The 70,093-nt window shown below is 43.6% G+C and overlaps 7 protein-coding genes and 1 long non-coding RNA gene across 9 annotated transcripts in view; 4 read left to right on the top strand and 4 right to left on the bottom strand.

The window, feature by feature from the left end:
* LOC133138454 (GTPase IMAP family member 9-like) overlaps window positions 1-3,068 on the top strand; it is a 4,410-nt gene extending 1,342 nt beyond the window's left edge. The window contains exon 3 of the mRNA XM_061257229.1: window positions 1-3,068. This exon is cut by the window's left edge and continues 388 nt beyond it. Coding sequence (XP_061113213.1) covers window positions 1-535 — 535 coding nt within the window. The 3' untranslated portion in view covers window positions 536-3,068.
* A 540-nt stretch (window positions 3,069-3,608) lies between these two features.
* LOC133138451 (tubulin alpha chain-like) lies at window positions 3,609-9,499 on the bottom strand. The gene is made up of 4 exons (XM_061257228.1): window positions 9,360-9,499; window positions 5,187-5,409; window positions 4,946-5,094; window positions 3,609-4,833 (listed from the first exon to the last, which is right to left on the bottom strand). The coding sequence occupies exons 1-4, from the start codon at window positions 9,360-9,362 to the stop codon at window positions 3,856-3,858; spliced, it is 1,353 nt and encodes a 450-aa protein (XP_061113212.1). The 5' UTR covers window positions 9,363-9,499; the 3' UTR covers window positions 3,609-3,855.
* Window positions 9,500-11,970: 2,471 nt separating this feature from the next.
* LOC133138624 (tubulin alpha-1A chain-like) lies at window positions 11,971-15,209 on the bottom strand. The gene is made up of 4 exons (XM_061257534.1): window positions 15,081-15,209; window positions 13,427-13,649; window positions 13,184-13,332; window positions 11,971-13,071 (listed from the first exon to the last, which is right to left on the bottom strand). The coding sequence occupies exons 1-4, from the start codon at window positions 15,081-15,083 to the stop codon at window positions 12,091-12,093; spliced, it is 1,356 nt and encodes a 451-aa protein (XP_061113518.1). The 5' UTR covers window positions 15,084-15,209; the 3' UTR covers window positions 11,971-12,090.
* Window positions 15,210-25,903: 10,694 nt separating this feature from the next.
* Window positions 25,904-29,908, top strand: LOC133138201 (tubulin alpha-1A chain-like). The gene is made up of 4 exons (XM_061256754.1): window positions 25,904-26,083; window positions 28,099-28,321; window positions 28,414-28,562; window positions 28,675-29,908. Exons 1-4 carry the CDS (start codon window positions 26,081-26,083, stop codon window positions 29,653-29,655), a joined length of 1,356 nt encoding a protein of 451 aa, XP_061112738.1. The 5' UTR covers window positions 25,904-26,080; the 3' UTR covers window positions 29,656-29,908.
* Window positions 29,909-32,462: 2,554 nt separating this feature from the next.
* Window positions 32,463-37,441, top strand: LOC133138202 (tubulin alpha-1B chain-like). 2 transcript variants are annotated; one of them, XM_061256756.1, is made up of 5 exons: window positions 32,470-32,619; window positions 35,094-35,204; window positions 35,600-35,822; window positions 35,925-36,073; window positions 36,186-37,441. In XM_061256756.1, exons 3-5 carry the CDS (start codon window positions 35,702-35,704, stop codon window positions 37,164-37,166), a joined length of 1,251 nt encoding a protein of 416 aa, XP_061112740.1. In that variant the 5' UTR covers window positions 32,470-32,619; window positions 35,094-35,204; window positions 35,600-35,701; the 3' UTR covers window positions 37,167-37,441. The 2 variants fall into 2 exon arrangements, with proteins under 2 accessions (XP_061112739.1, XP_061112740.1); XM_061256755.1 differs by lacking the exon at window positions 35,094-35,204 and having other exon boundaries at window positions 32,463-32,619.
* A 2,437-nt stretch (window positions 37,442-39,878) lies between these two features.
* LOC133138674 (melanocyte protein PMEL-like) lies at window positions 39,879-47,456 on the bottom strand. The gene is made up of 11 exons (XM_061257618.1): window positions 47,402-47,456; window positions 47,006-47,101; window positions 46,229-46,375; window positions 45,562-45,702; window positions 45,288-45,449; window positions 44,608-44,976; window positions 44,080-44,370; window positions 43,467-43,566; window positions 42,750-42,955; window positions 40,556-40,643; window positions 39,879-40,023 (listed from the first exon to the last, which is right to left on the bottom strand). The coding sequence occupies exons 1-11, from the start codon at window positions 47,454-47,456 to the stop codon at window positions 39,879-39,881; spliced, it is 1,800 nt and encodes a 599-aa protein (XP_061113602.1).
* A 3,659-nt stretch (window positions 47,457-51,115) lies between these two features.
* On the bottom strand, window positions 51,116-53,735 carry LOC133138818 (uncharacterized). Its single transcript, XR_009709763.1, has 3 exons — window positions 53,668-53,735; window positions 51,703-51,922; window positions 51,116-51,216 (listed from the first exon to the last, which is right to left on the bottom strand). It is a non-coding gene; the product is annotated as an uncharacterized LOC133138818 (long non-coding RNA).
* LOC133138817 (SAP domain-containing ribonucleoprotein-like) lies at window positions 52,975-60,141 on the top strand. Its single transcript, XM_061257898.1, has 11 exons — window positions 52,975-53,041; window positions 54,244-54,355; window positions 54,771-54,814; window positions 55,125-55,192; window positions 55,929-55,980; window positions 56,302-56,375; window positions 56,531-56,568; window positions 56,710-56,735; window positions 56,974-57,042; window positions 58,013-58,099; window positions 58,780-60,141. Exons 1-11 carry the CDS (start codon window positions 53,009-53,011, stop codon window positions 58,819-58,821), a joined length of 645 nt encoding a protein of 214 aa, XP_061113882.1. The 5' UTR covers window positions 52,975-53,008; the 3' UTR covers window positions 58,822-60,141.
* The last annotated feature ends 9,952 nt before the right edge of the window (window positions 60,142-70,093 follow it).

The raw sequence follows: 70,093 nt of genomic DNA, 5'->3' as shown, positions 1-70,093 counted from the left end.
TACAGGGATGGACGAATTGGAATATGGTGGGGAGACACTTGAGGAGCGATTAAGTAGGGATGAACAGTTTAGGAATCTTGTACAGAAGTTTGGGAATAAATACCATGGAATAAATAACAGAAGACATGACGATGAACAAGTGAGGAAGCTTGTTGACAAAATAGAGGATGTATTGAACGACAATGAGGGGCATTTTTACACCAATAATATGTACGAAACTGCTTCCATTGAACTTCACAGGGAGATTGAAAACATTCTGAGGGAAAAGTTGCCAGATATCATAGACAGAGAGCAAAGATGTAGGAGTGCTGCAGAGATTGATAACCTCTGGTGTGAAGAGGTTAAAGCAACTGTAGAGAAAGCAACTTGCATCGTTGCAACAATTTTGAGAAATAAGGGATTCATATCAATCTGTGCTTTACTTGGTGCAGGGGCAGCATTGTGTGCGGCAGGCCCCGCTGTTGCTGCTATTGCAGCAGGGGCAGGAGTAGGAGCAGGAGTCGCTTTTGGCTACAAAAAATACTATAAAAAATAGGCATCAATGAACTGGAATATTTTCTCAAGTGTTCTCAGAAATCTTACTGGGAAAATGACATTAATTAATCCTTCTTGGCAGGATGCATTAAAGTTAATCAATTCAGCAGTTATTATTATTATTATTATTATTATTATTATTATTATTTTTATTATTATTAGTAGTAGTAGTAGTAGTAGTATTAGTAGGGTAGTAGTAGTTGTATTAATAGTATTATTATATTGCCTGTTTATGTTCAAAGTGGGCTGCTTGTCTGCAGCAGCTTTTTATTAATGACAATGATATTCCCAAATCTACATTTGATAAATTGGACAGGCTCATTTCAAAATTAATATGGCAAGGAAAGCGACCAAGACTAAAAACATTACAGCTACTTAAATCACATGGAGGGCTGAAACTTCTGAACCTAAGATATTTTTTCCGGGCTGCACAGTTAAAACCTTTAACAATATGGATTCAGGAGTTTTCATATACGCGCTGGCTCAACATGTCTTATGTAAAATTGTAAAAAAGAAAATGTAAAATTCTGTAAATATAGGATGGCATCGCTTTTTAAATTGGGTTATTCAGTTCATACTGCATAATTGTTATATAGCGCTATTTTCCCCCTTTTACTTGCATCTACATTTCTATCCCCAATTAATTGCATTGAATTAACGTCAGCCATCCTAGGTAATATTAAACACAGACAGCTCCTAACCTAACGCAGGCAATAATTATTAACATGTGGAACGACAATAGGACTGTGAGCTTTGTTTACACTTTACAGTTCCGTTTTAATGCTGGCATTTCGTCTCTGCTTGATTATACACAAACGTTGTTGTTAAACCTACAAATAGAACAAACTAATCTTTCTGAACGATTCATGTCTAAACTCAGTAGCTATTCACATACCGAACTGTCAATTGTACGTGCTGAAACACAATTTCAGCTTGTGGACTGAGATAATTAAATTAATTAACTGAACGGCTTCCCTTCGTCGTCCCTATTGGTCAGTGCTCTGTGTTTAATTTCGTTAAAAATCTAAATAAAAAGAGAGAGGACAAATCTCCTGTCCTCCTCCAGATCACCAGCAGAGGGCAGCAGGTTTGCACGTAATTAATACAAACCTGAGCAAATGAGACTTACCCGGCCTCCGAATAACACCGAGTAAGACTCTGTTTGTTAGAGAGAGTGAGCATGCGCACATTGATTTGAGCGATGCATTACATTACATTAATGTAATTTGGCTGACGCTCTTATCCTGAGCGACTTAGAGTTGATTTTAGACTAAGCAGGAGACAGCCCTCCCCGGGAGCAATGCAGGCTTAAGGGCTGTTATTGTGCCACAAAAATCAATGCAACTCATCACTTCCTTTCTGTTAAAACACCTTTGAAGATGGTCAGCCAGCCTTAGAATATTATCTGTCATACACCTTTGCACCCTGCCTGATGCATCCTCAAGGGCCTCAAGGCATCAACACATTGACGGTGGTTAGGGTGAGTTTTCTAGTCTTCACTCTGAAGCACTTTAGAGTGTCCAGAAAAGTACTATATGAATGCAATGATCTCTCTCTATGTTACCAAAGTGCCTAGCTAGCTTGCTAACGCGGCTACTGTTGTAGTGACTGGCTGGTTAAATTCAGTGATTTTCGTTCTTTTCAACAGTTAGCATAGTACAGCAAACAAAGTAGACGAAGGACATTTTTCCATAGATCGAAGGATATTTTCCTTCAACCGACAGCTGTTTTCAATATGTCGTCTGAGGTCCATGAACTGACGATCGTTTTCCTGAGATGTCGTCTGAGAACTGGTTCTCTTATCTTTGTGACTTCCCTGCAGTACATTATTCAGCAACAAAGACGATATTTTCATCCATGAATTTGGTGAATTTTAATTGAGCTAATTTTCTTGAGCCAATAGGTTGGTGCTCATTCGGTAAAAGACAACAATACACCCTGGACCAGTCACCAATTTATCGCAAGGCACACTCACCATTCATGCAAACCCAAAGCACCTTTGGGGCTTGTTTGAAGAGTCTAATTTGTGTGCGTTCTTCTTCCTTTGTATAATTTGTGTGTTTGGAGTAATTTTTTTGGATGGTGTTAATTTGTATAATTTACTATTTCATGAGGGATTATACCTAGTTGTTTTTGTATAGACTACTTGGTGTGTTCCTTAACCATATCAAGCATTACAGGATCATTCTGTTATCCTTGCCCGAGGTGGATGCACCAAGTACTAAACCACTATAATTCCACTATAATTATGGAACCGTTATTTTGGTGAAATCGATTTTTTTTTTATAAATTAAAGTTTGATTTTGGATGGCTCAGTTGAAACATTTATGAACAGTATTTTTCACAGGTAGGCATTTTTAATTTTAGTATTTTTGTGCATTGCCTGTGAGGGGAACCCACTGTATTTTACTTTACATGATGTTTAATTTTTGTTTAAGTAATATAATTGCGATGTTCTGTTGCAAAAGCTTTTTTTGGTCAGACCGGCCTTCTGTAAAATGTGTGAATAAAAATCACATTTATAAATCAAACAAGTATTTGACTGTGGGTGGAAACCCTATAGGGGAACAGACAAACTCCACACAGCAATGCCCTCTTGCTGTGAGGTGACAGCGCTACCCACTGCCCCACCTTGCCATCCATTGATGTTGTAAGAGAGCTTGAATGAACTAGGAATATTGGTTTTGTGTAAATCCTTTATAAATGGTAAATGGTTGGCATTTATATAGCACCTTTATCGAAAGCACTGTACAATTGATGCTTCTCATTCACCCATTCATACACACACTCACACAGCGACGGCGATTGGCTGCCATGCAAGCCACCGACCAGCTCGTCAGGAGCATTTCGGGGTTAGGTGTCTTGCTCAGGGACACTTCGACACAGCCCAGGCGGCAACCCTCCAACTGCCAGACAACTGCTGTTACTGCCTGTGCCATGTCGCCCTGTCTCCCTTTATTAAATGCCAGGCTTTTACTTCTCAAGGTCAACAGATTATTATTCCTTATTAGCTGTACTGATTCACTAATTGACACTTTCATGCCTAAGTTCTTCTCTGCAACAAATGCACACAATTCTTTTTTTGATAAAAATTTTATGTGATGGGAAATAAATAATATGCCAAAACATTAAATTAAATCAAACACCATGATCACAGATCTGACAACTATCAAACAGTTAATCTTTTAAAGATTCTTACTATGTGATTACAAAGAGCCTGCCATCCTGCCACCTCCCACCTTCCACAGATGTCAGTAGATTCACGTATGGATAAAATGAGATTTTATAGTGAGTTATTTCCACGTAAGTGTAGCACCTTTACTACTCCTCTCCCTCCTCTTCTCCTTCGCCTTCGATGGAGTCAACCCCCACCTCCTCATAATCCTTCTCCAGGGCGGCCATGTCTTCTCTGGCCTCAGAGAACTCTCCCTCCTCCATGCCCTCTCCCACGTACCAGTGCACGAAGGCGCGCTTGGCGTACATCAGATCGAACTTGTGGTCCAGGCGGGCCCAGGCCTCGGCGATAGCGGTGGTGTTGCTCAGCATGCACACCGCTCTCTGCACCTTGGCCAGGTCTCCACCAGGAACCACGGTGGGCGGCTGGTAGTTGATGCCAACCTTGAAACCAGTGGGGCACCAGTCCACAAACTGGATGGTGCGTTTGGTCTTGATGGTGGCGATGGCGGCGTTTACGTCTTTGGGCACCACGTCACCACGGTACAACAGGCAGCAGGCCATGTACTTGCCATGACGGGGATCGCATTTCACCATCTGATTGGCTGGTTCAAAGCAGGCATTGGTGATCTCTGACACAGAAAGCTGCTCATGGTAAGCCTTCTCAGCAGAGATCACTGGGGCATAGGTAGCCAGAGGGAAGTGGATTCGGGGATAGGGCACCAAGTTGGTCTGGAACTCTGTCAGATCAACATTGAGGGCACCATCGAATCGTAGGGAGGCTGTGATGGAGGACACAATCTGGCTAATGAGCCGGTTGAGGTTGGTGTAGGTGGGGCGCTCGATATCGAGGTTTCTACGGCAGATGTCATAGATGGCCTCGTTGTCGACCATGAAGGCGCAGTCAGAGTGCTCTAAGGTGGTGTGGGTGGTCAGGATGGAGTTGTAGGGCTCCACCACAGCTGTGGACACCTGGGGAGCTGGGTAGATGGAGAACTCCAGCTTGGATTTCTTGCCGTAGTCAACGGACAGGCGTTCCATCAGCAGGGAGGTGAAACCAGAGCCAGTACCTCCTCCAAAGCTGTGGAAGACCAGGAAGCCCTGCAGGCCTGTGCACTGGTCCGCCTGGGGAGAGAGTGGAGCCACATTACTGCTGGAGAAGACCTGGTATGGCTCAACACGCAAGGCCTGCATATATACCGCCCTCCAGTCTCACAGGGCTCAGACAGATACCCACCAGTTTGCGGATCCTGTCCAGCACCAGGTCGATGATCTCTTTGCCGATGGTGTAGTGGCCGCGAGCGTAGTTGTTGGCAGCATCTTCTTTTCCAGTGATGAGCTGCTCAGGGTGGAACAGCTGGCGGTAAGTCCCAGTGCGCACCTCATCTGGGGAGACAGACAGAGACACAGGAGTTAGCAGGACAGCTCTGGGACACGTGACAAACTCATTTCTGCAGGCCAAGGATAAGATTACTTACCAATTACAGTGGGCTCCAGATCCACAAACACAGCCCTGGGGACGTGCTTGCCTGCTCCCGTCTCACTGAAGAAGGTGTTGAAGGAGTCGTCCCCTCCTCCGATGGTCTTATCACTGGGCATCTGCCCGTCCGGCTGGATGCCGTGCTCCAGGCAATAGAGCTCCCAGCATGCATTGCCAATCTGGACACCAGCCTGGCCCACGTGGATGGAGATGCACTCACGCTGGGGAGAGGGGGGGAAGAAGCGATGAACTTCAGATCTCTATGAAAACATTGCACATACATTGAGCTCCATAATATTTGTGACAAAGACATAGTTTTTCTTGATTTGGCTCTATACTTCAATCAAAACAATTCACATGTGGTAAATTGCACATTCTCAGCTGTTATTTAAGGGTATTTGTACTCTGTCTATTGTCCATTTTGGGGCACCATAAATTCTTGGATATGTTAATGTCATGTAAATGAAGGTAGTCCTGTTCAGTATGTTATTGCATATCCTTTGCATACAATGACTGCTCGGTGTCTATCACCCATGGATATCAGCAGGTGCTGAGCTTCTTCACTGGTGATGCTCTGCCAGGCCTGTACTGCTGCCATCTTCAGCTCCTGCTTGTTTTGGGGCTTAGTTGCCTTTTTTTTTTTCTCTAGCATATAAAATGCATGTTCAATTGTATTCAGATTAGGTGAATGATTTGGTCAGTCAAGAATTTTCCAGCTTTTGGCTTTGAAAACCCCTTTGTTGCTTCAGCAGTTTGGGATCATTGCTGGAAGCAGTGTCTAATGAGTCTGGGTACTTTCATTCTGCTGCTGCTATTGGCGATTACACCATCAATAAAGACAAGTGAGCCAGTATCTGTGGCAGCCATACAAGTCAAAATCATTACACCCCCACCAAGTGAATCTTGGTCTGGTATGCCTCCAAGATCTTTTTCCAGATCTTTAAGGTGCTGTGAACTGACCATACTAACTAGTGCCATAAGCCCGGTAATTCTGTGAATGAAGACAGTAGTCAGTGACATCCAGTACTGTGCAAAAGTCTTAGGCACCTGTATAACATTCTGTACAGATACGATTCAGGGTCGCAGGGGGGCTGGAGCCTATCCCAGCATACTTTGGGCGAAAGGCAGGAATACACCCTGGACAGGTCGCCAGTCCATCGCAGGGCACACACACCATTCACTCACACAATCATACCTACGGGCAATTTAGACTCTCCAATCAGCCTAACCTGCATGTCTTTGGACTGTGGGAGGAAACCGGAGTACCCGGAGGAAACCCACGCAAACATGGGGAGAACATGCAAACTCCACACAGAGAGGCCCCGGCCGACGGGGATTCGAACCCAGGACCTCCTTGCTGTGAGGCGGACTAATTGCATTTGACTAATAAGAAACACCTGTGAAGCTATTTGTCTGAGAAAAGTCTGAGACCTAGACTTTTTTATATATATATGTTTTTTTTTTGTGTGTGTTAGTATAAAAGAACACATTTGAGATTTTAAAATATTCATTTTCCAAAAGATTTAATTTTACAGAGACATTTTTGTATTTAATTTAAAAAAAGTAACATATTACTGTAAGCAATTGACTACTTTTTACATAAAAACTTGATCAAGGCTGTCTGAGATCAGAAGCAACAAAAGTCTGCAGAGGAACTGTGGCAAGTTGTCCAACATGCTTGGAATAACCTCCCTGCTGATTGTCTTATAAAACTGCAGGACAGCAAAGCTGAAGGGTGGTCACAAAAAATATTGATTCGATTCAGTTTTTAACTATTCTGCCAAATTACTAATAAAATGTATAGTACGTTTATTTAGGACCTTTCATTGAATTATTTTTTAAGAATCTCATCTGTACAGAATGTTATACAGGTGCCTAAGACTTTTACACAGTACTATACAGACTTCAAGAAGTCATGGCATGCAAACAATATGCAACAAACTACAAAACATGACTATTTTATTTGACATTATGTTAATATGTCTCAAACATTGGAATTGGGGGCTATGTATAAAAAGTACTGTATATACTACATGGTGAAACCAATGTACAAAAATACCCTTTAATAAAAGCTGAGGATCTGCACTTTGACCACGTATGACTTGTTTGATTACAAACGGAGGAAATAAAACATTAATAGGAAAAAGCAGAAAGAGGCAAGGTGTGTCCAAACTTTTGACTGGTACTGTATATAAAGTGTAATGTAATTTCTACATCGCAAAACATATAGAAATATATATGCTGTAAAATGTATATCAGGCATAAATTTGGGCAGCCTGTAGCCTTGTGGCTAAAGTACCTGACCGGGACTTGGAGGGTTGGTGGTTCAAGCAATGATGTAGCCACGATAAGACCCATACAGCTGTTGGACCCTTGAGCAAGGCTCTTAACCCTGCATTAATCCAGGGGGGATTGTACCTTGCTTAGTCTAATCAATTGCAGGTTTCTTTGTATAAAAGCATCAACTAAATAACAAATTGTTATATAAAAATGCCCTTTAATAAAAGCTGAGAATCTGCATTGTAATCATGTGTGATTACAAATCTAAAATTTTGGAGCACAGTGCCAAGTTCTCTATGATAGAGATCTCATATCTCTATGATATACATATTTATAAACATTATGGAGCTCACTGATGACTAAATATCTACATTTAATGTGCCCTGCTTAGGAGATGCATCCCTTTTTATAAACCGGATAGAGCATTGAAGATGAAGAGCATTTTTAAACAGCGAAAACTGCTCCGATGCTTCAGCCCAGACAAAGATCTCTCATACTGCTTTAAATGCTAGGTGTAGTCATGTTACCAGTCTTATTTTGTCTTTGTTGCAAATTTGTTTGGACGGAGCACTAACATGTCATTCTGCAGTTGGTAGTAGCCTGCTCACCTACTGCTGAGTTCTTGAAAGATCTAGAAGATTGTTTGGGTGTGGTATATCCCTGTAAGGGGGGGGAGCTCAATGTGCCTGACAATAATGCTTGCATAGGAACGGTAGTTTTAGAAATGTATGCTTCATCTCTTCTATCTGGGAAGATTTTCTTCTTTCGGGTTTATTTCATATTTATCTAGGTCAGCTAGTTGCAGCCTGCTGCTGCATTAAAGTCTGATGAGACGAGAGGTCGATTCCACCCTAGACCTACTCCCCATCTGCTAGGAGCCCCGTTGAAGGCTGCTGAAACCATTTACAACCATAGCTTTTTATTTAATTCATTTTCAATGTGAAGCAGCATCCTTATGTCGTCATTGTTCATTTGAAATCATAATTTCTGTTGCTGGATTAAAAAACCCTGTTGTCTCACTGTAACTGTTGTACACTCTTCAGAATGTACAATACATTAGATTAGTGGGGGACAAGCAATCTAAAGTAGCCAACACAAAAATACTGATACTTTAAACAAGTCTGCGTCAGTGATTAGAGGGTTTTTTTGGTCTGTATATAGCCTACCGATTTGTCTTTTTTTTAAGAAATCCATGATTAAATGCGATCATGCGGGGAAACGGCTGCATACAGCTAGTATCGGTTCTCCACATCTGCATTTTTACCTTCCCAGCCGTAACAACACCTGCCGAGTGATGTCCTCGAAATTATTCACTCACTGTAATCTCAAAATAGGGCGCTTGGGAACGATTTGAGTCCACATTCCTACACTGGTTCCACGAATTATCGTTTCTATCGTTTTATGTAATAATCAGCTGTTTCTGTATAAGGTGGACAGAAACAGACTGGAAAAAAGAATTAGCCAACCCTCCCGATAAATGCTGCCATATACGTCATGACGGCTTATTCATGGAAGGCATACATGGAGGCGCGCGAGAGAACGTATATTTCTTTGTCTATCATTAATCCTGCGATTGCTGGTACGTAGAAGGGTCGAGTGAACGCTATTTGTAGCGGATTAGTGGTAGGCTATTCATTAGCTACCAATTTGTAGAGGCAAAAATGCAATTTCAACGCGTCAGCATGATACATTTACAGACAACGTCGAAGGAACAAATATCATGTCACCATTTTTCTGTCATGTCGGCCTTCTTGCGGCTTGTCAAAATTGCTGCATTAATTTGAAGGTCAAAAAAAATGTTTGAAAAAATATAAATATGATGTGCAGCAATAATGCCTAAGTGCATCCAGCCAATAACAGGAATCGTATAACTCATCGGAAAATGACTTACCATTTTGATTGCGCAGAGATGATGATGAGCCGGGAAAATAGAGAAGTGACGCTACTCGTCCAGACGGCGAAGAGTCGGCGCGAGTAACAGAAGCAGAAGCAACAGCAGAATCCTCGTATATATAGCTGGGAGGTTCCGTCCTGAATACATTAATATATTATTAGTGTTATCATGAGGTAAAACACCCAATCATCGCAACCTGCTGCAATTGTATTACTTATGAGAATTGAAGACAAATGACAAATATGTAGTCACTGTAGGCCTACAGTAGATATCATGTAATCAGAATGGTCGAGGAAATTCCTAGGTATTCTGCACGACTGATTTTTGCGTTGCTTTAATGTGGTGAATTATTTAATCGCTGTAGTCGACAAAAATAAATAAATAATTCACTGTCCATTAGAAACGGCAGCTTCGACAGGTGAAAGAACTACAACGCCGATATAGCCTAATTCTTGGGACTAGGCTATATGAAAAGCTAGTGTCCTGTCTTTTATAGGCTACGAATTTCAATTATGAACTGATTCATTTTCGCATTCAGATTAATCCCGAGGATAGTTGTCTAATTCCGTCAAATAGTAACGATATCAGTAAAATAATATCAGTTTGTGTCAATCAAGAGATTAATACAATGAGAATAGGCAAAATACATTGTTTAAAACAGTTGTGGCCATCGTGCAGTAATTCCTTGATACTTGAACCGTATCCTATTCTTTAGGGGGGGGGCGGGGGAAATAAGGAGGGAGGACTAAGGTAGAGAGAAAAGGTGTGTTTTTACATTGTACATTGTCTTTGTACATTGACCTTTCATAAACTAGCCTATTTTCGTTGTCAGTCCTGCCAGTGGCACTGCCGTAGAATATAGGCTACTGTGATAATTTAAAATGAACAGACGGGGAAATACAGTTGTCCCTTAAAAAACAGACAAATGGCATAGCTGGCAGTCTAACCCTTTGTGATTTCGTATTGTGGATGCATTCCTGTTCCCCTTACCGTCTGTGTGGCCTTCTCTTTATTTTACTCGTTCAAATCGATCATTGATGTTTCCCCCAAAACGTAAATATAAGGCTTCCTATCGCTGTGTAAGTGGTGTAGCTGCCGTAGTCCTTTTTATTATTTAAATACCAGGAACGACAGAAATATTGTCCCTATTCCCGATTAGAATGCCATTATCATCTGGTATCACTGAATTTACCTCATAAACTAAGCAGTGCTGTGACATGCATCTTAAATAAGGGTTGTTTGCTTCAAATGTAGGCTATGAAAACTTTTTGTTCTGAACTCTCAGAGGATGAAAGTAAACTACGAGTCGATTATGCTGTTATGGGCATTAATCTAGCAACCGTTGACTGGATTCTGTGGGAATTCAACAAAAAAAAAAAGCACCAATGAAAACACAATATTTAGATATTTACCTTACTGTGTAGCTTTTGCAAAACATTTTTAGCTCCAACACTGATACTGACAATAGTACGTTATCATTCTCATTTCATGCCGCTTCTCCTCACACCTTTGAGTTGCCAGTTGCATCATCGTTGGTACTATTAGGAATGGATCGATCATGCTTCCAGTCAGTCATCAGATCATACAGGCCAATTACAGACTGTCCCTGCCCAGTCCCCTGCCCCCTGTCGGGCTGATCGTCCAGTCCACACTGCCTGTCTGCACTGGCATGGAGGTACTGAACTTCCCAAGGTGCTCAACACAGCAGTCACTGATCATCTCCAGTAGACCCACCAGCATCCTGCCTCTGTTCCTATCCCCTCCTGCTAGTACTTATCTAATACATTTTGATGACTGTGATGGTATTGACAGTAGCACATATTGTGGACATAATGCAAACGTACATTTGTGCGCATTATTGGATTATGATGTATACCTGTATCAATGCTTCTAATATATCATGATGATGGCGGCACGGATGGTGCAGTGGGTAGCCCTGCCGCCTCACAGCAAGGAGGCCCTGGGTTCGAATCCCCGTCGGCCGGGGCCTCTCTGTGTGGAGTTTACATGTTCTCCCCGTGTCTGCGTGGGTTTCCTCTGGGTACTCCGGTTTCCTCCCACAGTCCAAAGGCATGCAGGTTAGGCTGATTTGAGAGTCTAAATTGCCCATAGGTATGAGTGTGTGAGTGAATGGTGTGTTTGCCTTGCGATGGACTGGCGACCTGTCCAGGGTGTATTCCTGCCTTTCGCCCAATGTATGCTGGGATAGCCTCCAGCCCCCCTGCGACCCTGTTCAGGATAAATGGGTTACGATAATGGATGAATGAATGAATGAATATCATGAGGATGCTGCTGCTGCTCTCTTGCATTGTAAGACATCTGCACAAGAGCATCTGCAAAATGAGAATCTTGTTTGTTTACTATGTGGATGAATACACTTGCTAAATACTAAAATATGTTTTGCAGAATTGCTTTGTCTCTCCCCTCACCCCAGCAGAAATGAACAAAAGTGGCTGCTGGTTTGCATGCTCTCTAGGGTCTGAACCCGAACACTAACCCAAGCCCAAATCAACATTTATTGTGACATGCGGAACAGACATATGCTTGATGAATAATACAATAAACAGATAACAAAAATCACTGTTCCAAGAAATCACAGTACAGGTGATCATTTTAGACTGGAATTTTTATTTATCAGCCCACACAATGGCTGCCAATGTTTGTTGAACTGTGACTGTGAAATGCGAATTGTGTTGATGTTTGCAGCCTGTAACTGAAATTCTCCAGTTTAGTACTCCTCTCCCTCCTCTTCTCCTTCACCTTCGATGGAGTCAACCCCCACCTCCTCATAATCCTTCTCCAGGGCGGCCATGTCTTCTCTGGCCTCGGAGAACTCTCCCTCCTCCATGCCCTCTCCCACGTACCAGTGCACGAAGGCGCGCTTGGCGTACATCAGATCGAACTTGTGGTCCAGGCGGGCCCAGGCCTCGGCGATAGCGGTGGTGTTGCTCAGCATGCACACCGCTCTCTGCACCTTGGCCAGGTCTCCACCAGGAACCACGGTGGGCGGCTGGTAGTTGATGCCAACCTTGAAACCAGTGGGGCACCAGTCCACAAACTGGATGGTGCGTTTGGTCTTGATGGTGGCGATGGCGGCGTTTACGTCTTTGGGCACCACGTCACCACGGTACAACAGGCAGCAGGCCATGTACTTGCCGTGACGGGGATCGCATTTCACCATCTGATTGGCTGGCTCAAAGCAGGCATTTGTGATCTCAGACACAGAAAGCTGCTCATGGTAAGCCTTCTCAGCAGAGATCACTGGGGCATAGGTAGCCAGAGGGAAGTGGATTCGGGGATAGGGCACCAAGTTGGTCTGGAACTCTGTCAGATCAACATTGAGGGCACCATCAAATCGTAGGGAGGCTGTGATGGAGGATACAATCTGGCCAATGAGCCTGTTGAGGTTGGTGTAGGTGGGGCGCTCGATATCGAGGTTTCTACGGCAGATGTCATAGATGGCCTCGTTGTCGACCATGAAGGCGCAGTCAGAGTGCTCTAAGGTGGTGTGGGTGGTCAGGATGGAGTTGTAGGGCTCCACCACAGCTGTGGACACCTGGGGAGCTGGGTAGATGGAGAACTCCAGCTTGGATTTCTTGCCGTAGTCAACGGACAGGCGTTCCATCAGCAGGGAGGTGAAACCAGAGCCGGTACCTCCTCCAAAGCTGTGGAAGACCAGGAAGCCCTGCAGGCCTGTGCACTGGTCCGCCTGGGGAGAGAGTGGAGCCACATTACTGCTGGAGAAGACCTGGTATGGGTCAACACGCAAGGCCTGCATATATACGGCCCTCCAGTCTCACAGGGCTCAGACAGATACCCACCAGTTTGCGGATCCTGTCCAGCACCAGGTCGATGATCTCTTTGCCGATGGTGTAGTGGCCGCGAGCGTAGTTGTTGGCAGCATCTTCTTTTCCAGTGATGAGCTGCTCAGGGTGGAACAGCTGGCGGTAAGTCCCACTGCGCACTTCATCTGGGGAGACGGACAGAGACACAGGAGTTAGCAGGACAGCTCCGGGACACATGTGACAAACTCATTTCTGCAGGCCAAGGATAAGATTACTTACCAATTACAGTGGGCTCCAGATCCACAAACACAGCCCTGGGGACGTGCTTGCCTGCTCCCGTCTCACTGAAGAAGGTGTTGAAGGAGTCGTCCCCTCCTCCGATGGTCTTATCACTGGGCATCTGCCCATTTGGCTGGATGCCGTGCTCCAGGCAATAGAGCTCCCAGCATGCATTGCCAATCTGGACACCAGCCTGGCCCACGTGGATGGAGATGCACTCACGCTGGGGAGATTAAAATGACAACTTCAGAATTCAAAGCTTAAATCTGCATAATTAAACCTAATCACTTCACACTATTTTCTTTTGTGTGTCAAATACAAGCAATTATGACGCTGAATCCAATTAAATAGGAACCTTTAACCCATCTGCATCTCTGTATATGGGACATCGCAGGAGCATTCATCTATACAAAAGGACAAGAACAATCATTAAGCTCATTATTTAAACTGAATTCATTATTTATGACAGCACTGAAGAAGAACCTGTCGGTTTCAGTATATTTGACACGTTTTTAACTATTGTGTGTGTACACCTGCTCTATTTGTCCAACAGCAATCAACAGAAAAGCCACACCAAAAACTGCAAGGTTTTTATTATTATTTGGTTGAGCTCTTTAGGACAGTTCCTTAAAAGAAAATGCCTGTGACTTTAACTGATAAAAACGAGCATGGGTACACTAAACAAAGGACTGATTCATACTACGGAGATTTTTCAATCGCACCGTTCTTTGCGGGCCTAAAATAGGTCAATCGCTCTAGCAAGTAGCTACATTTCCCCCTTGGACCCTACTGGGGATAATGTACGAAATTAATCCCAGGTCTCTTCTAATTGTTGCCTGACCAGGACGTACATTTTTAATGAATAAGTAGCGATGCTGATAGACTCTTCCTTTGCAGCTGTCACCAGATACTAAGGTTAGTATTTCCTTCACAAAACACGATCCAGTTCTACGTTTTACATCGCACGCCCGCACTCATCCCTGTTCGGTCTGGATATCAGATGCGTGCGGGGGTTGGCTAAAGGGATGGGGGCCAGATCTTTGCCCTAAAAATCCAAGTGACAGCCCCGCTTGCTAGCGCTAGGCCGGTTAAATCCAGATAATATATTCAGATCACATCGCATTTCTATCAAGCTGTCTTTGTCTGGAACTGGATTCCATTCGCCGCGAAATCACTACGCGGAGGTTCTCTTCAGTTTTGGGCACATTGTATCCCACATTGTATCCACACACCATTAAACATATAGCTTATTTTATATCTAGGCATCCTGCTGTTAATTTACCTCATTTTACAGGACATGTGTTATATCAATCGTATGTATTGTATTTCTCGGTTCTTTGGCGATACTAATGGTCTAGTCGGCTACTGACGCCTCCCGAATTCAGATTAATGATAAGAATATAACGGTAATATGCCACACAGTCGTTTCAGGCAAAAGGTAAACGAATAAGACTGTGGTAGCCTACATATTGTGAGATCAATGACGCCGTGCTTTCACCCTCTTCCTCTTTCTTTCATTTAATTTTCGGCATGTTTGAAGATCATAATTAACGTAGCCTACTATTTATATTTAGGTTATAATACAAACGCAAATATTGTTACATTGTAATTTATGTAAAACGTAGTCTTATTATAGAAAGATGTAAAATCTTACCATTGTATTTATTGGCAGGTGATAGTGAAGGTTGAAATTCCGTCCGAACGGAACGTCTTACAGTGCGACAGCAAGGAGGTCGATGTAAGAGAACTTGCGGTACATGGGTGTGAATGTGTTAATATATACAAGTGTTGCTGAGACGACCACGCCTGCTAAATTACTATTGGTCAAATCGACAACATCCTCCAGGATATGAGAAGCCTTTCTTTTCTCATTGGCTAAAATGAGAACATGGAAATATCTTCCTCCCACAGAACCGCACCCAGCTTTATAATTACTGGAAGCAGTTAGCCATCAATCACCCGTTGTACATACACCATTTAATTTCGTGCCGACGTGATTTCTGTCAGAGAACATTTGTAAAACGTTTTAAACAACTAAATACTGCCATTTCTGATTTTGGGTAATCTCTTTAAAAGCGTATTAATTTCTGCAACCTTGAGCGTAATCAGAACGGCATCCGACGACTGCTCTTAAAGTGTAAAGAAGAGGTAGCCAAGGCTTAGACTGACAAACTCCCTTAGACAAACTCTGGGATTGTGTGGTTTATTTCCTCACATTAATTTAACGAAACAGGACTGGCTGTGGATTAATAATAAAGGTTGCCAGGCTACACCGTTAAAATGAGCATTCGCGTTTAACATATGTTCTCGTAATCGGAGCTCCGCTCCTTCTCTACCAATCCCTCTAAATGCATTTTCACCTGATGTAATGAACCGAACTAATCATATTCTCCAACATAGAATCGGGTGTATGAGTGTCAGACATTTTTCGGAGAGAAACGGAAGCAGAAATAAAAACGAAAAATAAATTAAACAGGCTAGTCAAGATGAAATATGTGCATTTGAGGGTACATGTTTGTATGTCCATGTGTTTAAGCAATACAGTTGACATAAATACTCCACATACAATCAACCGATGCTTAATTCCTGTCTGTACGTGTATATTAGTGGTTTGGCAGCAGGCGGAATGGCTGCAGCTTGGATTGCTCAAATGGCCATTAAATAATAACATTTAATAAATAATAATCATAAAAATGTCTGCACTGCTCCAAGACACTTCAATTCTGTCTGTACACCACTGTTGTGGTGGTTGTCAAAACAATACAATCTCATATCACTGAAGTTAGACTGCAGAGATATTATAAATGTGAGAACTGTGTGGCAGTTTAGCAATGTAGCTACTCCATGTTATTTTCAGTTTGTAATACACTTTATTGCTTCTGTTGGGGATTTGTTTCTACATCCTTTACAGTACACAAGTGTTTGTAGGCAGATATGCAGTGCAATAATGACCTTGATGGCTGATGACTGCATTGGCTAAGATTCGAGATTATGAATATCAGAAATGACCTATGAACCCAGTTTGGATTGAATGGCAGTGTACCATTGTCCTGAGGGCCGTTGCTCATATTGAATAGTACTTTTGCCTAGTACTTTCGTTTACCGAGGAAAAAACTGTGACTTATATTGATTGTTAAGGCTGTGGGTGTGTGTGAGACAATGCTTTTCAGATTCAAAATTAAAACCTGGGAAAAATGTTGTATATTAGACTCTAAGCAATTGTGTCTGTAGTCTCCTTTGAGCATCAAAAAAGGTAGAAAAATTGAATTTCATATCAGCATATTCAGGTCAGCTGTCAGAAGTACAGTTTGAAAAAAAAATGCATCTCTGAACTCAAAGATCACTCATCATGAATGACATCATTGAGAAAAGAAACTAGCTCATGTAGAGCTCCATTGCTTCCTGCAGCCAAACAAAAGACCCAGAGTAAAGCCATAGGATGCTGTAAGATGTATTCTGGGTGAAGACACCCAGCCCCCTCCTCCGGACTCCCAACTGCCACTCGGCCTGTTGCCTAGAAACCCCTGAGTAAGCCAGCCCCCATTAAGCTCTTTTTTTTCTGGGAGTCACATGACCTGACCTCAATGGCAGCACTAATGGCCGGAATTCAGCTGGCTCTGGGGGTGGGGTGGGGGGCCAACACTGGTCAGTCCCTCCTCCACATGGTGAGAATGAGTACTCTCCTGACCCCTTTTTATTTATTATTTGTCATTTTTTAATTATTATATTTATTTATTTTTATTTATCTTTACTTTTACAACAGGGGTATGTCATGATGATTGAGTTCACCCAGTAAAACCAGGCACAGCTGTTTTTATTTTGGTCCATGTTCCAGTTTGGGAAAGGTTCCAAATTTTACTCTGTGAATTTACCCCACCGGAAATCCTACTAAGGTATGCAATCACTTTTCTAAGGAAAACCTGCCCAGACCTGGTCTTATCTTTGACATGACAAATGAAAGTGTTAATTTCCTGCTTACAGATTCAGCAATCGGAAGTTATCTTGCCATAACTACATTCAGGAAGCAGGGAAAAGACAATCTATTTGTGATTTAAAGTTACAATCTATTTGTGATTCAAAGTTTAAAATCTGATTGAATCCAGGCCTGTACCATAGCCCTGATTCATAGTGTTTTAGGACATGCAATGTGCACATCCAAAATTAGCCCCCATGCCATGCAAGAGGTGATTCATTCACACATATACCCACACACATTTCACTGCATACACACGATCACACACACAGACACGCCCTCTCACTGTGCACAGACACACACTCACACACACATACCCTCACACTGTGCACACACTGCGCACACACACACTCACTGCGCACACACAGACACACCCTCTCACTGTGCACACACAGACACACACGCTGCGCACACACACACAGCCTGGTTAAAGGATGACCTGGTTGTTTCAGGCTCATTACTGCAGGGAGGACTGTAGGCCTTTTGTGGGGCTGCGCAGTCTCCTGGCTGTGTCCCTGGGAGGCATGGGGCAGTCAGAACAGCTCTCAGGCTGACAGTGTCTCATTGTGTCCCAAAGGAGGTGCATCAAATCACAGCTCTTTATCTCATCGGGACACGCCCCTTTTGTTCAGAGAAAAGGACTGTGACCGACTTTGTGTGACCCACCGTATGAGAGTACATCACGGCGAAGATCTACTGTGAAGCTCAGATTTTAAACCCACCCAGAGAAAAGGTCCTGAAAACAAGGACAATGCTTCCTGTAAACACCTTTATTTACATGCACGCAGGATAGCTTTACAGACTCATGTGAACGCCTAATTCCAGGACAGATTCCTTTTTGCAATAATCAATTTGCAATAAGGCATTTCCCAAATGGCAGAAACACAGTGGATGTTTCCTGCTGTATCTCTCCCAGCTTCTGCTGTGATAAATGGGAACGCCATTTCCTCCTTACATGTTTCCCTCTGGTTGTTGCTAACAACAGTGTGAGTTTGCGAGCTTCATGGCGGGGTCTTGTAATCTGCCAGCCCGTGCATTAGGTGCTAAGGAAAGGCCATGGTTGTCGTAGGGCGATGCCTTTAACTGCCATGGACAAAGAGGAGATATTTTCATCATAAAGATAACTCTCTCCTCCCTATACTTGCTGTGTGGGTTTCAGGAGCCAATGCCGAGTTCCCCCTTTATGCTGAAAAGGAAGGGCTTGCGGCTTAAATCGGACTCATGTTCGATCATTCTCCCAGAGGAGCTTCCTGTTTACCACCAATCGGCTCTCTCTGCAGCCAAGCGCTCATCTCTCCAGCCAATCAGGGTGGACTGATGGACTGACCCTCTCTTTTCAGTTCTCTCATTTCTCCTCTCAGACTGAGAGTGCTGTAAATCAATACTGCTAATGCATTTTGCTCAAGTTTCCTCTGCAGTACTTACCAGCACTGAGAAACGCAACTCTTCCCTGAGGTAATAACTATTGTACCCTCCCTGTTACACTCTTCCAGCTGGTCCCATTATAATCACCAGAGACATGACTCACGGTTATGAGTGTGAGGTCATAGTGGCGAGGATGAGGAGAAGTCCATGTGGACAGTCTGGATTTCTGCTCTGCAAGAGCTGTTATCAAGCTCATGGAACAGATCAACTGTGACCCTGATCCTCCAATCAATGGACTGAAGAAGGTACCAGACCGCACACCATGTCTGCATTCTCTGTGATTATGTTTCATTTGTTGTAATGGGTTAGGGCCTGCTCTGTAAAAAGAAAGAGTAAAGAAAAAAAATCTAAGGGATACTGAGGTGGGAGCTAAATCAAAGGCGTCCAAACTGGATTCAAAAGGCTAAATCCTATTCGGAAATCCGTGCCGTAATTTCCTGACTACACTCAAAATCCTTTATTGTCGTTCAAAGCCTGTAGACTCAACCCGCAGCCCGAAGTCTTCGTCAAAATCAAGGTGTCGGCATCCTAATCAGAATCCCAAATCCAATCTATAAGAATTCTTATCAAAACCTCAGCCTGTCTGCCGATGTGCCAATCGAGATTGATTGATAGATAGAGAGCCATGGAGCAGGCTGAGGAGGAGGGTCTTCTGATATAAGCAGCCCATAGAGAGAGAAAAGAGGAGAAGTGAAATGGAAAGGAGGTTGTAGATCAGATGAGCAGCATCTGGGGGGGGGGGGGGAGAAGTTGAGAGGCTGAGCGGCTGAGAGGTTGAGAGATTGAGAGATTGAAAGGTTGAGAGGTTGAGAGGTCTACACTTTTTACATACAATCTGTTTATACAGCTGCATATTTACTAAAGCAGTTCTGGGGCACGATGGCAGTGTGCCACCAGGGATTCAAACCTATAGCCTGAGCTACAGGCACTATTCCTGCTACTGTTGCATATGATGTTAAAAACCTTCTCTTTTTCTTTTTTTCCATGCTCCAGATTCAGTGCAGTTCCAGTGCAGTTATCCAGCTAACTCCATAATCCTGCTTTGTGATACAGGCCAATTTTCCAGCTTTTACTCAAGTGCAGTTATACAGCTAACTCAGTAGTCCTGCTTTGTGATACAGGCTGTGATCTGTCTGAAAAAACATTCATCCCACCAGCTGCCCAAATTCCACCCCATGCCCCAGCTGTTCGGGACGTCCCATTGGAATGCTTGGCCCGTGCCTCTCCCAGACTGGGGTCCCCCCTTCTGCCCTCCGGTCCGCCTTGTGTCCACCACGCTACCCCCCCAGCTGGCATACTGAGCATAGCTGCAGGATATCTCTGACAAAGCTTTGCAAAATATAGTCAGGAGTCCACGATGGAGTCAATAAGCACAGTGAATGTTTATTTGGCAATGCTGTCTGAGTGTTGGTGTGTGTGTGTGTGTGTGGGGGGCTCTATCAGTTTGTGTTCATATATATGCAAATATTCATACATTTGGGTATTTACTGATCATTACTGGACTTGGTAGGTCAGCTGATCTGGGGAATCGAATTGGGTAGCCAATCGGATGTGGGCTGATAAATCGGGGACCAGAGAGGCTGTTTTGTAAAATTGACCAGGTGTGACCACATGTGTACAAATGCGACGTCTTTCCAATCCACATGCAACAACTATGTAAATGGAAATATATTGTTGCGTAACTTCACAATTCAAGGGACCTTTTCTTATTGCAAAAACAACACAGTGACATTACCCTACAACAAATCAGTAACAATGTCTCTTGTGTGTGTTTGTTTGAGCTGGGAGTGAGATCGGCTCTCAATGCAGACAGTGGAGGGAATGAATGGAAGCTACTAGAGTCGGACTGGGAGTGCATTTCCAAAGCAAATTCTACATCGAATAAACTGCTGGTGATCACACTTTGATGATTGAAACTCTTTTGTGCCCAAACCGTATGTATTTGAAGTTAGCCAACGGCACCTTTTTCTGTCGACAGGGCAAAATGTACCAGCATATACCAGCACTCGGCTTTTCCTCGGGGGTTATAAATGAGTTTAAAAGCCGGACTGGGCCGAGCCGAGCCTGGTACCGGGCTGGCCTGTGGGCGCTGGCTATTCCGTGTGCTCCCTGATCCAGCACAGGAGTTTAAAGCCAAACGCAGAACGGGTTTAAAGCCACAGCCGAGGCTTTGCCGCGGAATCCGCAGCAGCTGCTGTCCTCTTTTGAATCTCCCTCTCTGTGCCCTGCGCGCTGGGACGGGATAAAGGGTGTGCAGTCACAGGCATGCAGTGCACCCAGGGAGCTATGGCCATAGAGCAGCCTGCAGCGTAGTGCTTAAGGTAAGGGACTCGGACACGCAAGGTCGGTGGCTCTAATCCCGGTGTAGCCGCAATAAGATCCGCACAGCCGTTGGGCCCTTGAGCAAGGCCCTTGGCCCTACATTGCTCCAGGGGAGGATTGTCTCCTGCTTAGTCTAATCAACTGTACGTCACTCTGGATAAGAGCGTCTGCCAAATGCCATTAATGTAATGTAATGTAATGTAATGAGTGGTGGGCGGTGTGGGGCAGGAGAGAAAGGTGGCTTCTGTGGCCTGCGCCGACAGAGATCCACAGTGACACCCGGGTCACATGGTGCACTGCAGTGGGATGACATCATAGCAACAGAGAGTCTGGGAGGTAGAGGGCGTCGGCCGGCTGCGCTGGAAAGGGGCGCGGCTCAGGAATGGAGAGAGAGAAGAAGGAACGTGGTTTCTGGAAGGATGGCGCCTCTGACACTGTGCAGCCTCCCGCGCTCAGCTTGGCCCAGGGCAAGCCCTACAACGTGCCTGCAGCACGTGACAGCAGAGTGCTGATAGGACGGCTCAAGGCGGCTGGGAGCTGAAACAAAGGCTTGCCCCCCCCCCCACCAGTGTGATTTAGGGGCGTGGGCACTGAGTGGCCTCGCTCAGCCCCCATCTGAGAAAAGGCCTTTTTATCTGCGGTGGTAGGAGGGGAACCAATAAATATCTTCATTGTGCATTATTTATCAGCCTCTCGCAGCAGAAAGGGCCGATAGCTTCTCTTGCAGCTCAGCTCCTCTGTAACGTTTTGGACATAATTCTGTCATATTTTACTTATTTACATTATTACATTAGTATCATTATTTGTGGCCGATTTATGAATGTGTTTTCCCTGTTATTAATCATCCGAAGTAAGGATGAAAATGCTGTTGTTGATTAGATTTTAGTTATAAGCCTACATAACACTATCAAAAGCACCTGTCATAAGCCGTCAACAAAATAATTAATGATACACTAACTGACAAATGGCACACTCTTCTACTGTAATGTGTACTGAGAAAGATATGGACATGGCAGGTTGTGTTGGGGCTGTGTTCCATTCAAACATTATGGGTTTAGATAGAACATACATATAATATACATGTACATACTATCACATAATATCATCAGCTGCCGCCATGAGAGGGGAATGGGCTGAGCACATCCCCTGCTAACATGGCTTCAAACCGTAATGCAAATTAGCCCTGTCCATCTGTCCATCTTTTCTGCGATAAGGTGAGGGTCCTGGAAGACAGATGGAAAGGAGGGGGGGTCCTGGTATCTGGAAAGGAGGGCGTCATTTGCACTGGGACAGACAAAGCCCAGCAGGGGTAGCTGGAGCTGGCAAAATACAGACTCTGAAGTGTAAAGAAGGCAGATCAGCAGACGCTACCTAGCCCTAACCCTGACTATCTCACAGCCAGCAGCTCAGATACCCTGAGTACAGTATGACCAGGTATTAGCACCCACCCAGGTCTCATTCAGTCTCATTGACTGGTCAGCATAGGGGGGACAAATAAATATTTATGTTTCTGGGAATGAGTTGTTCTTCATTTGTATTGTGAAGAAAGTGTGGATTTGATAATAAACAGCAGCACTACAAGTGAACATTGAAATTTGATATTTTATTAAGCATGGACATGTATTTAAGACATTTTGTTCATTTTATTGGGGTAGTTTGAAAGGTTTGTATTTTAACTGATTATTTAGAGAATACAACAGTTTGGAATAAGTAGTGCACATACAGTAATTGTCTTTAAGTTGTTGATGATAGTTAATGGGCTTGGCCTTTGCAACTACAGAATCTGTATGCAATTCTATTTTACTGTGTTACTAGTTCAAATACATTTTTGTTTTTTGGCCCAACAATTAATAAAGTATTTCTGATACATTACTCTGTTGTCTTTCTTAACATGCTATGATCCTTTTCTTCGAAGATTGAGTCCTAATTTAGCCTGGGGAAAAACACTTAAGCAACACTTGTTGTATTGTTATTTTCAACAATATGTCCTAGCAGGGCCATGCAGAGACCTTTTGAGGGGCAGGAGCTGAAAGTGAGAAAAGGGCACAACTCAGAAAAGCTGATTTGCGACACCCAGTTATTGTAAAGAATATGCACTCACTGAGCACTTTAATAGGAACAACTGTAGACCAACATATTCATGTGATTATCTAATCAGCCACTCGCATGGGAGCAGTGCAATGCATAAACTCATGTAGATACAGGTCAGGAGCTTCAGTTAATGTTCACATCAACCATCAGAATTTGGAGAAAATGTGACCTAAGTGATTTGACCGTGGCCTGATTGTTGGTGCCAGACTGGTTTGAGTATTTCTGTAACTGCTCATCTCCTGGGATTTCACACACAACAGTCTCGAGAGTTCACTCAGAATGGTGTGAAAAACAAAAAAACATCCAGTTAGCATCAGTTCTTCACATCTTGTTGATGAGAGAGGTCAACAGAGAATGGCCAGATTGGTTCAAGCAAACAGAAAGGCTACAATAACTCAGATGACAATTGTGGTGAGCAGAAAAGCATCTCAGAATGCACAACATGTTGAACCTGGAGGGGGATGGGCTACAACAGCAGAAGACCACGTCGCGTTCTACTTCTGTCAGCCAAGAACAGAAAGCTGAGGCTACAGTGGGCACAGGCTCACCAAAACTGGACCGTTAAGACTGGAAAAATGTAGCCTGGTCTGATGAATTTCTGCTGAGGCATACAGATGGGAGGGTCAGAATTTGGCGGCAACAGCATGAATCCATGGACCCATCCTGCCTTGTGTCAACAGCCCAGGCTGGTGGCAGTAGTGTGATGGTGTGGGAATGTTTTCTTGGCACACTTTAGGCCCGGTAATACCAATCAATCATTGCTTGAATGCCACAGCCTATTTGAGTATTGTTGCAGACCATGTACCCATCTTCTAAGGCCTATTTCCAGCATCATCTCAAGCTGCTTTCATGAACATGACAATGAGTTCAATGTTCTTCAGTGGCCTTCCCAGTCAGCAGATCTGAATACAACAGAACACCTTTGGGATGTGGTAGAACGGGAGATTCAAAGCATGAGTGCAGCTCACAGATCAGCAGAAATTGCCTGATGCAATGTGGAACAGAATCTCAAAACAATATTTGCAATATTTGTGGAATCCATGCCATAAAGAATTCAGGCTGTTTTGAGAGCAAAGGGAGGCCCTACCCAGTATTATTAGTGTTCCTAATAAAGTGATCAGTGAGTGTATTTCTCACCAAAACAAATTAATGAAAATGAATGACAGCAAAATAATAATAATCAGTGTTTCGCGCAGGATTTTTGGAAACTGGTGCGGATGGTGGAGTAACTTGTAGAACGTGTAGAATTATGTAATTACCAAGTTTTGGCAGTGCAATTGAACTGCTGTTAGATTAGAGATTGCTAGAGAGGAAGATTGCAAAGAGGAGTCTACAAGGAAACACATCAAATTGGCTCCATTCGGCACCTGTGTTGGATCAACACAGTTCAGTTAATTAATGGGAAACTGTGAATATAAAAAATTTAAAAAATTAAAATTAAAATAGGCCCTGGTCCTTATTTTTGTTGTACAGGTAGCAGTTGAAATTGTACTTCCCTCTAGGGTCTTTCAGCGCACTTATCCCTGGTTATGGGTATGCATTTTGTTGTATGTCGCTCTGGATAAGAGCATCTGCCAAATGCCATTAATGTAATGTAATGTAATGAATATTATTCTTTTAGAAAATAAAAAATAACAACCCCCTCTGCACATGCCTGTGTCCCAGTTATGGTTTTCTACAGCCAGTTTGCTAATTCCAGGTGAAAATGTATTTGTAGGGATACAAATGCAACGTTTCACTTTTTATTTATTTGTTTCATTTATTTGGTTTTTGCATTGCTTCTTTTGGCATTTTTAAGGAACATTAAGTTACCTTGAAGATCTGGCAACTATAATCTCTTCTCTTTAAGTAACTATGGCCAGGCATCAACCGCGTGCATTGCATTGGGTATGATAATATGGCTGACTGCAGAGGTTTTTAAAGAATTTTTTTTTTTATCAAACAAATAACTAATCAAGAGAAATACACATGATTATTCTACTGGTGCACTTTCTTTTTAGGAGTTTGCTCGTAGTCTCTCGGGGCTCACCGCAACGAAGCAATGAACACTGTCCTCTCGAACTGTCCTTGTTCCAACCATTCCACCCCACCTCTCAGCAAAGATTGAAATGGGTGGAGACTATTTTGTACTCATATTCTGAACATTTATTGCATGATGGAAAGCAGGGTTTTTTTTAAGGCATGTAAACTACTAGCGTAGATATGTCTTGTGTAAAATGTGTTGACATATCAAACCATATCATATTAAACCCAGGGAATGGAAGGAAATGTATCGTACAGTATGCACACATAAATGCTCGCCCTTTTAACCTCTTCTGCTGGTCAAAGTATTTGCAAGGGAAACGTAATAAGCAGATGCTTTGAAAAAGCATAGCTCATACATGATAGCGCATTTTTCATATTTTAAGCGTGTACATTTTTTCTATCGACTTAACAGGAATTGCTGACTCCACAAACGACGCATTTGGGGTATTTGAAAGGTAGGACGACTCGATTATAGAAGAAGAGTAAGTACAATATCATAACCATCGTTTTCTGACCAAATGGTACCTAGCTCAATACGCTTCTTTTCAAAATCACCCCCCTCCTCGCATCCTCACACCCGCCCGCTTCATCTTCTCGTCAGGACGTGGTTCCATGAGGATCTCAGCCAATCGCTGACTCCGGAATACGGGTCGGCGCCATTGACAAGGGAGTGTGCAGCGGGAGTGCTATATATTGATGGTCTTGCGCCATGTGGTCGTAGTTTTGTTCTTACATCGACCCCATCACCGTCGAGCTGTAGGGAAGGAAGTTTTAAGGCTATCCCTTCTTCGTCATCCTTGGTCAGGAAAAAAAGAAACATGGTAGGCTACGTTTCGTCGAAATATTTTCTATTTGCATTTGAGCAGTTGTGTGACTAAATAATTTAAAAGGCGTCGTGAAAGATAATCCCAGTTTCTGACTGGTTATAAGCGGCACAAGGGCGTGTACTGTACAGGCCTGGCAAACGAACATATGCTTCCTGCGTTCCTTTGTGGCGACTTTCTATCCGCTATTCTAGCTTCTGTCTGGACTGATTTTGCCTGAAAGAAAACATCAAATTTACCTGAACCGTGAGAAGTGGCTGAAAGAAAAATGATGAAATAAAAACAAAATGTTGTCATACATTATCCACAATGCGGTTGACTGAACGAACAAAAGAGTGTCCCGACTTGATAGAGAGGTGCCGCCTGGCCATCTATCCGCCGCTCCAGCTCACAGCGATTCTATACTTAAAATGTTGTTGTTGTTTTTTTGTTTTTTTTTTCATTATTTTTCCTGAGAGCTTCAGCGAAGCGTGCTCTCAAGTAAGATTTGAACCGAGACTTTTTTCAGGCGTTTTATATATCTGTCTTGCCTTCACCATGGTGGGATCAAAACGTGCAAATTAACATCGCCAAAAATAATATTGATAGCATGCCAAACACAAACTATATAACTGGTAATATCTGCAACAACACAAAAACAATAGGCCAAAAAAGAAATGTTGCATTGTGGGTGTGGATGAGGGAAAAGAAGAGGCAGCGAACTGTGTCCAGGGCATTGTCCAATTTGTGACATTTTTCACCTGGTTGTAACTGCAGGGATAGCCCTGGGCCTGCTAGTTAGCAGTTAAACTAACATTAATCATTACTGCCAGCCATCACTAGCAGTGATTTACTTCCAGTGCTTTCAGTGAGGAATTAATATAATAATAATATAATATAAATATATATATAATACTATTGTATATAATAAATATTATAATTATTATTATAATTATTATTATTATTATTATTATTATTATAAATATGATTTTTTCCAATGATCAGTTGTGGGGTTTGAATCCAGCCAACAGCAAAACATTAGTACACCATTTAGTAATGTGCAGGATAGCTATGCCTTGAATTGGTAGCCTAATTTTGGTGTCTACCCCTCTCTCCTCCCCCTCTTTTATTCAAATCACTGCCTGCTTGTATCCACTGATCTGAGGCTGCATTGTGTCAATCAGACATCTGAACTTGGGTCTTTTGTGCTTCTCAGAATGGGGCACTGGCCCTGCGAAGGAGTGCTGCTTTGTCCAGGGAGAATGCTAATGTACCATAGAGATTGTGGTCTTCCCAGGAGAATGCTAATGCTAATGTACCATAGAGATTGTGGTCTTCCCAGGAGAATGCTAATGATAATACACAATTGAGATTGTGGTCTTCCCAGGAGAATGCTAATGATAATACACCACAGAGATTGCGGTCTTCGCAGGAGAATTCTAAAGCTAATGATTTGGGTCTTCCGGGCAGAATGAGAATACTAATGTACCATAGAGATTGGAGTCTTCTCCTTTCATATTATGGGCCGCCCACTATGACTGGGTGGGGCAGGATGCTCTGCGGGATACTCCCCTGCCTTGAATATCCCTGCTGATCCTACACATTCTTTGTCTTTGCCAGTACTTCATTTTCCACAGTTTATATTTAGGATGTAGCTGACTTTATATACACAATTTTAATTTTAATTTAAATAAAAAATGTAATTATGAAAAATCAAACCACCGTGGCTTGATTGGACACTCTGTCATGGCATTCATCCTGTAATTGAATTATCAATATCACAGGGAACAACTTCCAATACGATTGTGTCTTACTAAATTATATAACGTCTTACAGAAAGCATGTGCACTGGACTGCAGTAAAATCCAACTGCAAATTTGAATGTTGTTTGGCACATATATATTTGTACTGCGTGCAAATGCATAAAATATTTGAAATACAAAGAAGATTGTGTGAAGTGATTCGGTTAAAAATTTTATTATCTGTGTTCTCCTGCAAAGCCAAATCTCACATTGCCATTTTTCTCTCCCCAGCGTGAGTGCATCTCCATCCACGTGGGCCAGGCTGGTGTCCAGATTGGCAATGCATGCTGGGAGCTCTATTGCCTGGAGCACGGCATCCAGCCGGACGGGCAGATGCCCAGTGATAAGACCATCGGAGGAGGGGACGACTCCTTCAACACCTTCTTCAGTGAGACGGGAGCAGGCAAGCACGTCCCCAGGGCTGTGTTTGTGGATCTGGAGCCCACTGTAATTGGTAAGTAATCTTATCCTTGGCCTGCAGAAATGAGTTTGTCACGTGTCCCGGAGCTGTCCTGCTAACTCCCGTGTCTCTGTCCATCTCCCCAGATGAAGTGCGCAGTGGGACTTACCGCCAGCTGTTCCACCCTGAGCAGCTCATCACTGGAAAAGAAGATGCTGCCAACAACTACGCTCGCGGCCACTACACCATCGGCAAAGAGATCATCGACCTGGTGCTGGACAGGATCCGCAAACTGGTGGGTATCTGTCTGAGCCCTGTGAGACTGGAGGGCGGTATATATGCAGGCCTTGCGTGTTGAGCCATACCAGGTCTTCTCCAGCAGTAATGTGGCTCCACTCTCTCCCCAGGCGGACCAGTGCACAGGCCTGCAGGGCTTCCTGGTCTTCCATAGCTTTGGAGGAGGTACCGGCTCTGGTTTCACCTCCCTGCTGATGGAACGCCTGTCTGTTGACTACGGCAAGAAATCCAAGCTGGAGTTCTCCATCTACCCAGCTCCCCAGGTGTCCACAGCTGTGGTGGAGCCCTACAACTCCATCCTGACCACCCACACCACCTTAGAGCACTCTGACTGCGCCTTCATGGTCGACAACGAGGCCATCTATGACATCTGCCGTAGAAACCTCGATATCGAGCGCCCCACCTACACCAACCTCAACAGGCTCATTGGCCAGATTGTATCCTCCATCACAGCCTCCCTACGATTCGATGGTGCCCTCAACGTTGATCTGACAGAGTTCCAGACCAACTTGGTGCCCTATCCCCGAATCCACTTCCCTCTGGCTACCTATGCCCCAGTGATCTCTGCTGAGAAGGCTTACCATGAGCAGCTTTCTGTGTCAGAGATCACCAATGCCTGCTTTGAGCCAGCCAATCAGATGGTGAAATGCGATCCCCGTCACGGTAAGTACATGGCCTGCTGCCTGTTGTACCGTGGTGACGTGGTGCCCAAAGACGTAAACGCCGCCATCGCCACCATCAAGACCAAACGCACCATCCAGTTTGTGGACTGGTGCCCCACTGGTTTCAAGGTTGGCATCAACTACCAGCCGCCCACCGTGGTTCCTGGTGGAGACCTGGCCAAGGTGCAGAGAGCGGTGTGCATGCTGAGCAACACCACCGCTATCGCCGAGGCCTGGGCCCGCCTGGACCACAAGTTCGATCTGATGTACGCCAAGCGCGCCTTCGTGCACTGGTACGTGGGAGAGGGCATGGAGGAGGGAGAGTTCTCTGAGGCCAGAGAAGACATGGCCGCCCTGGAGAAGGATTATGAGGAGGTGGGGGTTGACTCAATGGAAGGTGATGGTGAAGATGAGGGTGAAGAATATTAAAGCCTGAATTCATGATTGAATAGAAAGCTGAGATACAATTCCTCTCGAAAAAGAACAAATAGAAAAATGCCTGTTGTCTCATGCTAAACGTGTCTGTGTTTGAAAATACACTGTGCTACGGTCTGTGTGCAAGACACGGGAAAACGTAAAACAACATTGTAGAAGAGTTGAGTTGCTCTCCAAATAAAGACATCTATGTAACCCTACCCTCCTGTGGGCCTCAATAAAATGCTATTTCCTGTGCTCACTCTTATTTGGGTCTCCATTTCCTGTTTGTCTTCTGTCCATTAATACATACAATTCAGTACAATGTTGTGTTTTTCTTGCAATACTGATTCAGTGAAGTTTGTCCCAACTTGCAATCATTGAACAGTGGATGTACTTCATTTTGTTGCACTTCAAATGCAAGATTAGGGAAAGGTGACGCTTTAAACGTACAATAGGTAATTTCAAACCACAACACTGTTTATCCCTTCCCCTTCTCTGTAAACGCCATTGGCTGTGGCAATTAGAACCAATTTTTAACAAATGAGCTTGAATTATTGTACAGTTATACAATGTTTTGGTGCAGAGTGTTGGGCCGTCAACTGTATATTTTGAAACCCGTATTTAAGGACTATAAACACAGTCAGAGGGTGAGTCAACATGTCAGTAAGCCTTTTTCAATGATCAGAAGGGATTTATAATAGTCTTGTCACAATGTTTTACCTATTATACCTTTGAAGTTCAAGTTCTTTTTAAGCTGTTTGACCTTCCAAAGTCCCTTATTTATCTTGTAAACTAGATAGTGCATAGGACATTTGGCCATTTCTGTGTTAACTGTAGTGCATGGACAAAAGAGTGTACATTCCAGAAAAAACCCATGCATATTATGCAACTGACCCTGTTTTCGAATTTGGCTGAAACAGGTCTACGCAGAGCACATTGCTATATTCCAACTTCAACTTTTCATTTTAAATCGAACATTACATTCCAATGGAATTGTAGAACTGTGTGGTTTGTGAAAGCAATTAAAAATGTAATACCTTTGCATTCAGGTTATTTCTTCCCAAATGAATCATTTGATAGTTTATGGAGACTCACATTCCCAAAATATTAACAAAACACTTAATAAAACAATATTTCTCCTCTTTCCAAAGAGAGTAGACAGGACCGACTCCTTTTATATTCTTCAAGCAGGAAGACAGCAGAAAGGGTTTGTGATAGAGAATGGATGATGGCTCCAAAGGTGCCAATCAAACCCAAACAAAGGGATTTGTGTATCACCATGGCATGGCTCAAACCCCATCCACACAAAGGGACTTGTATATCACAATGGCATGGCTCAAACCCCATCCACACAAAGGGACTTGTATATCACAATGGCATGGCTCAAACCCCATCCACACAAAGGGACTTATATATCACCATGGCAGGTATCAAACCTACACAAAGGGATCTGTATATCGCTATGGCAGATATCAAACCCACACAAAGGGATTTGTATATCGCCATGGCAGGTATCAAACCCACACAGAGGGATCTGTATATCGCCATGGCAGATATCAAACCCACACAAAGGGATCTGTATATCGCCATGGCAGATATCAAACCTACACAAAGGGATTTGTATATCGCCATGGCAGATATCAAACCCACACAAAGGGATCTGTATATCGCCATGGCAGGTATCAAACCCACACAAAGGGATCTGTATATCGCCATGGCAGGTATCAAACCCACACAAAGGGATCTGTATATTGCCATGGCAGGTATCAAACCCACACAAAGGGATCTGTATCTCACCATGGCAGGTATCAAACCCACACAAAGGGATCTGTATATCGCCATGGCAGATATCAAACCCACACAAAGGGATCTGTATATCGCCATGGCAGGTATCAAACCCACACAAAGGGATCTGTATATCGCCATGGCAGATATCAAACCCACACAAAGGGATCTGTATATCGCCATGGCAGATATCAAACCCACACAAAGGGATCTGTATATCGCCATGGCAGATATCAAACCCACACAAAGGGATCTGTATATCGCCATGGCAGGTATCAAACCCACACAAAGGGATCTGTATATCGCCATGGCAGATATCAAACCCACACAAAGGGATCTGTATATCGCCATGGCAGATATCAAACCCACACAAAGGGATCTGTATATCGCCATGGCAGATATCAAACCCACACAAAGGGATCTGTATATCGCCATGGCAGATATCAAACCCACACAAAGGGATCTGTATATTGCCATGGCAGATATCAAACCCACACAAAGGGATCTGTATATTGCCATGGCAGGTATGAAACCCACACAAAGGGATCTGTATATCGCCATGGCAGGGGTCGAGCCCCATGTGCTCTATCCACTCATGAACTCAGCTAACAAAATTTCACTGGTTATTTCTTCGTCAGTTGTGCTAATTAGCAAATAAAAAAATGCTGAGGAGATTTTCCAGCTCTGATTTTATGTAATTCTTTGCAATACAGCACAATAAGAGCAATTTGAACCCTGCAATTCTTTGTGGTATGCATACAATTTCATAATGTGGCTTATGCCATGTCATACTTTTATCTTGAGGAAAGTCCACTGAAATTAAGTGTGCACAGACCTGCAAATATCTTAGTGGATTGTGGTATCTTAACCACAGTTGGCCTGACACAGAAACAAGACAGAAAATAGTCTCCATCCTGGAAATTCCCAATAACACTGTCTTCCTTTTTGTGTTTCCTGTTCCCAAAAGTAATATTTGTGCTGTTGATAACTAAGAGCCAGATGTTCGCCTGAAATACATGGGAGCCCTGCCCTCCCTGCCACACTACAACATTAGCGCGACTCGCGCACGCAGGCGGTAACAATTCTCGGCTGTCTGGAGACGTTAACGTAAATCGGTGTATAAAAAACGGAAACGTCTGTTTTTTTTCATTTGGGTGAATTTTCCTTAGTGAACCGTCGTTGGAAAACATGGTGAGTAACGTGTTTTTTTTTATTATTTTTTTTTTATTACGAATGAATTCGAGAATTATGTCGCTTGTTCATTCACAATGTTGTTCTGCACTTCAAACCGTGTCCCATCATGCTTCAAATCAAGATTCCACTGTAACGTCATTATTCAAGTTTATAGTCAAAGGCAATAACTATACATCCGTGACTATACGTTTAATGTTACAATATTCTCCAAATTGTAATGGATGGTAATGAATGAATGTAATGTGTCGGTGGGGATTGTCGATTGAAATGGAAACTGCGGAACGTCTTATTTAAAAAAACAAAACATTCGGATTGGGGTCGAACATGGTATTTTCAACAAGAACCTAATCATCAATATTGAATCAGTGAATTACATGTACGTAGCACTACCTGCACGTAAAAGGCGTAGGAAAATACAGGACGTGGCCGCTAGGTAATCCATTGATGCAGATTTATTTACAGCACATTTGGGTGGATAGGTTGAACATGCCAAATCGAACATTCTGGATCTCTTCTTGAGTATTCTCCCGCTCAATCGAGAATATGTTTAATATCTTTGTCAGAGGGGGCGGGGGTTGGGGGTTATGCTTGTTCATTTCATGATGCCTCGATTTAGCCGTTAGTGGAATTTAGGGTGCCGTTATATTGGGTTCCTCTAAAACAGATAGCCTTCTTCACGAATTAAACAGAAACAAAAACCTGCACTCCCTCCGCCACGGTCTCGGCTGTCCTGACGCTTGGGTGGGTCCTAAACTGTTCGCTCACTCACGCCACCTCTTGGCGACTGCAAGTCACGCGGGCTGTTGGCTGTTCAATTTGCCGTCACGGTTTAGGACAGGGTGGAGTCGTTTTTTTTTTGCGTCATTTATCCGTTTCAACGGGGAATCCATTTATTAAATTTGTTACTTATTGGCTCATTAATTGGCACCACAGAGTGGAGATGGATCACAGGAAAAGTGGCTTTCATAACCCTGCCGGGTTCACTGCCATTTTGTGTGCTTGACGCTGCCAGCTTGGGTCAGTTTTGGACCATTGGATCAGATCATTGGTCTACAAAAGTCAAAAATGTTTTTTTATCTGTCTCCACAGGAGGCATGAACATAAATACAAGATGGTTGCAGAATAGTTGTTATTTGGTTTAATACTGCCTGAAGACAATGTTAGCAGCTAATAATGGCTTCCCAGTGTCTGCGGTTAAAGTTCCTCATTTCATTTCCCTCCCTCATCAGTGACTAGAACACTAAGCCCAGGGTGTACTCTAGTTGTCATGGAGGTGGAGACGGATATCTAATATCTGGCCAAGCCCCTGTCCCTACCCCCTGCCCACCAATGCCTAATTTCAAATAAGTCACATACATGGTTTTGGGAAGAGGCGAAGAGAGAGAGGAAGAGAGGGAGGGAGGGGGCGACGAGCAGCTGTCTGCCGGACCCTCTGTCAGGCGCAGCTGAAATTGATTCCCTATTCTTATTCGCCGGCCCGAGGCGGCTGTGCCGATCCCTGCTGGGGATTGTAAAGTGACCTCTGTGATAGCTTCGCATCGAATGTCTTTGCCCCATAAAACATGCACTGGCTCTGCAGTGTTCATGGTCTAGTCATCCCACATTATCAGTGTGCCAAGTCATGTGATCACTCCTGCGACGGGGGGTTGTTGGGGAAGAGGCCATTTAATCTATTTGTATTTTGTCACAGAAGCTGCAAATGCAAGTAGGCAACTATTATTATGCGTTAGCATGTGATGCTTATGACTAACTGCATGCAGCATTCAAAGGACACAGGCTGTTCTTGTGCGTCAGCTGACGTTAGCTTAGCAGAGCAAAGCTTCACAATCATTCAGGAATCACCCAAGCAGATACACGACTCCTGTGATGTCCAGACGAGAAAGGGACATCATTATACGCATGCGCTGTTTATAGCATGTAGAGACTGACACAATTTCTGTTTTTAATAAAATAGAAGGAACAATCTGCCAGGATTGAACCCACCCCCCAACTTGTGGGGAGAAGCTTCTGGGGAGAAATGTCGGTCCCCCGCCCTACAGCACCACACAGCCTCCCCGACTAAAGCTTATTTGGCAAAATAGAGCTGTGCGTTAAACAACTTGACAACCTACTAACCTCACAGAGCAGAGGTCACTCTCAAAAGGATGCATGATAGGCCTTGCATGCATTTCTTCACAGACAGCGACTCCTTGCCTCCCCTTTCTCCACCCCCAAATGGTACTGTGTGCTCAGCGCTAAAAGGCGCTGTTGCCTAGCAACACATAAATTGCAATGCTGAGAGCAGTGGGGGATGGGGCGGATGCAGGAGCACGTGCAAATCCCTGGAGGTGAGGGAGGGGGAGAAAGGGGGGGGGGGGTGAGAGAAAGTGTTCCTTCTCTGTCAGACTGCAGCGCTGTGTGCAGGGGCGGTGACCCTCCCTGTAAAAGTGCACATGGCAAAGACCTATTCCTTTTGTAACCCTCTCATCCAGCTCACCAGTCAGGTGCCTTGTCAACCCACGGACTTTAGCCAAGCTAGGCTGAAGGCTAATGAGACAAGACATCAGTGAGACTCTTAATTGCAATGGTCATTATAATAATGGGTAAGAAAGGCAGTTTTCTTTTAAAAATAATTACATTTCTCAGCTCCAAAGACAAATGTTTGTTGACAGATGGAAAAGGGGACAACTTCCCACTTAAATGACTCTTTCCACCCTTTGCATGAAGGAACAGCTTTGCTGTTTCCTGAGTCACACCTTTTCAGTGTTATTCTGCAGCAGTCAAAACACCTTGTAATTTTTAAGTTTTATTTTTATCCGCTACCTTTCAGACACAGGGTATGTAATTCTCCAAAGTCATGAGGAAATTCAATAGACGCACATGGTGCTGAACTGTTTGAGTACTCTCAGCAGGATAAATGGTAAAATTTATTCAGAAAAGTAAATAACAGTTATTTTGCAAAATCTGACAATTGGCCTTTCCCCTCCCCTCTCCACAGCGTGAGTGCATCTCCATCCACGTGGGCCAGGCTGGTGTCCAGATTGGCAATGCATGCTGGGAGCTCTATTGCCTGGAGCACGGCATCCAGCAAAATGGGCAGATGCCCAGTGATAAGACCATTGGAGGAGGGGACGACTCCTTCAACACCTTCTTCAGTGAGACGGGAGCAGGCAAGCACGTCCCCAGGGCTGTGTTTGTGGATCTGGAGCCTGCAGTCATTGGTAAGCTTCGGGTTCATTCTTTGACTGCTTTGCCCTCTCCTGAAACTCTGATCCTCTTGTCTCTTAGACCTCTAACTCCCGTGTCTCTGTCCGTCTCCCCAGATGAGGTGCGCACTGGGACTTACCGCCAGCTGTTCCACCCTGAGCAGCTCATCACTGGAAAAGAAGATGCTGCCAACAACTACGCTCGCGGCCACTACACCATCGGCAAAGAGATCATCGACCTGGTGCTGGACAGGATCCGTAAACTGGTGGGTATCTGTCTGAGCCCTGTGAGACTGGAGGGCCGTATATATGCAGGCCTTGCGTGTTGAGCCATACCAGGTCTTCTCCAGCAGTAATGTGGCTCCACTCTCTCCCCAGGCGGACCAGTGCACAGGCCTGCAGGGCTTCCTGGTCTTCCATAGCTTTGGAGGAGGTACTGGCTCTGGTTTCACCTCCCTGCTGATGGAACGCCTGTCCGTTGACTACGGCAAGAAGTCCAAGCTGGAGTTCTCCATCTACCCAGCTCCCCAGGTGTCCACAGCTGTGGTGGAGCCCTACAACTCCATCCTGACCACCCACACCACCTTAGAGCACTCTGACTGCGCCTTCATGGTCGACAACGAGGCCATCTATGACATCTGCCGTAGAAACCTCGATATCGAGCGCCCCACCTACACCAACCTCAACAGGCTCATTAGCCAGATTGTATCTTCCATCACAGCCTCCCTACGATTCGATGGTGCCCTCAATGTTGATCTGACAGAGTTCCAGACCAACTTGGTGCCCTATCCCCGAATCCACTTCCCTCTGGCTACCTATGCCCCAGTGATCTCTGCTGAGAAGGCTTACCATGAGCAGCTTTCTGTGGCTGAGATCACCAATGCCTGCTTTGAGCCAGCCAATCAGATGGTGAAATGCGATCCCCGTCACGGCAAGTACATGGCCTGCTGCCTGTTGTACCGTGGTGACGTGGTGCCCAAAGACGTAAACGCCGCCATCGCCACCATCAAGACCAAACGCACCATCCAGTTTGTGGACTGGTGCCCCACTGGTTTCAAGGTTGGCATCAACTACCAGCCGCCCACCGTGGTTCCTGGTGGAGACCTGGCCAAGGTGCAGAGAGCGGTGTGCATGCTGAGCAACACCACCGCTATCGCCGAGGCCTGGGCCCGCCTGGACCACAAGTTCGATCTGATGTACGCCAAGCGCGCCTTCGTGCACTGGTACGTGGGAGAGGGCATGGAGGAGGGAGAGTTCTCCGAGGCCAGAGAAGACATGGCCGCCCTGGAGAAGGATTATGAGGAGGTGGGGGTTGACTCCATCGAAGGCGAAGGAGAAGAGGAGGGAGAGGAGTACTAAAGGTGATTGGCCATCCACTCAGTTACTGTAGAATGCTTATCATCAGTCAAAGTTTTATGTCCTATTCATATTCTGTTTATTATTGTGGAGGAAATGTTTGTGTAGTAATTCACACTTCAAGGGGTAGTTGTCTCATTTAGAAATGTGCTGTGAATAAGTCATTTGATTATTTGTTCACATTGTCAAATCTGAGATCATTGTTTATTTTGAAAAATCTTGCCAATTTATCTTTTTGACTGTGATATGTAGGCTAATAAAAAAGGTTATTGATTCGGTGTGCATCTCCCTAGTCTCATCATTAATATTCACAATATGGCTGATGTTCATACCAATTTGCTACAAGCAAGTATTGACCAGCTGGGAAACATGAACAGCATGCAAACTATTTGAAAAAGTTATTTTTAAATTTGGCATAAAACAAAGGTCTGAATCGTCCACAGTTTTAGCCTCTGATTTGGGTAATATATCAGATGTTCTTTGATTGTCCATGAGCGCCTGAAATCACTTTCTGCTCTGCTTTGCTTTCTTATTCTGCCCCCTGTGAACTGCAGAACCACCAATGTTCCACACTCCCCTGTATAAATCATGCAGAACCACCAATGTTCCACACTCCCCTGTATAAATCATGCAGAACCACCAATGTTCCACACTCCCCTATATAAATCCTACAGAACCACAAATGTTCCACACTCCCCTGTATAAATCATGCAGAACCACCAATGTTCCACACTCCCCTAACACAAACACACATTTGCTGCTGAACAATAAAATAAAATATTTTGTGATTAGGAGTGCTAAATGTAACACTTACACTCTTCTTTGTTACAATGGGTGAGTGACTAGCACACAAGCAAATAATCACGTGAAAAGCACTGCAGTTATGAATCAACAAAGGGAATAAACTGAACTTATTAATGGCAGCATATGCAGTAAAATACTTCAGCATGGAAAAAATTAGGACTTGGGTGTTCGGCTAGCTGGTAAGACCACTTACAACATGGTTAGCTAACTCACTAGCTCTGAAACCCACCACTCCAAAGCAGCAAATACATAATTCTATTTGCTGATGTCATTACTTACTCCAGTTAGAAAATTGTAAAGTTGTGATCCTGGTGTGGCACTGTGATTTCTGATGATAACTACGAGCCAGAGATTAGTCCACTTGGTAAATGGTTGGCATTTATATAGCACCTTTAGCCAAAGCGCTGTACAATTGATGCTTCTCATTCACCCATTCATACACACACTCACACACCAACGGCAATTGGCTGCCGTGCAAGGCGCCGACCAGCTCGTCAGGAGCATTTGGGGGTTAGGTGTCTTGCTCAGGGACACTTCGACACAGTCCGGGCAGGGGATCGAACTGGCAACCCTCCGACTGCCAGACGCCTGCTCTTACTGCCTGAGCCATGTCGCCCCACTTCACTTCAGTCTGCAAACAAAGCAGGCCTACTCAGGTGTCAGCTAAGGTCAATTCAGCAAAGTTGACGTTTCACTTTTATACAGGGGCATTATATTACCAGGATGGCATGTGCTAGACTACAGCAAAAATAACAGAAAATATATATTTAAAAATAATCAACCATCGTTTTCACGGCTCCGTAAAATTAAATCAAAAGATACTTCCGCCAGTATGGCGGCAGTTTCGCATTTGATAAGGTGCTTCCTCTTGTGACTAAAGTAAGGGAAATCGATACAGACAGCATTCAACAACGCCATAAACCATACTTAGAGAATCTGCAGCAATGGCGAGACATGCAACACAAAAAATAAAATTGCAAAGAAAAATGTTCAGCCGAAGGTTAGACTCCATATAGATGCTGTATCTGTAACTGTAGTCTAAATATTGGAATTTAATGATTTCTTATAGCTGGAAATTGTATGTTTTATAACCCGTAACTGATTTTCCAAATGTACACTATTGCATTTATAAATACCAGTAAATGATGCATAACAATTGCATTAATAACACCAAAAAGTTGACTTTTATTAGAAAAAGTATTCCTGGACAGAACACACAAAAGAGCAAGCTGTGCTTTTTTAATGAAGTGATAATAAAAAACAATTGCACTATTATGTCCTGTCACTTTTATATAAAAGCTATAGACTATAGAAGTATACAGGCATAAATCAGGAGGAAAACACAAAGCTGCCTTTTCTCTGTAAACCAGTCTGATTCATAGATCTATATTCTTGGGTCACTGATGGTTTGTAATGTTTGCAACATTTTATCATATTAAAAACTGGGCAAGGATCTCACAATAACAGAAATCACTTTCATTGATCTGGCCAGAAACCCTATTTTATGGGATCTGGAGATGCATTTCAAATGTTGAATCTCTTCTGTTAAAAAGGGAATGAGATTCAACATTATATAATATTGGGAGGCATATTTGGCAGTTGAGTGCAATTGTGTGTGTGCGTGCCTGTGTGAGCGTGCGCGTGTGTGTGTCTGTGTTGGCGTGTAGGTGTGCTGTGTGTGTGGGTGTCTCTGTATCTCTATATTTATGTGTGTTTATGTGCATGTCTCTGTGTGTATATGTGTGTGCCTGAGTGTGGGTGTATATGTGTTTATGTCCGAGGGAATGAGTGTGCGTTAGTGTGTGTGTGTGTGTATGTGTGTGTTTATGTGCGTGGGAATGGGTGTGCAGTGTGTGTGTATGTGTGTTTATGTGTGTGTCCATCTCTACATTCTCATCAAGAGTACAGTGTTCAGTCTGGAAGGAGAGGACGGCTCTTCCCTCTGGCAGCGAAGCCGGCCTGCAGGCTCTCTGTCTGAGGAGCAGCACAGGCCTGCCTGCTCAGTGTGGGCTCCGCAGCGGGGTCCTCTCTCAGTGGATGGTAGTCCTTTATGTACCTGTTCAAAATTATTTCAGAGTTTTCCTTTATTTTAGCTCCGTACCATGAATTGTAACTTCCCAAGACCGCTGAATTATTCAGTCAGTGGTGATTCCTGTAAACTGATATTTGGTATTTTTAAGATCTTGATTTCATTGGTTTGTGTAATTGACTTCTGTAATTGTCATATGTACATTTATAAATGATCTTTGAATCATAAATTGTAAGCAGTGCTGCTCTGAAAAAGAGATCTGGGATGAGTAGGAACTCCCTGCTGAAATAAAGGTTAATGAAATGTGTCCTGATTCAGGGAACAGCTCAATGGGCAGCAAGATAGTGTGTGTGTGTGTGTGTGTGTGAGTGTGTGTGTGTGCGTGTGTGTGTGTGAGTGCGTGTGCGTGTGTGTGTGAGTGTGTGTGTGCGTGTGTGTGTGCGTGTGTGTGAGTGTGTGAGTGTGTGTGCTTGTGTGTGTGTGTGTGTGTGTGTGTGTGTGTGAGTGTGTGTGTGTGTGTGTGTTTGTGTGTGTGCATACGCGTGTGTGTGGATCTCACCTGTAGGTGAAAGCCACAGCACATATGGCAATCCCCAGGATCATCAGGCCCAGTGCAGTTGCCACAACAGCAATGTTGAAGCCAGATGCTATGACACAACCACACACACACAGAGTCTGAACTGAGCATGCTCAGTTACTGCACAACTCTGATCTCTAGGTGGTGTCAACTTAAGGGGCAAGCCCCCAGGTGTCATTTTAATTAATGACACTAATACACACCATCTATTTACATAGTTTGCTCCTCTATTTCAAAAATAATTGATGACATTGATAAATACAATATAATGATAAATTGATTTGGTTACTCATATATGGTTACTTCACTTGATATAGAAGGCAATAGCCAGATTTTGCGACAAAGTACATAAAACCAAAAACTCACACACACCCACACACACACATGTGCATGCACACACAGGCACACATACAGTACATGCACACAAACATGCATAGGTACACACATATACTGTATGCACACGCGCTCACATACACACACATACACGCACCTGCACGCAAGTGCACACATGCATATATACTGCACATACACACACACACAAACATGCATACACAAATACACACTCGTACACACACATGCATGTATACTGTACACACAAATACACACACACAAATGCATACATGCACATGCGCACACACATGCATGTACACTGTACACACACAAATACAAACACACACACACAAATGTATACATGCACATGTGCACACACACTTGTACAGTACCATTAACTATGTTATCAGTCCCGCCCCTAGTACCAGCTTAGATGTGTCCCCAACTAAGTGCAAAGAATGTTTTTTATTTTTCATTAGCAAAGTTGAGGACATCAAGATGAACATTTTTCCCACCTCACGTGACCTAGCTGTTCTCACTGGTCTGCCTATCTGACTTTGACTGTTTCCAGCCTATCACGCTACCTTCCCTGATAGAGACTGTTTCTTCTATGAAATCTGCAACCTGCCCCCTTGATATTGTCCCCACTGCTCTCCTGAAACATTTCATGGATGTAGCTGGTCCTAGCATCCTTTCTATAATTAACAGCTGTCTGGCCACTGGCAGTGTTCCAACCTTCTTCAAGCACGCAGTGGTCCAGCCCCTCCTGAAAAAAAACAACTTAGACCTCACCTAGTAACTACAGACCAATCTCTAAACTTCCATTTTTGTGAAAGGTTCTTGAAAAGGTCATTATCTGTCAATTGCTGCCCTACCTACACCAAAATAACATCTTGGAAAGATTTCAGTCAGGTTTTACGGCCCACCATAATACAGTCTGCCTTGTTGAAAGCGTCCAATGACGGGGTGTCTCGGTGGCGCGGCCTGCAGAGCACTGACCGCATGCTCATTGTGAGCCGCGACGTCAATGGTTCGAATTCGACCGTCTGACAATTTGTCGCATGTCTTTCCCTCTCTCTTGCCCCCATTCTTCCTGTCTCTATATACTGTCCAATAAAGCTGAAAAAAGGCCTAAAAAATATCTTTAAAAAAAAAAGAAAGTGTCCAATGACCTGCTCCTCTCTATCGATTCCAGTGACGGTGCCATCTTGATTCTTCTTGAACACACAGTGGATCATGACATTTTAATTGACCTTCTCCAGTACGGGGTTGGTGTTAGTGGCACTGCCTTGACCTGGTTCACATCCTACCATAGCGATAGAAGTTTCTCTGTCAACTTTAGCAATTTCTCCTCTCCCCCAGCAAGTCTCTCCTGCGGGGTCCCACAGGGTTCCATCCTCGGTCCCATTCTGTTCTCTGTTTACATGCTGGTAAAATTATTCAAAAGTACAACATTTCCTTCCTTTGCTATGGGGCTCCGGGTTGTCCCGAGAGCTAAGTTTAAGCTCAGGGGTGGCCGTGCCTTAACTGTTGCAGCCCCTAGACTGTGGAATAGCATCCCCCTCTCGATCAGATCTGCCCCCTCCATTAATTTCTTCAAGTCAAGTTTTGTCATGCTGTACCTGTGTGCTGTTTGTATTGCTGCTTATGTAGGTGTTTTTGCTTTTAGTCTTTTTTTTATTGTGATTTTTAACTATGATTTTACTGCCTGCTCTGATTGTACAGCACTTTGGTCAACGTGAGTTGTTTTAAATGTGCTTTAGAAATAAATTTGATTTGATTTGATTTGATGCATGTATACTGTACACACACACACACAAATACACAAACACACACTCTTACTCACCCACGGTCAAGCTGACCCTGGCGCTAGCGAGAGCCAGACTGACATCGTCGGTCACGGACACGATGACGCAGAAAATGCCAGAGCCGTTGAAGGACTGCCGCAGGACCAGCTGGCATCCCGCGGATGGCGGCACTGATTGGCATGTGCTGTGTGCCGGCACGGTGCAGCCGGCGTCTAGCACAACCCAGCACACCTGGGTCGGCTGGCTGGCGAAGAGGAGAAAGGTCCCAAACATCACATTTCAAACATCTCACGCACACCACCATGCATTCTGCTCCTGCCAAACGGCTGAAGCTAACCAGGTGCGGGCTTGCTTAAGTTGCTGCTGGAAGTAGTGTTGGTGGGCCAGCAGGGGGTGATCTTCCCTCTGGTCAAATAAACCCCTTTGCCCCAGCGCAGTCATGGAAACACTGTGCTGTAGAAGATGCTGTCTTTCTGATGAGATGTTAAACCAAGGTCCTGACTCTCCACCTTAGCTGACGTGTGGTGAGCATTCTGGCACAAAATGGCTGCTGTTGCATCACTAATGTGGGTGCTGCACATTGGTGGTGGTTGAGGCGAGTTCCCCCTTATCACTGTGAAGCCCTTTGAGTGTGAGAAAACCGCTATATAAAAGTAAGCATCAACTGTATCTATCTCACTGGTTGGCCCATATTAGAAACTCCCAAAGCTTTCTGGGAGGTAGAGTTTCACTGCTATCGTGGCATGAGTACTCACCGTCCCTCACAGGTGACTGTCAGATCCACTGCCTTTTGCGGCACCTCAGTTGCCATGATGACATTGTCCACTTGGACTATCTTCACATTCTCAATGCCCGCTGAACATAAAGAAAGAGAGAGAGGTATCAATTCAGAGAAAGGAGGAGAGAGTGGTGAGAAAGAAAGAACAGAGAGGGAAAGAAAAGAGAAATAGAGAAAGAGACACACTGGGCCTATTCCAAACACATATTCTTCTCCTATTTTTCCTTTTCTTTTCTGAAAAGAGGTAAAGATGAGGAGTGGAATGGAATGCCCTGTCAGTTTGAAGCCACGCCGGTTACAGACGTGGCAGACAGGGAGAGGAGGATCCACAGGTCAATCATTTATACGCCAGGCTTTCCGAGAAAACACTTCTGCAAAGGATGCGCTGATGTTTTCTTGCTCAATTGACAGATTGGGAGTTCCAAACTCGTTTAGCTCATAGAAGGAACATTTAAGGGGTTAGAATGTCCTTAAAGATGACAGATCAATTTCTGGGTCAGGAGCAAGGAAAGGAAAAAATTTGAGAAAACTTAGCAATGTGAATGAGCCTACAGAGAGGGAATAATAAGGAAGTGATAGAGGGAACTCACGGACGATGTTCAGGTTCGCGGAGAAGGAGCCATAGCGGTAAATGGCACAGTCTGTGGGGGCTTGCCGTGTGCTCACCATCACAGATACCTCAGCTCCCGCCATGGTCCGGCCCCCCTCCATCACCACCCTCTGGGAGGGGTCCCCTGCTGATCCCATGGCCCCTAAAACTGCCACATTAGCGGCTTCAGCCATGTTAGAGGCTTCAGCCATGTTAGTGGTTTCAGCCATGTTAGCGGCTTCAGCCATGTTAGTGGTTTCAGCCATGTTAGTGGTTTCAGCCACATTAGCGGCTTCAGCCATGTTAGAGGCTTCAGCCATGTTAGTGGTTTCAGCCATGTTAGTGGTTTCAGCCATGTTAGCGGCTTCAGCCATGTTAGTGGTTTCAGCCATGTTAGTGGTTTCAGTGGTTATCATAAAAACATGAAATCCTATGAGAATTAACTACATCAATGGTGCATGCGCATGGCTCCGATCTGTCAGTGTTAAAGCAGTGCACGAGTGTGTCTCGAGGATGAGGGGCAGCTCACCAGCCGTGCCCCTCCCTGCAGGGGGCTGGCGGGTAGCGGAGGTGCCCGGGGCCGGGGTGGCGTTGGGGGCAGTTGGGACGTTGGCGGCGGGGGTGACGCAGCCCGGGTTGGGGATTGCGGCCTGCAGGACCAGCCGGGGCTGGTAGGACCCTGCGGAGGTGTAGGTGTGGGTGCCGGTGAGCTCGCGGGAGATCAGCGTGCCGCTGCTATCGCCAAAGTCCCAGGTGAGGGTGATGTCGGCGTCGCTCAGGTACCAGCTGGGGTCGTGCAGGCTGACGCTGAAGGTGACCGCGCGGTTCTGCACGAACGTCTGGTCAGCCACGTTCACGTCGTTCACCTGGGAGAGTGATATGGCAAATGGGATTTGGTCTGGAGAGGGAGAGAGAGAGAGACTTTCTGTAAATACTGTGTCTAAAATATTCTTCACCAATTGAAAACGCATTAAAAATCAATAATGAAATAAGATCCCGGAAGGCTTGGACTCTGTGTGAGTGACTGGGACTTGGAAGATTGGCAGTTCAAGGCCCTTAACCCCGCATTGCTCCGGGGGGGATTGTCCCCTGCTTAGGCTAATCAACTGTAAGTCACTTTGGATAAAAGCGTGAGCTAAATAACCAACTATTATTTAGCAAATTATTAAAGACCCATTTTTATTATTGCGACTGCAGCCTCTTGCCTACCCGTGATGGAGAACTGTGTGCAGGCGTATCCCAGGGGAATGAACTTCTCTTTGCTACGGAGGTGGTAGATGACAACCTCCATGTTGTAGGAGCCCAGGGGCACATCATCCGTGCCGACGGTCAGAGAGGAAGAGGGCCCATCCGCAACCTGCCAGTACTGTCCTAGGAGCCATGGTAACACACAAAAAAATGTGAGAGCACCGCTTTAGAGAGTACCTTCTTGAATAATGCAAGGCCCGCAGCCACCAACGAGCAGAAACGTCAGGAATCATACCCCGTGTCTTCCACACATACACGTAGTGCGGTTTCTTGCCAGAGGCGGTGTTGAAGGGAGTCCCGTCTGGAAAGACGCCGTTCCAGTCGTCTGAAGTGTCCGTCTCTGGATACACGGCCTGAGACTGCCGATGGCGGGTACCTGGGGCAGTGACAGGAAGGCCTGAGAACACTCCTCTGTGCCAGTGGGACCCTCAATTTACACAAGGCACTGCCAGCTTTAACCACCAGGTGGCATGAAATCTTCAATCACAAACGGCTGGCTCAAGAGGTTTCATTGTTCTGAGAAGATGTCCAGGAAACCTCATACGCAATATAAAAATGTCAACATTAACGGGGGATGGCTCAGCTTACCCAACTACCACAGACCTAGGTGCCACTCAAGAATACTCAACTATCACACACCTACACACCACACAAGAATACCAAACCACCACACAACCACCTGCCACACAAGAATACCAAACCACCACACACCCACATGCCACACAAGAATACCAAACCACCACACACCCACATGCCACACAAGAATGCCCAACTACCATCAACCTCCATGCCACACAAGTATACGAAACAACCACACACCTACATGCCAAACAAGAATATCCAACAACCACAGACTTACATTCCACGCAAGAATTCCCAGATGCAGCTAGAGGAAGACCCACCATTAAGCTCTGCGTTTTCTGCCCACACCACGCGGCCATCAGCCGACACCGCCTGGCTTGGCGGGAAGCGGATCTCGATGCTGAAGGTTGTCTTTGCACCGGTCAGCGTGGGCGCATCGTTGCTAACGGCAAACGTCACGTCACCACCTGGTTGGCATGGCAGCGCAGTGACAGGTCAGGTCAGGGGGAAGCTACAGCAGCGTGACTTCAAGGCAAGGTCTGAGTGACAGAGAACAGACATGCCCCTGCAAGAAATCTAAACGCTTGAATCTAAATATCCCTCACTTTGTAAATGTGTAAATGTTGTAAATGTGTACTTTGGAAAAATAATCAGAAAGTCGGCGTAAACTGTGTTTTCCAATAAAGGGAAGCATTGCAACATATTGAAAACTATTCAATTCAAAATATTATGAAACATGCATATTCAGTTGCTGTAAAGGTTGACTGCAGACAGAGCACTACTTGGACAGGACTCATTTCTACACTGGAGGTTAGGTCATTTTGTGTATCACAGACGTACCCAATGATATTAATCCTGTCGGAATACTGCTTATGGTGTAAATGGTGATGCTCTCAACTGTTTCGGGCATGATTTTGGTCAGAAAACAGTAAGGCCTGTTTTAGGTATGTCAAAATGACATATGACTGTGATGCTTTCTATTTGTATGTAGCTGTCTGTAGAGGTTGCATTTACAGTAAGTGTGCATATAAACAGTAACACAAGAGATAAGGCTAAGCCTCAATAGGTAATGCAAAGTCAGTAGGTATCGCATTGACCTTTCCAGATGTTTCTGTTCCGGGGGTCCCCATCTTTCCATATGGGGTACATCTGGGAATTCCAGGAGCGGTATTGTATAAAGCGGATTCTGGACTCTGGAATAGAAAGTCGAGAGAGATATACAGACAGACAGATATACAGTATATATGGGAAAGAGAAAGATAAAATATTCTGTCTCTCTCTTAAAGTTAAACTACTGATCTGGCATTACAAAGAACAGATAATTGTCAACCTGTCAAATGTGAGAACTGAAAAAAATGGGTGTGCATTAATTGCATTTATGGAATTCTGACACAATAAGCATTTTGAACTTGGACAGACTTTTTACACTTATAGAGACACACAAACATACACACACACACACACACACACACACTTGCACACCCCTGACTTACTTGCTACTGCTGAAGAAAGCACTGCCAGTAGGAATGCCGCCAGAATCTTCCTCATTGTGTGTGTGTGTGCGTGTGTGCGCGTGTGTGCGCGTGTGTGTCCCTCTGCTCCTTGAGCCCACAGAGTGAGGCACTGCTCCCTCACTTTCAGGGCACTGCTAGGGGAGCGAAGTCCAGCTCCTTCTTAACTGGACACCATTGGCCGTATTAACATAACCCCTCCTCTCATTGCTAATATTACATTACTACTCCACCACACACGCACACACACAAATATGCACCTGCACACGTGCACACCTGCACACAAATATGCACCTGCACACGTGCACATCTGCACAGAAAGATGCACACGCACATGTGCACAAAGATCCGCACACACGCACGCACATCTGCACACAAATATGCACATACACGAGTGAACAGACACGCACGCACAGGCAGGCATGCACACACACACACACACACACACACACACACCTGCCCACACATATGCAAATACAGAAACGCACACACAAGTACACGCACATGCACACATCACTGATGAACCAGATGAATGACCATCAAAACTATGCAATAACCTGCTGCTCTCATCCAATGAGAAAACTAACTGTGGGGCACTAACTGTGGGGCATGGGTGGCAGGGACTGGCTAGTGTTTGAAACCGAAGAGTGACTAAAGTGGCATCTGCATTTGGATCTACAGGAAGGACATCAGTAAATAGGGTCAGAAATCGTGGCTGAAAGCATACCATTGATGACCGTGATGCCCGTGCATGAGTGAGATGTGTAAGGAAAAACAGAAGGGCAACTCTTCCTCAGGTGACTCAATGCAGGACGTGATCAGACTGTGTCAGCAACAACAGTACATAGAGAGGGATATTATAATAGGGTTTGCAGTGCATAAACCCCTCATTACAAAGTCAAATGCACATTTGAGACTTCTCCAGAGATGTAGAAAAAAGAGATGTGGTCAGATAAGTCCGATACGTGGGGCGGCCTGTGGTGTAGTGGTTAAGGTACATGACTGGGACCCGCAAGGTCGGCGGTTCGATTCCCGGTGTAGCCACAATAAGATCCGCACAGCCGTTGGGCCCTTGAGCAAGGCCCTTAACCCTGCATCCAGGGGAGGATTGTCTCCTGCTTAGTCTAATAAACTGTACGTTGCTCTGGATATGCCATATGCCATCTGCCATCTGCCATCTGCCAAATGCCAATAATGTAATGTAATGTAATAAGTCACCCTTCACCATATTCTCCACAGGTGGGTGAGAATATGTGTGGCAAACACCAAGAGAACACTACAGGCCTGAATGCTTGACCCCGACAGTGAGGGGGGTCTAGTGGCCAGTGGGGGGCATTTTCCTAGCATGGTTTGGGTCCACTTGTTTCCTAAGAAGGAAGGATCACTGCAAATCAATACAAAGTTATTGTGAGCGATGACCGTTATCCTATGATTAAATATTTCTATCCTGATGGGAATGGTCTCTTCCAGGATGGCAATGCCCCCATCCAAAGGACAGGAGGGGTCATGGTTTGACGAGTATCATATGTGAATGTGAATCATATGCTATGGCCTTCACAGTCACCAGATCTCAATCCAATTATACACCTATTTTGGACAATTATCAAAACAGCAATTGAGGGAATCACTTCATACTTTTGAATTAAGCATGTATACTACAGGTAATGCCATGGACTGGCGACCTGTCCAGGGTGTATTCCTGCCTTTCGCCCAATGTATGCTGGGATAGGCTCCAGCCCCCCTGCGACCCTGTTCAGGATAAGCGGGTTAGGATAATGAATGAATGAATAATTCAATAATAGTATGAAAATATACTATAGGCCCTAGTATGAATAGATAGCCTGTAACATGTAGACCTCTAAACGCAATGGGGATTAAGCAAATATGGATTCTTTGTTTTGCACTTGTAAGAACAGCTTTGGATAATCTTGCGCAAAGCCAGCTGAGCTCCCCAATAACCAGCTCAGACCTTATAAGAGGGGCAAATGTGAGGAAGGGGAGGGGCATATTTTAACATGTATAGCTTAGCAGGGCAGTGCTGGGCAGACATGGAGAAGTGCCGGCTTCTAAACCTGGCTGGCTTGTGCCAATTTTTCCTGGTGCTCTCGAGCTGTGGGACATGTGACCACTCTGAGCTCTGAAAGCATACAGCTAAACCCCTCTTAATCCAGACACTTTCCTCTCCTGTGTCAAGCCGTGTTACTCAATTCCCGAGTGGACAGGCATTCCTGCCAGGTCTTAAAACTTTGAATTTACCAGACATAGCTACCCCTTCTTTCTGTATGTATTTCTGTATGTGCAAAAAAATATGTAACAATTGGGCCAGTTGCGATACAAAGTCACACAACACCCCATCGAAGTGATAGCAGCTGCGTCATCTGTATAAAGGAGCAGCATTTACCATTCCTGGTCAAAAGTGGCCTGAATTCAAGAAGGGGGCCCTGTGGTACCCCACATTCCACTGCAGACAGATGAAAGGAGTCCTCTTCAGTTCTCTAAAATATACCTGTATACCTGTGTGATGTGCAGCCTTATGTTAGGAAGCATGGTTTTCAAGACAAATTTCAAGACATTGGCCTGTCTCTCAAATAAGGACAGGATAGAGAGACAGGCCAATGCAATGCTGCAACAGTGATTTCTTATTGTTCACCAGCTGGTGGATCGATGTTTGCATCTGTTAACTTGCACATGGGGGCAGCCAGTAGCCTAGTGGCTAGGGTACACGACTGGGACCCAGTGGTTCAAGCCCCAGTGTAGCCGCAATAAGATCCACAACACAGCTGTTGGACTCTTGAGCAAGGCCCTTAACCCTGCATTGCTTCAGGGGGATTGTCCCCTGTTTAGTCTAATCGACTGTAAGTCGCTTCGGATAAAAGCGTCAGCTAAATAACAAATTATTATTAGAATTGCAAGTGTCCTCCTACACATGATGTGTGAACTTGGTGTGATTTAAAGAGCCGCTGACCTCATGATTTGGCAGAGCAAAAGGTGAATAATCTGAATGCAGTTGTCTGAAAGGTTCCTGAATCCTGAATTGTATCAGAGAGACTCTCAACACTTAACAAAACCAAGGCAGTCACACCATCAAGGTCAGATGGGTGCCAGATTTGAAGGAGTAATCAGTGACATCAAAAACCCAAGCTTCCATTTTTGACAGGCGGCTGCATTCCTACATAACTAAAGCCAGAAAATCTCCACAGAATGACACTAAGCCAAGGAGGGGCTGGGGTGGGAGATTTTCAGTGTGGAATTTGAAGTTAAGCGGGTTTTCTTAAGTACTTGTGACTCTGCACTTTGCGATCTCATCCTTTAAGCCTCAAAGTCACAGTGTAACAGCTCTGTCTAAACCCTCTGTACATGTAAAGCTGGGCGGCAAACAGATTAGGAGGGCCAATTATTCACAGCCAACGATGAGGCCAACGATGAGGCCAACGAAGTCTCAGCCAGACAGTCATGGCATTGATGTTTCATGACTGTTTGAGAGTTTTTAATAAATAACAGAAATACTGCCTTTTGATTAGGTTGATGTGGGCTTCAGAAAGTATTGACATCCTTTCACATTTTGCACACTTTATTATGTTGTAGATTTAATTTTAAATGGGTACATTTGCCATTATTTCCCATCAACTCACTCATACCATAATGACAAAGTGAAAACATTTTAATACATTTTTTCATTTATTAAAAATCAAAATCTGATTATTCACTGAATACTAAGTATCCAGACATTCATAATTGTGGTCATGGGCATCCTGTAATTATCCTTGAGATGTGTCATGAACTTGATTGGAGTCCACCTGTGGCAAATTGAATGAATTGAACACAGTTTAGAAAAACACATACCTGTGCATATAAGGTCCCACAATTCACACTAAATGCCAAGGACAAAAACAAAGCCATGAAGTCCAAGAAACTCTCTGTAGACCGCCACAATAAAATTATGGTGAGATATAGATCAGGGCAAGGGTACAAAGCCATTTCTAAAGAACCCAATGGTCACTCTGAACAGAGCTTCGGAAGTCCTCTCCAGAGATGGGAGAACCTCCCGGAAGGACAACCATCCCAGCAGTACTCAATCACTCAGGCCTTTATGGTAGAGTGGCTTGACGAAAGTAACTATTGAGTAAAAGGCATACAGCCGGCTTGGAGTTTCCCAAACGGCATTTAAAGGACTGCGAAAACATGAGGAAAAAGATTATCTGGTCTAATAACAAATTTAACTCAAACTCATTGGGCAGAACTCCAAGCACTATGTCTGGCAAACACCAGGTACTGCTCCTCACCTGGCTAATGGCATCCCTATGGTGAAGCATGGTGGTGGCAGCATCATGCTTCTTAGCTTCAGGGACAGGGAGTCTGGTCAGAAGTATGAATGTAGCCAAGTACAGAGATTTTTGATGAAAACCTGCTCCAGAGTGCACGCAACCTCAGACTGGGGCCACGGTTCACCTTTCAGCATGGCAATGACCCAAAGCATACAGCCAAGCCAACGGTGGAGTGGATCTGCCAGGAAGAATGGAATACATTTCCCAAATCCAGGTGTGCAAAGCTTGTAGAGTCTTACCCAAGAAGACTCAAAGCTGCAATGCTGCCAAAGGGGCTTCTACAAAGCACTGAATTAAGGGTCTGAAAACTTGATTTCAGTTTTTTATATTTTTATAATTTTGTTAAAACCATGTTTTCACTTTGTCATTATGGGTTATTGACTGTAGATTGATGGGCAAAAATATAGTTAAATATCTAATAGTAATTTTATCTTACAGTAATATTAAGACATAGGAGTGTGTTATAGCTGTGTTGCCTAACCTTATTGGTTTGTACAGTGTATATATACATGTATGGATGGGGAGTTGCGACAGACAGAGACACATTTTCAATAGAACTGGGTTATATACAGTTGGCAAATGTGATGTTATTCACATTCTGTAATTCTGTTTTCTGTTCTGGCAGTTAGAATTGCAGAAGCACAAATCTTCTAATGCAAAAGGTTGCATTAAAATAGGATTCAGCAAAAAAACGCTTCTCTCAACATGTAGCCTAGGGATACTGGTACAGGAAGCTATAGCACAGTTACCTTAGCTTTACAGCAAACTCAAATTATTTTTTAATTATTTTAAAAATGCATTATCTCTGGAGGCATTATGGCACTGTAAAAGTTGCTTTGGAATTAGATGCAGCGTATTTATCATTTTCTTTAATGTTTGCTTTAAACCACAAACATTCGAAGTTACTGTAAATAACTACACAAAGTCTGAATACAGTCTGGTCAGTGGCATGAACGCTATTTGTGTTTTTTCTTTTTTTCTTTTTCAGATCTCGTGTAGGTAGTAGCTACTAGCTACCTATCCTGTAGTTGCAATATTAAAATGAAAATAAAAAAACATTATAAAAAGATGTTCCGAGCAGTCCCACTTTCACGACGAATAAATAATACATTCCAAAGAAATGTAGGTACCCATCTACCACAGAAGAAAATGTAATTGCACGTAAACTGGAATTTCTATCCAATCGTTGGCTGCTTCAGAAAATATTTAATAAGAAGCGCGGTCATTGGCCAGATCAACCTCTCTACGGTTAGGTCAATCTAAAATGGCAGAAGTTGTGGAGCTACAGAAACTGAAGGTAGGGGAAACGTTTTAAACACAACTGAACATCTTAAATAAAATGAGTTCAAAACGACATAACTCTATTAAAGAATTTCTCTGTTTGCCTATTCGTGTTAGATTTACGACTGTAAATTTAGTCACTTAACTCGTGTCCAGAGCTATGCGTACCTTACGGGAGTAGCTAGGATTGTTAGCCATTGTCGGTTAAAGAGGAAATACGCAGCTGGTTTGCGTAAATACGTTGCTGTATCGCAGTTGTTACGAAGGGTCGCGATGGAGCTCAGATAATATACGATAGACGCAAATAGAATAGAAACAGCGTTGACATATGGACAGTAGCTTGCCATCCATGTGCTATTTGGTGCCAAGTGTCAAGACTTCGGCCGCGATTAAATCTGGTTCCTTGCTGTCCCATAGTGGCTATGTAACCGTGTATTTGCATTTACAGTGCAGTCCTTAATTTAGTATTTGCACAGTCATACAATTCGTTGTTTTGGTTCTGTTCTCCTGCACAAATGAAACCACGAATATGAGATGAAAGTGTAGACTGTCACCTTAAATTTGAGGGCAATTACATTAGGAATGTGACCCGTGTGGACACGATGTCGAGCTTTCAAATCATTACTGTTAGTGTCCGCTTACCATGGACTCCTATGGCGCATGAAGCCAGTTCACGGAGGCTGACATGTTTGACTGAGGCTTTTCTGGGGCACCAGCGCATGCGTACTGAGTACCTAAACGTGACGCATAAATTGTAGTGTCTTGAAATACTGTCCAAAAAACGAATTTCGCCTGGCTAAATTGGATTTTATTTGGAGGAATGTGCTTTTTAGCACCAAATCTTAGTCTTAAACATAAAAACATAATTAAAAGCCAAGAAAATTGCTCGAAATTGAACTAAATAAATGGTCAACCTGTCGTTTGTTTAAAAGTTATGGATGTATACCCTTACATTAAGGCTGACAGTCTGCCCTTAAACCCCATATTCATTATTTAATTTAAAATTCTGAGTCTGTGCCAACGTAAAGTCAAAACGACAAAACATTGTCACTGTCCGCTTACAGACTACACTCCAATGTTTAACCGCTTCTAGCTACTTATATCTTTATACTTATATCTGCTAGTCTCGGCTATGGTCATCAGCAACAATTCAACTCTAATGGTATGTACTGCGATGCTTGCCCTTGTGAGTACATTGTTCATTTTTGTTGCCTTCAGCTAGCTGAGCTGAAGCAGGAGTGTGCTGCCAGGGGCCTCAATGTTAAGGGGAACAAAGCCGAGCTCATTGGCAGGCTTCAGCTGTACCTGGAGGAGCACGGCGAGGAGCACGGTGAGGAACTCGCTCCACTTTAGCAGTCCACTACCGCACACTCAGTCTGTGCCTCAAAGAGAGAGAGGGAGCAGGGAAGCAGAGAAGCAGAGTAATTCCTTAACCGCTGGATCAACGGCATCTAAATCTGAAGTGGCATTCATTTCCATCACATACACTTATTAGGAAGCATTGCAAATCAGTTTTTCAGGTAAAAGTAATCCACCGTTTGTGCTGCTGCAAGCCTGAATTTGTGGACCACAAGCCCTCATTAAGTCCCATCAAAATGCCCATCCCGTTACCTTCCCATTTTTTGGGCACTAGAATCAAACACACTCAGTTTGTGCAACAGTACATTATGGGTTGGTGTGGCGCACATGTAAATAATATATATATATATATATATATAAAATGTGTTTTATTTTCTATTTTACAGAGGAGGATGTAAATGAAGAGGAGGTCTTGGGAGAAGAGACTGAGGTAATCATTGTTCTGTCATGAACAGAACACAGTTATGTTTATAATTCATCAAGTGGAGAGAGAAAGCATTTGATGTGTTGCATAGAGCTGTTAAAGGAAATTCCCTGGCTATACTTTTTTTTTTTTTTTTTTTTTTTTTTTTTTTACTGCAAATATAACCTGGACACACTTGGTAGGTTTAAGGCAAATAAACTTGTGTGGGTGTGATTTGTAATGCATTATTTTGAAATTAAATTACGTACTTCTAATATTTTAAGGTAAATATGGTTGAAGCATGTTGATTTTCCTCCTATGTTTAAATTGTGACTAGGAGTTACCCAAAACAGAGGGTGCTATCGGACAGGAGCCAACCCAAGGACAGGACGGTGAGCCAGAAGGGTGAGTCTGCTGTGTGTGTGTGTGTGTGTGTCTGTGTGTGTGTGTGTATGTGTGTGTGTGTGTGTGTATGTGTGTGTGTGTGTGTGTGTGTGTGTGTGTGTGTGTGTGTGTGTGTGTGTGTTTTTACTGTCATGCTCTGGGTGTGTGTGTCTGTCTGTGTCTGTGTTACTGTCATTCTATGTGTGTGTGTGTGTGTGTGTGTCACTGCCATGCTCTGGGTGTGTGTGTGTGTGTGTGTGAGTGTGAGTGTGAGTGTGAGTGTGAGTGTGAGTGTGTGTGTGTGTGTGTGTGTGTGTGTTACTGTCATGCTCCCGGTGTGTGTGTGTGTTACTGTCATGCTCTGGGTGTGTGTGTGTGTGTGTGTGTGTGTTACTGTCATGCTCTGGGTGTGTGTGTGTGTGTGTTACTGTCATGCTCTGGGTGTGTGTTGCTGCCCTTCAGGTTCTGTAAAGTGGAGAAATGTTTGCCTTCTGCAGTCCCACCCACTGTTCAGTTGTCTACACCAGTGGGTGGACTCCCTTGCCCTTTGGAATTGGCGTTGCACCATGGCATTGTCCCTGCTGAAAAGCCTTTTGAGGTTTTTTTCATTGCTCAAAAGTGTGCTGCAAATTATCATAAATGGAAAGTTCCCATCATTCTGAAATCGCATGCTGTGTCCTTTTCATGCTCTAATTGTTTACTCAACTTGATCTTGTTTTCTCTACTAATCTTGTGTTTGTTTTTCTTCATTGTGTAGGACAGCTGACAAGAAGGTTGTTAAAATAAGCCCTCCAATATCGTTGGATGAGGTAATTATTCCTAAAGTATAAGTTGTGTGTGAGGTAGCTGTATTTGCTGAAGAATGCATGCTTTAAACAATTCCTTAATATGTAAGGAACTATCATGGAAAAATGTGAAGAATTACGATGATAAAATTAAGAAACGTTCCATGAATTCATTTTAAAGCATAAAGAAATATTTTAAAATGTATACTATTTACAAATGTTTTGGAGACTGGCATCAATAGTTTTATTTTTTATCATTGAACAGAATGATACCTCTTGGTACCTCTTGTATTGATAAAACCATCCATAGGCCTGGTAATTTGTGTTTTTGTGTTATGTGATCAGAGGTTACAGAAACGTGCAGAAAGGTTCAATGTGGCGCCCTCTGCTGACAGCAAGAAGGCAATGCGTGCTGCCAGGTGAGAAACTCCTCAGGCCAAGTCCTGTTGTTTTTAGGTTTTTTTGTTTTGTTTTTGTAGCAATGATTTGTTTGTCGGTGATTATGTACAGCTCTCTTTGATATTCAATGAAAAGACAGATATAATATAAAATTGAATCATTTGTATTTGTCTAGGTTTGGTTTGCCAGTTGTTGCACCAGTTTCCTCCCAAGGTGAAAGATTTTTCCTTTATTCTTTTGAACATTAAAATGATCGATATTCTCAGTATTAAAATATCTTTTGGGTTACTTGTCTCTACAGCTGGCTTTGATTTTAGTATCAGCAGCTTAAACCAACTTGAATTTTGTCTGCAGGTGATTCTGCGGACAGTAAAGCCGCAGTAAGTATATGTACTACTTTACATTTCAATGTTTATCATGCATATCACAAGTATTATTTTAAGAAGTTTGGGTTAAGTAGGGTTAAGTGGTTTGACCCTGTGACCTTTAGACGACCATTCCAGTGCCCTCTTGTGGTGTACAGGAATTGGCTTAATTGTGAGGTAATTGTTAAAGATGCTCTGAAGCTTAGAGATGGTGTGTAATGTCACGTTCCTCTGCCCCCCCCCCCCCCGCAAGGTCAACGTAGACCTGCTGAAAAAGAGAGCGGAGAGGTTTGGGATGAATGTGTCGTCCATCTCCAAGAAGGTGCGTTTGTGCAGGTTGTTTGTGCATGAACTTGAGGAGCCACAGTCCACAGTCCTTTAATGATAATAATTAGTGAAGAATTTAACATTTCTCTTCTCCAGCTGCTTTCTCTTTCGTTTTTTTTGTTTTATTTTTATTTGACGCACCTCCCCTTCTGCCCCCAGTACTCTCCTCCCGAGCCAGTGGCATCTGCTTTCGTACAGAAACGCCGCATTCCTTAACAATTTTGTGATTAAAATAAAACTTGACAGTTCATTCTTAGTTTTGTTGTCCATATCATCGGATTATGTTAATTTGTGTGCAGTACACGTCACTGTAAAACTTGGCTGTCAGACTGGTGCATATTCTAGTTTTTGTCCCAAGCCTGGCAAAATGATCAATGCAATTTTTATGCACAATGTCATTCAAGAGTTGCGGCTTGACAGAAAACTTTTTTTTATTTATTTTTTTTATTATTTGGCTAGATGGAATTTAATGCATTTACCTTACCCATAGTTGGATAATAAGATTGATAATAATTTCATCCCTTTGTGCCTAGTACATAAATATGGGACGATCGATGGGCAGCATGTATCCGCTATAAGAGAAAGGGACCGCTAAATGCAGAAATGTAATGGAGAAATAACCGTATCCACTGGGTGCAGTGATTGGCAGCTGTGTAGCTCCGCATTAAGTTTGAGACTGGGGCTGCCAGGTATGCAGTCAGAGTTAGCATGCAGCCCGCAGATATTGTTTGGCACAATCTGGGAGTGACCAACATATTTGGTTTCTGATTGTTGACAGCGAAGGCGGATGTATCGGGACTTTTCTTCAGAGTTTGGCTTGTGCACACACTGGTTAATAAACTGTATGGACCTGCTGCTGCAGCCTCATCCATCGGGGTTCCTGGGGTATCCACCCGTTAGCATGACTGTAAGGTGCATGTCCACTGAAGGGCTAACGGCTGAAGCCATTGTGCGCTTTGTTCAAGGTTGAAGAAGATGAGAAACTGAAGAGGAGGAAGGAGAGGTTTGGGGTCGCAGCCACCACAACTCCGGCAGAAGGGGAGGACAGCGAGGTGTGTGGATGTTCCCCTCCATTTTGGGTCGCGGCTTGCGACCAGGAGAGAATTTTCTCTGGATTAGCTTAACGGTCGTTTTTTTATTACAAAATCTGGTGGCCAATGTGAGGCTAATTCGCTCCCCAAATCCGTGCACCTTAAGCACGGTCCTTTAACGGGACCGATCCACCCAGCTGCCCGAGGCTGGGCCAGGGAAATGGGTCCATCTTGGTTTCTGGATGAGTGCTGTTCATTTTGTGCTTGGATTCCCTGATTGGATAGGTGGGCATGATTGATAGACTGGAATGATGGCTGGCTGACACAATGGGCAAACAAAGTATGATGAGAATTACTCTGATGCAAATATGCATACAGCTTTATTTGAAAACAGAAGGTGGTTGGGTCTAAAGCAGGGATCATCAAATCGTGGTCTGAGAACTGCTGATTTTCCACCCTCCCTTAACCTGGGAGTCATGTGTGAAGACAGTCTGGCCAATCGGTAGCAGGAGTTCAGCTAATTACCTGGGAGAAAAGAAAACCCACGGCAGGTTTTAGATTTGAGGTGCCGTTTTGACCTCAAATCGGCCTTATGAAGGACAAAAATAATCAACAGGAAGTGTGCAGTGGGTAGGATGCAGTTTTTCATGTTTAAATGTAAAGCGCGTATTTATTTATTTTTCTTTGTCTTTGACTTGCAGGCAAAAAAGCGGAAAAGAGCGGAGCGATTTGGAAACGTATGAAATCGTTGAAATCGACTTCAAATGTACACCCCCTTTTTCTTCTTTTTTTTATTTTTTTATAAAGTTTTTCATTGCAAACTAATTTTCCCCTTAAATGGCAACACCCTAGGAAATTGGGGTGTTCGCTTCGGGACATTTAATTTATGCAATACTTTGTAAATTAAAATATATCCAATTTTCCAAAAAAAAATTTGTGCTGTACTTTTTGGCTAAAAAGTGCTGTGCTGGTTTATCGCATCTACATACTACCCAACGTTCCCGAGCTTCTGAGATTAGATTAGCCACACTAAGGGTGGTGCGGCTGTTTGAGGTTTAAGCAGTGTCCCATATTCATGGCCTCCTTTCTGTTCCGCTTAAAATGTGAAATAAGTGGCTGCATTTATGTGAAATATTCTCACATTAACAGCATCATAAGTTACAAAAGATTGCACAAACAATACGGATCTGTTAATAATGTTATTTCTGACGCTTTCATCCGCAGAGACTTGGTTGATTAGACTAAGGAGGGGACAATGCGGAGTCAAGGGCCTTGCTCAAGGGCCCAACAGCTGTGCGGGTCTTATTGTGGCAACACTGGGGCTTGTACCACCAACCTTCCGGGTCCCAGTCATGTACCTTAGCCACTAGCTCGTATGCGGCCCAATTTTTCATTTTCATTACGGACACCACCAGTGTTTGAGAGCCTTATCTGTCCCCCTGCCATGATGGGCCCCTACCCTGAAACTGAGCCAGATGTTGTTTGTTCCCCAAAACAACAGGAATACTAAAGGCAAACTGTCCTTGCTTTTACTTCCCAGCTTTCACAACTAATCAAGGCAGGAGTAAGCTAATAATTCCATATCCAAGCAAGATAGGCTGCCAATTATATATCATTAATTCACCCAACATATCTGCACAGAACCCCAGAAGGGCACAAACTCTTATGCACCTGTATAACATTCTGTACAGATAAGTTTTTCAAAAATAATTCAATGAAAGGTCCTAAATTAACATACATTTTATTAATTTGGCAGGATAGTTAAAAACTGAATCAAATCAATATTTTTTGTGACCACCCTTCGGTGTTAAAACTGCATCACTTCTCTGAGATAGCCAACGCTGTCCTGCAATTCTATAAGACAATCAGGAAGGGAGGTTGTTCCAAGCATGTTGGACAACTTGCCACAGTTCTTCTGCACTTTGGTTGGCTCCTTGCTTCTGATCTCATACAGCCTTGATCAAGTTTTTATGTAAAAAGTAGTCAATTGCTTACAATAATATGTAACTTAAAAAATTAAATACACAAATGTCTCTGTAAAATTAAATCTTTTGGGAAATGAATATTTGAAAATCTCAAATGTGTTCTTTTATACTAACACACACACAAAAATAAACATATTTATAATAAAGTCTAAGGTGCCTAAGAGTTCTGCACAGTACTGTACAACTTAGAAATGTAGGCTGCTTGCAGGCTATGAATTTTTTTATACGAGACATTATATTCATAATCTGAGTCACGTATGGTTACTGGAGTTACTCTTATAAAGGCAGGCTTGTGATAACCTACAATATTTTAAAGCTTTTTAGGAGCACACAAAAATGAACTTGATCAGTTTTCTGAGGGACAGGGATGTCGAAGACGTCGTTCAAGTTTTATGACGTGAGCATCACAGAGACATGAAAAATGGCTTAAATGAAGCAAGACATTGTACCATTTACAATACCAACTAAACGGAGTTATTCCGAGAGATTTTTATACTGGATTTCATTCATGCTACTTTAGATTAATGTCATTGCTTCAAATGTGCAGATTTTAGCCACATACTGATGTAGTCATATTGAGCCCACGCATAATCCCATAAAGAATATGAAATAAGTACTCCTGTGTTACAGGTGCTTAATACGTCACACAATGGTAAATTATACCAGCAAAACATTCAATATCTTTACAACTCATTTTTAAACTGTGAAGATTATTGTCAGAAGGTACAGAAAATCACAGGAACAGGAAATAATGGAAAGGAAATCATTATTGTTTACAGTAATGAAAGGAAATTAGAACACTGCAGTGATCACTCTGCAATCAATCTACATCGGCTGCCTTTGTTCACTGAAATGTTCACATTGAAATTCTTGTGAAAATCAGTGAAAGCAACTGTAAAATAAAATAAAATGCACAGGTAACTTGAGCAGTCTGCCACTGGCTTCTTTTATAAAAATATGCAAATACAGGAGACAGAGTTATTCTAAAGCATTTTACCCCACCATCTTTTTCCAGTATCACACTTAATGTTGGTTTCATGTTTTAATCATGAAAGATTCTCAAAATATGATTACATTTTTTTTGTAAATTTGATACAAACAAAAAAATGACAAAACGATTCATAGCCCTGTACTGTACAAAAAATTAAATTATTTTGTGACCGTTTAAAAAAAGATGAGATCTGGATCAGAAGAATCACATCGACTTAATTTTGCAATTTGCATTACTGATTCTTTTCACACATGGTGCAAGGCTTTTCAGTGTTACTATTTTGACTGGAAATTCAGAAAATAGGAAACTATTTTGCTAAATTACTCTTTTATAAGAAAGATGAAATAAATATGTGGCTAATGAACGTTGGTAATAAATAACCTAAATTACATTTTGTAACCTGTAGCGAAGATCAACCTGCATCAGTGCTCAGGCTTAGCTTTTTTTAATTTTAATTTTATTTTTGGAGAGTCCCATTAGCACTAGCTCTTTTAACACAATCATTGATTGGTGATAAAGACAGAAGACTATGTGTTTATCTTCATTCAATAATGTCACAGCTGAAGCTCTGCAAAATGTACCTTTTTTTCTTTTTTCCCATGTACATTTTTTTATTACTTGAATTTATTTTCTTTTAAAATTGCAATTACACAATACCGGTGGACCTGTGCATCAATGTACACTTAGACACGGTATTCAACCTAAACCAGATACTGGCCTATTGTGCATGACGGTGCTGTTCGATGAGTGCGTCTCCAGTTGGCAGAGGGACACTGAGGATTCAAGCACATAAAATCCAGCACAGTGGACTCTGTGCAGAACGGTCTGTGCAGAAGAGACGCTGTAGAAGGACAGAGTGCCGGCTGGAAGGTCCACACACACACCTAGCTGGCACACACACACACACACACTCCTCGACCGGCACCATCATCACACACACCTGCTCTGTGGGGGGCAGGTATGTGTATTTCATTATCTTTGTGCCAGACTGAGTATCTGTCTCAGACTCCAGGAGTTTTTATTCTGTCCAAACTCAATCTCCACTCCTGCTGATTCCTTTATATGTCACTGCTATAGAAACACGTCCTACCCCCATTTCAGATACACTCCACTCAGCCTCCAAGTAATTGTGCTCACACACACACACTCTGCACACAACCTGGGGCACAGGATCAAATCTCTCTGGATGATATGGATTTTGCTTCTTTGTCCCTGAATTTTCTGTCACCTTCATGTGTGTATGCATGTATGTGTGTGTGAAACTGTAGTTCCAGTAGTATAAGCGTTTCCATTTTTTTCAACTGAAATGAATAGGAAATGGGCCAAATGTGAGGAAAGCAAAAAAATATGTGCAAGAAAGTGTCGAAATATATATATATTTTAAATCGCCTCCCTGGGAAGCAGAGAAAAAAATATATTCCACGGACCTTAAATTACGGGCCAAAATCCAAAATCCTGCTGTTTTAAAATTTTGATTCTTTTGACTGAAATGAATAGGAAATGGGCCAAATATGAAAAAAGTACAAAAATATGCAAGAAAGTGTTGTAATATGTTTGTTTTTTTTGTCTTTTATTTACACAACACCAAAGACATATAGGTCACAAGGCCAAGGGACATGGATGTTGCCAAATAAATTAAATTAACAAAACCAAACCAGGCTAGGCTAGAACCAAAGATAGGCTGACTGACTGACTTCGTAACCAAACAAGTTCTAGAGAGAGCTGAAAGAGCAAGTGAGCAGCAGCAAACGCACAGCTTATCTGGCAGAGAAAGGACGTGATTGGTAGAGGCGGGACCAGGACAATGATGATGGAGAGCAGGGACAGCGAATGGAATGATGACCGCCCACCTGCAGAGTAAAAAGGAGGAAAAAACAAAGGGAACACAACACACACTGCAATGTGGAACACAACACAACTGACCAAATTGATAGATCAGGGGTCGGCAACCCTGGTCCTGGAGAGCCGCAGGGTGTGCTGGCTTTCGTTGTTACTTGGCATTAATTGATCAATGAAAGCCATTGATTGCACAGTTAACTCACCTCACCTGGTTTCTTGGGTCTGAATTGGTTGCTTATTTTAAGGTTGAGACGAAAGCCAGCACACCCTGCGGCTCTCCAGGACCAGGGTTGCCGACCCCTGCGATAGATCGTTTCATTTTGATTTCTTGACGGAAATGAATAGAAAATGGGTCAAATATGATAAATACAATTCCAACAAGAAATTGTATATAACATTTTTTCAATTAAAATGTATAAGCCCTAGACCTGAGAAATCAAATCAACGGACTTTAAAACATAGATTTGTTTTACTTAAAGGAATATTAAACTGGCTAAATGATAAAACTGTTTGATTATATGATCTCATATGCTTCCGGCAAAAGTTCATAAGCTCACAACATGGTAGCTTTCACAACTTGTAATCCAAACTTTCTTCCAATGACAACGTGTGAAGGAACACACAACTCAATTCCGTGAATTAGCGAATTCGAATTGCAACTTGTGCACTCAGAAAAGGGTAGGACATTGTTAGTAAGGAATGGGAAAATTACCTCTATCCCAGTGAAGAAGCAGATGAACCATTCTTAGTAAAATGTGGTTTTATTGGTTATTTTTCAAATTCTTTACAATTTAAAAACATTTTTCTTTTTTAAAACGCACTCCATAAATAAAAATAATCATTTAAACAGACACTTGAACGAACTAAACAAAAACATCAAAAGAAACAAACTTTAAGAAAAAGGGTTGGGAAAAAAAGATTACAGAATAAGAAACATTACAAAACAAAATCAATATCTAATACAAAGGAACAAATGTCCGAAAAATAGTAAAGAAGAAAGTCCATTTTGCAATGATCCACTTCTCACTTCTCTCTAGCAAGGTTTTTGTTGCGATGCATGTCCACCAGAATGCCGTCCCGGAGGAGGTTCTGAATCCTCCTTTTTTTGGTCCAATTTTGCTTGGGTTGAGCAGGTGTTGAGGACCCTATGCCCCTCTTGGGGGGGTGGACTCTATGACCAGTTCTTTCCAGTGGTCCACCCCCCATTTTTCTCTCGCCAGGGTCTTGTTGATGTGAATGTCCAGCATCACGCCGTCTTGGAGGAGGTTTTGGATCCTCCTCCGGAGAGTGATCAGGTCTACTGTTGTTTTCTGGTAGACCTTGATGTTCCTCGTCTCCCACAGGACCTGCTTCACAGTGTTGATGATCCTCCACTGACACTGGAGCTCGGTGGTCTTGCATCCCCCCGGCGGACCGTAGAGGATACCCTCAGCCATCAGGGAGGACCGCTTAGGGAGCTAGAGGAACAAACAAGGCCCCAGACCCGCCTGGCCACGGAGCACTCCCAGAACAGATGGTGGATGTGTTCTGAGTCAGTGCATCCATGGGGGCAGCGTTCAGTCAGGGCTAAGTGCCGGCGATACATAAATGTTCTAGTGGAGACACCTATGGGCTGTCATCCAGGCAATGTCTTTTTGTTTGTTGGTAAGACACTTGTGTGTCACATTTGCCCAGATGACTTGCTGGTCCCAGTCTGCGAGGTTTGCCAGCCCTGGGCAGACCCATCCTGTAGGCAAAGTCCTTCATACGTAGGGGGGTCCCAGCTATAGGGTATGGTGAGGTCCAGCACACCCAAGCCCATTGCCCTGAGGAAGGGGGTGGCATAGTACCTGGCAAAGGTACCAGAGGCCTTACCCACCTTCCCTGTGTTCTGGACAAGGGTGGCCAGACCCTGCACCATAATGATGGTTACAATGTCTGGGACCTCCCCCGCCCCCCATTCCGCTCCTCCTTGAGGAGGGTGACGCATTTTAGCTTTTCCATGTTACTCCCCCAGACAAAACGGAAAGCCATCCGGGTAATTAGCTTCCCGGTGGCTTTGTCTGGGGGAAACACCCTCCCCACATAGAGCAGAATGGGTAGGACTATATGTAACAGGTGAGAATTTGCCTGAGTCCGAGGTGGGATTTGAACCCCGGCCTCCTCACTTGTCCAAATATTTGTTGAACGAACGCGTTACCAGTCAGCTAAAGACAAACTCGCCTCTAGCCAAGGGCAACAACGTTCTTTTTGAATTTGAGGGTTATGTCATCGGGGAGTGTTGTCACGGTAACCTGCTACCAGCCTTCGCTTTCACTGCACCATCCGTGCTTACTAGCGAACTAGCTGAGCTAACCATGCAACACTCACCCCCCTTTTGACTTCCCCTTCATGTGAAACTCCGCAGCAACCATTTTTTATTTATTTTTTTACTCCCACCCAGATCCGGGTCACGGCACCAATGTAACAGGTGAAGAATTTGCCTGAATCCGAGGTGGGATTTGAACCCCGGCCTCCTCACTTGTCCAAATATTTGTTGAACGAACGCGTTACCAGTCAGCTAAAGACGAACTCGCCTCTAGCCAAGGGCAACAACGTTCTTTTTGAATTTGAGGGTAACGTCATCGGGGAGTGTTGTCGAGGTAATCTGCTACCAACCTTCGCTTTTCACTGCACCATCCGTGCTTACTAGCGAACTAGCTGAGCTAACCATGCTACATATAGCCTTCAGGACGAGGATCTTACTCGCCATGGTGAAGGGCCGTGCACTCCAGCTCCTGATTTTGTTTTGGACGTGGCGGAGGGCTCCCTCCCAGCTGGTTGTCCCTCCTCCGTCATCCTGGAAGGTCACCCCCGGGAGCTTGACGGTATTCCTACGCACAGGGAAAGAAACGGTCAGCTCCTCACTCCAAAGTGGAGACAGAAACAATTCACCAGGGATAAGTGCGCTGAAAGACCCTAGAGCAGGGGCGGGCAATTCCAGTCCTGGAGGGCTGGTGTGTATGCAGGTTTTTGTTTCAACCAATTACTCTGGCTAAATGAGCTAATTGGCCGTATACTCCAACACTAGTTCACTGAGATTAGATCACAGTGAAATCATATCATACAGGGGCACGAAAACAGTGCCTGGCTGTCATTAAAGCACTCATCAAGACATGTAGCTAAAATGTCATATGGTGTAAATGTTAGAGGCAATTAAGTAATTAAGGCCAGCGGTTGGAATGAAAACCAGAAACAGATACGGCCCTTATTGCCCACCTCTGCCCTAGAGGGAAGTACAATTTCAACTGCTACCTGTACAACCAGGGCCTATTTGAATTTCTTTTTCTTTTTTTTAAACAAACAAATAAACAAACAAACAAACAACAAAGCAAAAGTGACCAAACTTAACTAGCCAAACACTGTTTACCTAGCCAAACTAAAAATACCGATACACAAAAAAGTAAATCACAGAAATACAACAATTAAGGTTCACAGGGAGGTAGGGAGGGACGGGGAGAGGTGCTGATTGAAGAGGTGCGTCTTCAGTTTGCGCTTGAAGGTGGGAAGAGATTCTACAGTTCTGACGGGGAGTTCATTCCACCACCGTGGAGGCAGAACAGATGGTAGTCTTGAGCGTGAGGTGGAAGTTCGGAGAGGGGGAGGTACCAAGCGGCCTGTGGAGACTGAACGAAGAGGTCTGGCAGGGGTGTAGGGTCTGATGATTTTTTGGAGGTAAGCTGGGGAAGACCTCTTAACTGCTTGGAAGGCTAGCACCAATGTTTTGAATTTGATGCAAGCCATGACAGGCAGCCAGTGGAGGGAAGTAAGCAGGGGGGTGACGTGAGTATTTGGGAAGGTTGAAGACCAGACGAGCTGTTGCATTCTGGATAAGATACTTGTGCACCCAGCAAAGATGCAAAGATGCACACCCGCAGAAGTCGCAACACCAGGGTAGTCCAGCTGACCTCAAATAACCACACATTACAACAGTGGTATTTCAGAAGAGCATCTCTGAATACACTACAACCTCGTTTATCAAACGTCAGCCGAACGAAATTCACCGTAAATCCATCGGAAATGCATTTCCACCAATAATGTGGGATTTATCAAAGTTTCCGGATGTTAGTTTTTTCGTAGGAGCCGAAAGAACTTCAGGAGTGATCTCAGCTGTTCGTATTGTGCGCGGAAATGAAAGCGTACGCTTGTAAAGCGTGCTTTGTGCGTTTATTATTCCATTAATTTAGATTTTTAGATTTTGTGGCAAAAATGATTTTAATAAGCCAATTGAATGTTATAATTATTCATATCATATAAAAACGAAACAGGATTCAACATGAAAATGGGTGATGTTTCATTCCGGTAATCCTGATTAATTCATGCTCAAGTGGGGTTTAATATAAATTCCGTAAAACACGTTAAAAGTTTGCTATAAATAGGGCGTAGTCTGCTTAGGCCGTCGTTTATATGTCTGGCCTCTCTTTACGTAACCTTAGCCTATTAGAAGATTTGGGGCATGGCATGGTACTTCGGAAAAAGTGCATATTCAAATACCGAGCCGATTGTTAAAACTCGCAGAATAACGAACAATAACGGCGAGTTCACGTTCAAACATCATGCTATCGACATGGCATGCCTTGTGGGCGCTTCATTGTTTCATGAGTTTTGTTTTTTGCCTCGCGTTTAATTTCCGAGGTTGACCTGAACTGTTCCTAATCGTAAAGTGGTAATTCGGTCATTCCGATATGACCCGAGGGCAGCATTAGACTCTCTTTACATTACGTTTAAAATGTATTGGTTTAATAGAATATTTAAGCATGGCTTACTTCCAGAAAATGGCCAGGTACTTTCCGCCCTCAGCTTCTTGCGGACTGGCACAGGATAGTGAAAATATATCGCTCCTTGATAATCCCAGACGTCTCTCCTATATACCATTTTTGTTTTACCTGTTCCACATTTTACACCGTTTTTATTCCAGTCCTATGTGGTGCATACGTAATTGTAGCCGTATGTAGCATGTACACAAACGTAGGCTAATTGCTAATATTTAGATGTTAATTTGGATGAAAAGAAGGAAGCCTACACACTGATATGCTCCTTACATACCTTTATTATAGACAACGTTCCGATCCCAGTGGATTTTCGTCAATTTTGGCACCTCGCTTTATGTTTCTCAACCTGGAAATCATCTTTCCTCGTTCATCTTTGAATAGAATAAATAACGGCTAGTTGAAGTTAACGTTTATTATAAGAAAACATCATGGCATAGAAGATGTTAAGTCCTAAATACGTTTCCATATATATTTTCATGTTCACAAAGACATGTTACAAAGTTGCTGTACCGCACAGTCATACAATGAGTTAAAAAATGGCCTGAAATTGATTTCCGTGGTGCTTATAAGGTATTTTAGTGGCGTCAGTTTGTGCTAATTATACATTTTGTTTACGATTGATTGATTGGTATTTGTCAACATTCACACGCGGATACGAAAAAAGCTGTGTCTACTGTTTCGTGAATCCCACGAAAATGTTTATTTCGTGTCCGATCACATATACATTTGCACACGGATTTCCGAAAATATTGATAAATGAGGCATACTGAGTGTATATAATACTTCAAACCAATACTTTAATATTTCAAACAAAGCAACTGTTCAGTCAGGGAATTTTTTAACTGTTCAGCATTGCCTGACGTTTTCAGTATTGCCTGTAGGTGGTAGCACTGCGCTAGGATAAAATTATCATATCAAGCGAAATTCACAGATAAGCACATAAAGCTGCATCTCAAAAAATTTGAACATCGTGGAAAAGTTATTTTTTTCCGGTAATTTCGTTTAAAAAGTGAAACGTTCATATATTCTAGATTCATTACACATAAAGTGAAATATTTCAAGCCTTTTTTGGTTTTAATCTTGATGTTTATGGCTTACAGCTCATGAAAATCCAGTATCTTGAAATATTAGAATATTACATAAGACCAATGAAAAAAAGGATTTGTAATACAGAAATGTCGACCTTCTGAAAAGTATGATCATTTTTGCACTCAATACTCGAGCAATCATGGGGAAGACTGCCGACTTGACAGTTGTCCAGAAGACACTCATTGACACCCTCCACAAGGAGGGCAAGCCACAGAGTGTCATTGCTGAAAGGGCTGGCTGTTCGCAGAGTGCTGTATCAAAGCATATTCATGGAAACTGATATTTATCTAAAGGCTCTGACCAGCTCTCTTCAATCTCCAATCCCAGCTCCACCCTCGAACCACACTGTTCACTTTCACGCTTTCCGCCACCCTTCCCCGGAGCCTGTAGAAAAGCTGGCTAGGCCTCCTCCTCACCACCGCTACCCGGTTCTCCCAGAGCACCCATTTGGAGATCCCATACTACTCCTGGGGACACTGAACCACACCCTCCTCCTGTACAGATCCCCAGTGAGCCACAACAAGGCCTGCACCCTTCCGCAAAACCTCTTAGCAAATGAGGAGAGAGAGTGGGTGACCGTTTCCATCTCCCCACACTCCCTGGGACACAAGGTGGTATCAGAAGAGCCATGCAGAGCCATGCAGGACCTCCCTCACTGGTGACCAGCCTCTTGCAGTCGGTCAGTGGAGGTCCTGTGTGGAGGTCCTGGTGCCCTCCCCCCACTGACCTTGGCCTCAATCCAGAATGGGACCCCTGTGGGCCTAATCAAGAATGTCCCAGCCAGGTATCTGGAGAGAACCCTGTGGTTCTCCAGATCCCTACATGCCACCGGTGCTGGAAACTGTCCGATGAAACTGACCACGGTCCAATATGCTGGGGTCAGCACCCACGTGACAGCAAATATAATTTCCCAATGAAGTACCATCGACATGTATTAGTATGATATATCCATCTGTTTTTTCCGAGCTTCTGTTCTTTGCTTTTCATCCAGGGGGGTTTGGCTTCAGGAAGCAATTATGTTGCCATGGTATGTGTGAGCTTCTTCTGAATCCGCCACCGGCTGTACTTTTTCACCGGAGCCTTTTGCTTATTCCTGGCTGAATAAAAGCAAGGTAAAACCTGTTATGTGTCATTTGTTACATGACATTATAGTTATCCATTTTTAGGCCTTGATGAAGATTAGATGAGGGCTAATTGTGTTAAAAAAAAGGTTCTTTGCCTTGTCTTGCTATGGGATCCATTTTCAGTTCTTTATGGGACCCTCAATGGTAGGTGCTAAAAGTGTGAAAACTCCCAGATTGAACAATTTTCCTGGACAAAG

Source organism: Conger conger, chromosome 10, assembly GCF_963514075.1.
Source record: "Conger conger chromosome 10, fConCon1.1, whole genome shotgun sequence".
In the NCBI taxonomy this organism is placed as follows: domain Eukaryota; kingdom Metazoa; phylum Chordata; class Actinopteri; order Anguilliformes; family Congridae; genus Conger; species Conger conger.
The sequence above is the reverse complement of the archived record's forward strand: the minus strand, read 5'-3'. Positions and strand labels throughout refer to the sequence as shown.

Coding starts and splice junctions, on each gene's coding strand:
- LOC133138451 (XM_061257228.1), bottom strand. Junction 5,095..5,186: donor TCTGGAGCCCACTGTAATTG/GTAAGTAATCTT, acceptor CTGTCTCCCCAG/ATGAGGTGCGCACTGGGACT. Junction 4,834..4,945: donor TGGACAGGATCCGCAAACTG/GTGGGTATCTGT, acceptor CTCTCTCCCCAG/GCGGACCAGTGCACAGGCCT.
- LOC133138624 (XM_061257534.1), bottom strand. Junction 13,333..13,426: donor TCTGGAGCCCACTGTAATTG/GTAAGTAATCTT, acceptor CCGTCTCCCCAG/ATGAAGTGCGCAGTGGGACT. Junction 13,072..13,183: donor TGGACAGGATCCGCAAACTG/GTGGGTATCTGT, acceptor CTCTCTCCCCAG/GCGGACCAGTGCACAGGCCT.
- LOC133138201 (XM_061256754.1), top strand. Junction 28,322..28,413: donor TCTGGAGCCCACTGTAATTG/GTAAGTAATCTT, acceptor CCATCTCCCCAG/ATGAAGTGCGCAGTGGGACT. Junction 28,563..28,674: donor TGGACAGGATCCGCAAACTG/GTGGGTATCTGT, acceptor CTCTCTCCCCAG/GCGGACCAGTGCACAGGCCT.
- LOC133138202 (XM_061256755.1), top strand. Junction 35,823..35,924: donor TCTGGAGCCTGCAGTCATTG/GTAAGCTTCGGG, acceptor CCGTCTCCCCAG/ATGAGGTGCGCACTGGGACT. Junction 36,074..36,185: donor TGGACAGGATCCGTAAACTG/GTGGGTATCTGT, acceptor CTCTCTCCCCAG/GCGGACCAGTGCACAGGCCT.
- LOC133138674 (XM_061257618.1), bottom strand. CDS start 47,456: ATGAGGAAGATTCTGGCGGCATTCCTACTGGCAGTGCTTTCTTCAGCA. Junction 45,450..45,561: donor GTATGTGTGGAAGACACGGG/GTATGATTCCTG, acceptor CATGGCTCCTAG/GACAGTACTGGCAGGTTGCG. Junction 40,024..40,555: donor GCTGTGGCTTTCACCTACAG/GTGAGATCCACA, acceptor AATTTTGAACAG/GTACATAAAGGACTACCATC.
- LOC133138817 (XM_061257898.1), top strand. CDS start 53,009: ATGGCAGAAGTTGTGGAGCTACAGAAACTGAAG. Junction 54,356..54,770: donor GGAGCACGGCGAGGAGCACG/GTGAGGAACTCG, acceptor TCTATTTTACAG/AGGAGGATGTAAATGAAGAG. Junction 55,981..56,301: donor CTCCAATATCGTTGGATGAG/GTAATTATTCCT, acceptor TTATGTGATCAG/AGGTTACAGAAACGTGCAGA.